The 72,089-nt window shown below is 39.2% G+C and overlaps 2 protein-coding genes across 2 annotated transcripts in view; one reads left to right on the top strand and one right to left on the bottom strand.

The window, feature by feature from the left end:
* Window positions 1-17,590: 17,590 nt before the first annotated feature.
* Window positions 17,591-40,590, bottom strand: si:zfos-911d5.4. Its single transcript, XM_041815043.1, has 7 exons — window positions 40,427-40,590; window positions 38,896-39,017; window positions 37,754-37,854; window positions 36,710-36,858; window positions 35,677-35,905; window positions 33,935-34,155; window positions 17,591-18,497 (listed from the first exon to the last, which is right to left on the bottom strand). The coding sequence occupies exons 2-7, from the start codon at window positions 39,003-39,005 to the stop codon at window positions 18,330-18,332; spliced, it is 978 nt and encodes a 325-aa protein (XP_041670977.1). The 5' UTR covers window positions 39,006-39,017; window positions 40,427-40,590; the 3' UTR covers window positions 17,591-18,329.
* Window positions 40,591-64,845: 24,255 nt separating this feature from the next.
* LOC121528853 (G-protein coupled receptor 26-like) overlaps window positions 64,846-72,089 on the top strand; it is a 10,243-nt gene continuing 2,999 nt past the window's right edge. Inside the window, exons 1-2 of the mRNA XM_041816484.1 lie at window positions 64,846-65,513; window positions 67,750-67,863. Coding sequence (XP_041672418.1) covers window positions 64,846-65,513; window positions 67,750-67,863 — 782 coding nt within the window. The remainder of the gene's footprint in view (window positions 65,514-67,749; window positions 67,864-72,089) is intronic.

The raw sequence follows: 72,089 nt of genomic DNA, 5'->3' as shown, positions 1-72,089 counted from the left end.
GTGATATGAAGAGTCTGATATCAGACATGCTTTACTTAGCAAATACTTGAATTTTTCTGCCCTGTTTTGCAAGTTGTGACACTGCTGACAGTCACGGATGCAACACAGACTTTTCAAATTCAGTATTCAGCTTTCTATGAATGGGAATAGTGAACACAGAGCAGCGCCCTGCAAAAGTCTCAAGTGATTTCTTTTTTCCCTTATGTTCAGATTTTCTATTAAATCTAATGCAATTTCTGAAGCCCTTCAGCCAAAGCAGAGGGGAAGATCTAGATGTCAATTATTCAATTTAAAAGCTCCGATTTTTTTTCTAATGGCTCTATCTGCCTCAGCAGTATCCTGGAAGTTATTAGTTGGAATCGGTTAAATGATGTAACTAATTCCCATTACTGTTGATAATGAGTCCTTGTTTGACGTTGGATTATGACTGCGGCTTTATATGAAATGGCGTTCCTTTTTGAACATAATTGCTGTTATGCAGCAGACAGAGTGGCCAGGGGTTTGCTGTTGGGGCTACAGTGCATTACCTTGTTTCCTGTTATGTTTGGCTTCCGCTAAATTGAAAAATTGAGTTCTTTGAATGTCCATTAAAACTGTTAAGGGGTTTCTTGTCTGTATTAGATAGATGCTTTACAAGAAAAAAAGCAATTTAGCTGCCTTTGTGTCCCTTGCATTAAAGAAATTACAGTATTTTGTAGCCTCAACACAATTACCAACAGATACAAATGTAAAGCCTTCAAATATTTATTGAGTTCTGTACTTTTTTGAGATTAAATGATAATTCTGTTATATTAACAGGATCTTTTTGCAAACCCTGTCTCCACATCCACACAGCTCTCTCCAGGGATTTTTATGCCTTCAGCCCAGTTAACCACATCTGTGGTCGAATGGCTCAGCTCTGGTTTCCAACCGCTCAAGTACTGCAGACACTTTGGCTCTACATGAAAGCGTTACATGACAATTAAAATGGGTGATTGTGCTCCAACAGCCTGTCATGTGCATTTAACCCAACCACAAAAAGGCTCTTATGTTCACTCAAGAGGGCACAGATGACCTTCAAGCAGACACCTTATCTCTCAGGACCCGTTTCTAATATTATATCAAGATGATGATACCGTCTTCCATGAGCCGAGCAGAAACAGGGAAATCACATGATGCATCAGGAAAATATTACAGTTTTCTCTTTTAAAGTTTGTCTTCTATTTCATTGACACCCATACGGTAGAGACAGCAACACTGCAATAATGTATTTAATCCCTCCTTTAAAGAGGGTATTGTTCATGCCATGTAGCAGAGATGTGGCATGAAAATATAAAGAAACTCATATAAGCACCTATCTCCCATTAATAAAAATCTCAGATTCCATTGCTGAAGAGAACTTCCACTGCATTAGTATGAGCATAAATACTACAACAGGAGCTTCATGGAATGGGTGTCCATGGCCAAGCTGCTACATGCAAGCCTCACATCAAAAGTCCAATGCTAAGCATCAGATGGAGTGGTGTAGAGCACTGACACTGGACTGTGGAGCAGTGAAAACATGTTTTGTTGCATGATGAATCGCACTTTTCTGCTTGGCAGTTACCTGCCTGACTGCATTGTCCTAACTGTGAAGTTTGGTGGAGGGGGGATAATGGTATGGGGCTGTTCTTTAGGGTTTGGGCTAAGCCCCTCATAGATCAGCATACCGAGACATTTTGGAGAACGCTATGCTTCCAACTTTTTGGCAACACTTTGAGGTCAGCCTTTTTCTATTCCAACATGACTGTGCCCTTACCTTGCAAAGCAGATGGATACGCCCGTTGCCATGTTTCTCACTGGCGAATCCATCTGGCAAAGCTCCCATCTGAACTGTTTGGACCCAGTTAGAAAGTGACAGGACCAATCAGCGTTGAGGGGCAGTGCTTTCTGGCACAGCGGAGTCATGAGGTATGCAAGCAGAAACTAGACTGGTGCAATTATGACGGAAGATATAAGCGTGGGTGCTGTTAAGCGCCAGTTTTATCAGAACTTGAGGAAATGTCTTGGTTAAAAGAAGAACAAAGAACAGCACTGAGTTATTTTCTTTTTAAAAATGACAAAAGACGTGTGCTGACATGTCTGTAGTTGCCATGGTTTGCGTTATGCAGTCCCCTATGGAGTTTAGTCCTCAGTAGGGGCGCAGTGTGTGTGAAACACATCCATCTGGCGTGCCAGGTTAACTATGCCCCAGTGCACCGAACAAGGACTATAAAGATGCTTGATGAGTTTGGTGTAGAAGAACATGACTGGCCCACACAGAGCACTGACCTCAACCCCACAGAGCACCTTTGGGAGGAACTAGAGCTGAGATTGTGAGCCAGGCCTTCACGTCCAACATCAGTCCCTGACCTCATAAACACCCTACGGAATGATTGGGCACAAAATCACACAAAAACACTCCCAAATCTTGTTGAAAGCCTTCCAAGAAGAGTCTGTTTAACCTGCAAAAGGGGGACCAACTCTGTATGAAAGTCCATTTTTGTAAATACAATGTCAATACAGACCTTGGCGTGATGGTCAGGCAGCTGAATACTTTAGTCCATATAGTATATGTCAGGCATTTAAATGTTGCTAATAACTAAACTGCTCTGTGGCTGATAAATTATATACATTATAATACTTTGGTGTTGATTAAACTACAAAGATGAAATTCTGCTTGTCTCACTTTTAAAAAACAATCAAGCAGGTTAACAAGATTATCATAAAAATGCAAATTAAAATGTAAACAATCAGAAGGGGGAGCAAAGAAGATCCTGGTCTGGTGGTGCACAGAATAAATGTCCTGTTGCTGATACATCCCAGCTGAGGATGAAACCTGATCTTTTCACTCGGACATGGCAGCAGCCTGCCACAGCACCTCTCAGAGCTGCCCCTGCCTCAGGGAAGCTTTTAAAGAGCTTTGGTGGGCAAGACAACATCTCCTCCAGAGCATTGTAGTTACATTAGAGCCTAATTAGACGTTAAAGCTCAAGGCCATGTAACCCACTGCTAGGTTTCACACTCACAGCCATCCATCTCTGTACAGGCCAGGCAGGCAGGCAGCATGAGGCTGACTGTGCTGACAGGACGCTCACCTGGGAGCCAGGCTGTAGTAAATCAAACATCTCAGGGCGTGACAGAAGGGTCACTGATTTTGGGCTCCAGGTTTCACTGTTGCTTAAAGGCTTTGTGCTACAAATAAATCATGTGGTAATGTGTGGCCTTGCTGATTTAGAATAAGACCAGCAGAACTATTAACCAGATTGAATTTATCAATGTTGTATGAGGACGTCAGTGCAAGATTATGCTGAAGATTGTATGGTTTTTGATTGCAGTGTTACACCAAATGTTGTATCTATGTAGTTTTTCTTGAATTTGGGCATTAATGCTGATCATACAGTTCAGTATCCTCCTGAGTTACAATGAGGAAGTTTGTTCACTCATTTTTGCATTTAGCTGCCAGTAGACCCAGACTGTATCTCAGCATACAAGTGGAAGGCATTTTTAGGCCATGTAAGTATTAATCCATATTTGCCTTTTTTAAAGGGCTGGTGGTCAAATATCCCTACTAACACATCAAGAGATAAATTATAGAAAGTACAGCTTGAGTGAAAAAAGATGGCAGCTGTCATGCCTTGTGTCAGACTGATAAATGTGTGTGGAAGGAGGCGAGGGCAGTCGGTTCATCAGGGTCATGTTTGAAAATGTATGGCCAGGGGGAACCAAGGCTACAAACAATGAAGACAAAAACACTGGAAATTGGAGTCTTGTTTATGACCAGGGACAGACTCAGGATGTCTGAGGGTCAGGGGTGAGAATGATAAAAAGGGCACCTGCTGTATACAGCTGTACACCAGGACAAAAAAATAGTTGTCATACATTTTCTAGTGAAATAAGTTGAGACCTGGGTTAGTATTAATCTTTTTTTGATTGTGTGATTATATCTGCCACATGCCTGTAGTAAAAGAGATGAGGGTTTTATCTACTATTTGACAATTTATTTCACAAAATTACACATGTGAGGATGTCAGTGAAAATGAATTCTGTACTGAGAAGCTGTGTCACCTTAGAGTATCTGTTTCATTACTGGACCAGTGCACAGCAGGGGGAACTTTGGCAAGTTTTAGCAACTTCAATGTCACTGAAGGGGATCCAAATGGGGTCCCTTTTCCAATGGAAAGCCATCCTATAGTGGGCACTGTATCCCTGTGTGTCCACTGGAGGGGCAACCATAGAGGGCACTGTATCCATTTTTTCCACTATATGGCCACCCTATAGTGAGTACCTCATCCCATTTTGTCCACTGGAACTTTTTCACTGAAGGGGACCTGGTGAACACTTAATCCCAATTTAGTGACTGAAGGGCACCCTATTTTGGGCATGTTTAACCTTACATGCCATATAGACTCTTTCATATATCCATTGCATGGGATGCATTTCACATTCATCGGGCAAACCTTCCAAAGGGTTCTGAAAGGGCCAGCCTTTTCAAAAAAGTTCTCGGAAGGTGATTGGATGAACGTTCTGTCACATTCATTACAGGCCAATCAGAGTGATGAGACAAAATGATAATGGGCTTTTGCAGCTAAACAACGTAAGCTTAACAGGCAGGTCCTGTCATAGTTTATGATTGGTGGAGCTTGTTGATGGATGAAACTCATGCCGAGGCTGGGGAGGGAGACTACAAAAACATCTTCTCTACCAAAAAAGGCTTTCAGTGAGGTTCTTTGCTCCTCTTTCAGTTAGGAAATACTTTCCAGATCTGATCAAATCTGCTCCAATGGTACATACAAGCTAATCGCTCCACCAGCAGTCATTAAATACACTATATTACAGTACAACTAAACCCCATCTGCAACCAATGCCGCCTCATGCCAAAGCAGGTCAGGGGAAGAGTAAAAACATCTTTTCCATCATGAAAAACTTTCAGTGCTGTTCTTTGCTCTTTTTAAATAAAGAATTGTGGCCTAGTTCTGATAAAACTGCTGTTACGCTATTGCTGTATCTGACCTAATTGCTATACCAGCAGCTACCATTACTACCAGCTCCAGTACGACTAAACCCCACCTGTAGCTACTACCTCTATCTCATGAAATGAAACTGATTGGTCAGGTCAGTTCTCAGTCTAGACACAGTTGTTTCAGTTTGGAGCCTTGCAAGATGGATATACCTGATGACATGTAATCTGGCCAATCCATTGGTTTTGCAAGGTTAGGGCACTGTATCCAGTTTTGCCCTCTTGAAGTGCACCCCAGTGGGCACTCTGTCAAGTTCTGTCCACTGGGGTGCGCTTCAAGAGGGCATTTCTCCTTATTTTGGTCATCCAAAAAGGCTCTTGCAAGGCATTCTTTGAGTCTATCATTGGTCACCTGGAAAATGATATATCCAAGCTTTATATTTTGGCCATAAAATTACTGATTAAGTCAAGTTTTGCAGACATTAAATAGTTAAAGAAAAAACAGAGAAAATGTTGAGGGTTTGGACACCTTTCTCATGTATCAGGTGTCATATTGTACCATGATCTGTTGGGTTAATGTCCTCCAGGGGTGAAACCACAAGCACTCAAACAGAACTGATCCATGTCCCATACAGAGCCACCTTTCATGCTCTGTGAGATGCAGATCACACAGCTCATCCCACTTGAAAACATAAAACCTGTTGCATTGTATCTATGATTTGCGGTCAGCTTTGGAGTGACAGGCAGTCGGTAAAGAAACAGCTAAAGGAAGATCCCGGGGGAGGAAGGCTTTTGGAAAACAGTGGCTTGTTAAACTGAAATCAGATTGCAGACCTTTTCAGGACAGCCTCTTTGTACACTCATCATGTCTATGAGCTTCTCTGTGCTGGTTTAATGGGTTCATGGCCACAGGGCAAGGGTTACAGTTTGTCCTTCCTGCAATTAGCATTCACGGTTAGCTTAGCAGAACTAATGCACCTCATCTTTGAGGCTCAAGTTCCCTCTGAGCCTCTGAGTCGCTGCAGGCAAAATTTAACTGAGTCCTTGTATCCATTACAACCTGCTTTATAAGTTGTTATTGACAAAACCCCCTTAAGAATACCGTTTAAAGACAACTATTATCAGACAATTAAGTGTTGTGTCACTTTGAAAAATGGAGAAGGGGGTTCAATGTTGTGCTCATATAGTTATATACAGTGCATAGTAATGTCTCACTGCTTTAATTTATTCTAATGTTTCTCATGTTGGCTGGTTTTCTCTTGTCTCTACCTGCAGTACTCTCTCCAGACTGACATCTTTTGTGGCTAATGTAACTACTACAACCAAGTACCTTATACAACCTAAGTTTGAAAATATACTGAAATATCCCTTTAATGTTGATGTTTTTGTAAACAAAAATTGCTCAGATTAGCTTTAAGTAAGTCACGAAGCATTCAGGCCATGGAAATTCCTTGTCTTATATTTTCTCATATTTCTGCATAGTAACAAACATTGCAGTCTCTGCCCTGTTGTTATTTTCTTGCCTTGTGACATTTAGGTCAAGACTGTGATCTTGTGGTTGTTTTCAGCACACAGGAACATTTACACCAAAGCTATTGTGGCCACCACTGGGAATCTCATGGGTCTTAAGTAACATAACCGTTCAGATGGAGAGGCTTCAAGCAGTTTACTTCTATTGTTGTGTTGTGTAATATTACTTAGTTTATGTGTGAATCAATGGATGCTTATGTAGGTTGACTGTTGTATTGTTGGAGAACTAAAGAAAATATGTAGGCTGTATCATGAATGCATCCTTTGAATTACTGGAGTAAAATGACAATAAACAAAAATGTAAATCTAAATATTGCTCTTAATAGCTTAAAAAAAGTTTGATGATTTATTTTTAAAAGAGTTTCTTAAATACAAGCTTAAAGTTAATATCTGATCAAGGGCAGCCTTTCCTGAACATTAATATGCTGCGACCTGTGAAAATCTTCTGGGGCCAGCCAAAAAAAAAATGCTTGGCTTGGCTAGAAGAGTGTAACCAGTCTGCCTGAAAACCACCTTTCTCAGATGCCTGCTCTACAGACCACTGCTGTCCAGTCAGGATGGAAATACACACAAAAACATTCATTATAGTATCAGATTAAACTTCCAGTTCAGGTCAGGTTAAGATTAGGACACCAAAAATTATAAGTTTAAAAACCTGACCTACAAAACCTTATGACAGATTGTTTGTTTCTCTTCCTCAGTAAAAACACTCAAATGCAGCTTTTGTAGCTAATGCTAATGAAGCTACATATGCTGCATTAGCTTATGTATCTAAAACCAACATTGCTACATAATTCAGGGATGCTAAAGCCAACATAGCTACGTTAGCTACATAGTTAACGCTACTATGAAAGCCAATGTAGCTACATTACCAATGAAACTACGTTGGCTTTAGCAATATTGACTTATGTAGGTAAAGCTAATGTAACTGTGTTACCTGCAAAGCCAAGGTAGCTATATTAGCATATGTATCTAAAACTAACATAGCTATGGAAGCCAATGTTGCTAAAGCTTATGTAGCTACATTGTTAATGTTACTATGTAAGCCAGCATTGCTATGTCAGCTTCAAAGGAAATATAGCTACATCACCTTAGTGTACAAAGTAGTGTTAACTGTGATGCTGACATAGCATCGTTGGCTGTAGCAACATCAGCTTATGTAGCTAAAGCTTACATACCCATTTTTCTACAAAGCTAACATAGCTATGTTACCTTAAGTATCTAAAACTAACATAGCTTCATACGCCAATGTTGCTAAAGCTAACACAGGTACATTAGCATATGTATCTAAAACCATCATAGCTATGGAAGCAAATGTTGCTAAAGCTAATGTAGCTACATAGTTAGTGTTACTATGTAAGCCAGCATAGCTATGTCATCTTCAATGGTAATAAAGCTATATCACCTTAACGTACAAAGTAGTGTTAACTATGATGCTGACATAGCTTTGTTGGCTGTAGCAATGTTAGGTTATGTAGCGAGAGCTTTCATAGCTAATTTCCTACCAAGCTAACATAGCTATGTTACCTTCTGATCTAAAACTAGCATAGCTTCATACGCCAATGTTGCTTACGCTAATATAGCTTCATGAGTAATGTTCCTATGGAAACTAGCAAAGTTCCATTTCCTCTGAAGCCCACATAGCTACATTGGCTTAGCCTACATAGAAACGCTAACAACACAACTGACATAGCTACATCTGCTTCAGTACCATTGTTTACATAGGTAAAGCTAATGTAGCTGCATTACCTGGGAAGTTAACATAGGTATGTTGGCTTACGTAATAATGTCAACTATGTAGCTAGCTTTAGCTATGTTAGCTTTAGCTACATACTGTCACTGTCAGCAGTTTTTAGAAATAAGATCTTTGTATATTATTGGTTTTATGTAATTTTCTGCAAGAAAAAGCATGCTTGCCTCTTTGGTCTTCTGTAGAATATTGTAAAGTTAGAGGTACAGGCTTCAAAACATCCTCAGAAATAACTCAAATCCTGGTGTCTCTTTAAACAGATTTTAACAAATATGGAAAGATACCTTTTCTGTTGTTTTTATGCAGATTCTACATTGATGATGTCTACCCCCAGAGGCATACACTTTCAGATGATAGAAGGCATTGATAACCAATGGGCTTCTGTTATAATGCAGATTTTTACAACAGGCATTTGAACATAAGGTCAGCATTGAGCTGCAAGTGACACTATTTGAGGCCAAATATTGTCCCTCAATGACCCAGAACTAAAGGTCAATGAGAAAACTATTAGGGAACGTTCAATGTTGCTATTAGTTAATGTCCTTAATTATTATGGATGCAGAAATATAATGTTTGCATGAGTTTTAAACAGGGAAAAATCCATCTTATTGAATATAAAACACATTTGTCTTTGCCTAAGTGCATTCTGTCTGAGTTTTCAGTCTCTGCAGTGCATTACAGAGGCAAATCAATGACACATGAAAAGAGAAACGTTCATAAACAGCTTTTTGATTATTGGACATGACTAACTTTTCTAAACTCGCTGAAGTGAAACTGTGTTGCTCAATCCACTCAAATGCAGATTAAGCAAACTAATGTGGATGCAGGGATCAATACATTCATGTTTCTGGGCAATGCATGGAGAAGTCTGGCTATAACCCATCATCATCCACACATTATATTATTATTGATGGCTCTTGCCTCAGGCCAGTCCATGTGTTTTTAGATTTGCGACAGGCGGCAGAATGCATGATGGAGGTTTATTCTGCAGCCGTGCCAGCAGCTCTCTTATTCCTCTATTGATCATCATAGCTCCCAATAATCTGCTGCCTGACACATTTGACAACATTATGTGGAACAGGTCAGAGGACGGCGCTAATGAAACCGCATGATGGATGCTGTTATCCACAGCATTAACCTTGCTTGATAGTTGTCACAGGCAGCACACGGAGCTGTGACCCTGCAGAGCATGCTGGGATTGCTATGGAAATAAAGAGCTGAGACTTCAATGAGGTGGTCTAGAGGCATGTACAGGAAAAATACAATAACACATCACACAGAGAGACAGCTTCAGGTGTAAGCAGGTCCACGACCATGTTTCTTTGTGAAGAGGTGTATAGAAATAAAAATTTAGCATCAAGGCAATAGCTTTATCCAAAACCCAAGCTTGTTCCAGACCTCTTTTTACAAAAATACAAGCTTTGTGCAACAGTGCCTTTAAAAATGTACCACTGTGAAAAGTCAGGCAAGGACAAATGAGGGAAAATGAGTTTAAGGTGGATGCAAAGACCCTTAGGTCCCATTAGAGTACAGATGAATATGAAAATAAGTTCTATTGATAGATAACAAATCTTTTAACTGGATAAAGAGTACTTTGTTGAGTTTGATGTTTTTTTCAAAATGGGAGCCCTGTCCTAATTGAAAAAAGGATAACATTACAGTATATGCTTATTTGAAAAAAGTGTATTAGTTTGATAATTACTTATATGGGCTTTGTGCTGTGCTCATTTGTGATCACTCTGTTCTGTTCTATTCATAGTCTTACATGGTTTCCCAACTTTTTTAGAAATTGGATTATGTCTTTTGAATTTTTCTGAAGTTGTGTCCTTGTTCTATGCCAACTGTTCAACTTTAAATACATTACAAAAGATATAAATGAATATTAAGATAGAACATACGATATAAATGCATTTACTATCATCTGGAACCAGGCTAGAGCAGTTTAGATATGGCAGTATGAGTGCAGCCAGCCAATAACGTGCTAAGAGTGAATCAGTTGGACGTCAGCTGATAAGGGTTTGAAAGAGATCGGCTGATCTCAGTAATAAGGCAACCTTTCACTCCGAGGTCTGCCTGAACTAACGCTATATGCTCAAAAATAGAAGAAATAAGGTAGCATATTAAGAAGATGTATTTCCAATGATTTATTCAACCTTTATTTAACCAGGAAAAACCTCATTAAAATGAAAGATCTCAGTCTGTAAGGACTTGGGCTGGAAATCGGAGGGTTGCCGGTTCAAGTCCCGGTTGGACCATATCTGGACTTTGGACATGCCTTGAACTTTAAACTCCTCAGTGGAAAGCCCTATCTTAGAGTTTGAAGGATAGATACTGTCCATCGCTCTACTGTCTTGCACCTTTTCTTGTTATTGTTTTTGTGTTATTGGTATTGGTTAATGTTTTCATGTGAAAATTCAATACATATATTTGTTTTAAAAAATAAAGTATGTCTTCTAGAGTTTTCCTGCAAAGACAGGCAGCCAGAGTTACAGAATTCTTGACAAATAGCATCCATACGCAGCAAACTCAATGACATTGACAACCAGATTGTAATTTTCTTAGGGCGTGAAAATAGCTAGAGCTGGCCCTGATTATAAATAATCAGAAGAAACACCCCTTTCCTGTTTTAACAGGAAAGTCTGGAGTACAAGGAACATGCTTGAAAAATACGCTATTGTGTCTATTCTGTTAGAGCAAAAATGAAATGTACTGAGCTATGATTGATGCATAAAGAGATCCATAAATCAATACACAGATCCACAGATTTGTACAACAATTATGCTTGTAGAAATGACAACTTTTTGCAGATTTGTGCATGCATTTGTAGATCCACTTAAACATTTGTGCATCAATTTGCAAAAAGTTTTTCAACAATGATAACTCCCTACATAAGTCACCACTATCATTTATACACACAATCTAAAAGGGAGCAGATATTTTACATGTCTGGATTTTTGTCTGAGTCTTAAAAATGAGGTAGAAAATGACTGTAAAAATCACATTCTGTGCGAGCACAGTGAGCAAAGTCATAAGAGAGGTGTGTAACACCAGGCGTGAAGTGAGACTGCCAACGCTCCGCTCCTCTCCACTCCATCCCTCCCTCCATCTACCCATCCATCCCGCCCAGCTAATGTATCCCTCTCAATAGTCGGGGACAAGGGGAGAAAAGACTGCTTGTGTGAAGCACAAAAAGCCCCACCGCGGCCACGCTCGCAGTAGTAATTGGCAAGGAAGCTTCATTTCATTCACTCCTGCGTGTCTTTTGTTGTGCCGTGGCTTTTTACAAGTGTGGAGCTTTTCAGAGTTGTTTCAAAACCGGCTAATTTCTGCAGCCTCCAGCCTGTTGTTACTCATGGGCCTATTTATTTATTTTTTTGTTAACACACAATGCAATCTACTTTTCTTGTCTGTCACTGAAGTGTATTAATAACTTCACCTTTAATAGAGTCTTGATGATACTTTGGAGTATCCTACTTAATTCTGAACATCTGCAAGAGGTGGAAAAACATTTAATCTCTCATGAATCCGTCCGCTTTCACACTCTGAAAGCTTTGATGCTGTTCAGTAAAGTAGTGGTCACAGAATAAAGGTTTGGCGGGCATTAGGGACAGGCTGCTTCCTTTCATCATCACATTGTAGTAGTTGTTTAAAAGCCTGTAAAATGTAGCTTGTAGTCATGTTTTCACCACAATTACAACTTGTCCTGTTGAAAAATGCATTAAAAGATATTTCACCACAGTGCATCAGTGCATTTTCTTTCTCATGAGCACTCTTAACCTCCTGATACATCAGCTTTACATGAATACTGTTGCTAGGAAGGGTCGCAGGGGAAATCTGCCTTTTCCATGTGTTATTCACTTTCTGTTGTTTTATTTATGGAGCCTGGATTTGTGTAGGTGAAGTATGCTCACAGCACTTTATATAGCCACTGGTGGTTCCCAACTGTACTGTAACCCCCTTATGAAAAGCTTTATATACTTGGCATGGGTTGCATACCTTTCAAAGTGATGTACATGCACTGATCACTTTATTTTATTAGGTACAGCTGTCCAGATGCAAAGCGCTAATCAGCTGATTATAAGGCAGTAATCAGTGCATGTAGACATGAACCAACATCAACAGGGACTGGAATGACACTGAATTCAAACACATGTACTTTAAAATGGAGTTGCCTCCCCCATTTTGCAGCTCTAACAGCCTCCAATCTTCTAAGAAGTCTTTCCACAAGATTTTGGAGTCTTTCTGTGGGAATTTGTGCCCATTCATTCCGCAGAGCATTTAAGAGGCCAGACACCGATGTTGAACGAGAAGGCCTGGCTCACAGTCGTCATTCAAGTTTGTGGGCCAGTCAAGTTCCTCCACACCGAGTTCATCAAACCGTGTCTTGGTATGCTGAAGTATTAAGATTGCCCTTCACTGGAGATAAGGGGCCTAGCCCAAACCCTGAAAAACAGCCCCATACATTTTCCCTCTTCCACTAAACTTCACAGTTCGCATAATGCAGTCAGGCAGGTAACGTTCTCCTGGCATCTGCCAAACCAAGACTCACCCATCTGACTGCCAAACAGAGGGGTATGATTCGTCACTCCATCCAACACTTGCCATTGGATTTGGTGATATGAGGCTCACATGCAGCTACCCGGCAATGAGATCTCATACCATGAAGCTCTCACTGCACAGTTGTGTTTGGATAATGCCAGTGGAAGTTCAGAACTCTTCAGCTATGGAATCAGCAGAGTGTTGGTGACTTTTTACGCACATTAGCAGTCACTGACCCTGCTTTGTGATGTTACGTGGTCTTCTGCTTTATGGCTGAGTTGCCGTTGTTCCTAAACACTCCTTCTTTCTTATAATATCACTTACAGTTGACTGTGGAAGCAGTTAGCAACAATATCCGGCAGATTAAATTTTACAAACCATCTCTTTGAAAAGGTGGCATCCATCACAGTACCATGCTTAAAGTCACTAAGCTCTTCAGGACAACCCTTTTTGCAAAGATGTTTGCAAATGGAGACTGCATGGCTATTGAATGATTTAGGTCACTTGTGACAACAGTGCTGAATTCAGTAACTGACAGGTACACCAAATATCAAAGGATAGACATATAACCTGAAAACAAGGCCTCTAGCTTTGCCTATCACCTGTGCAGGTGAATGAAAATGATATTCATGATTATTAAGTTAGTCAATAAAATAAGCTCTTTTGAGGAAATGTTTTCTAAAATAAATATTTGAATCTAACGTAGCTGCAGATAACATATGATGAGCAGTTAAGGCTTTGATCTGTTTATGGGATTTAGTCAGTGTCCTCTTCATCTATTTTCCTCTCAGAGTAAACACAGCTTTTCACACAGGGTTAAACTCTCACTGCAACACAATCTCATCTCTAGGGCCCTCACAAATGAAACAGGCCTGCATCTCAGGAAGTACCACAGTTAGGGGGGTATTAACCTCAGTCTGATCAACACCTTTGAGCTAGTTGAGCTGAAAGAGTAGAACAACAGAAGCTGGAGGTTCACTTTATGGTGTCAAACTCAATATTGTGTTTGTTTAGCTCTGAAATCGGGCTGTCTGTCTTTCTAGCTACATTCTGGTGGTTGGGAGGAAGTGTGCGAAATTCTGTCAAGAAAAAAAACCTTGAGTAACGAATGAAAACAGCAATATGCTGCAGATTCCTAACTCCATGGCTGGTTCCTTATTCGCTCCACAAGCAGGATGATCTGTGCAAGAAAGGTCAGAGTAGTTACATGACTTCACAACCTTTGTGAACATGCTTAATGTTTAGCTGTCACAGTGGACACAATTTTACTTCTTGCAATCTCTACAAGTCTCAAACCATTTTAAATTCTGTTACTTCAAGATTGCCTGACTATAGTTATCATGATGCATTTGTTTACTGCTGAAGAAAAACAAATACATATTTACAGCTGATTCTATTGTCCTATAGATCCACACCAGCTCGATATCCGGGAGTTTTTCCATTTTCACAGAACCCTCATTGATTCAGTTTCCAGAGGAATTGCAGCCAGGATCAGTTTACCTTGTTACCTTGTCACACGATGTTCTGGTCTGATCTCCATGTGCATTTCCGCTCTGCTTTCCCTCCCTCTCTCCCTCCCTCCCACCACCACACTGCCCAAACAGAGCTCACATTGTCCCTGTGGCCACTCATCCATTCCTAATATCCAGCCTTTTACCTTGCTGGAGACCTGCTACATGCTTTCAAAGGGCACAGAGAGCTGTCGATGGATGCCCTCCAATTTCCTAAATGAAACTATGACGAAAGTGGAGATGAAGAACTTTAAATATAGTAGAATATTTGCTACACGTAGATTAGGTGGGGCTTATGAGGAACTAACTTATCTTAAAAATATGAGACAGATTCAATTAGAAAATCTTTTTATTATGACAGTACAAATCTATGTAAACATAAAACACTCAACAGCATACCTTAAATAGAAATACAACTACAAATTTTTAAAAAACCCACACTGAAACAGATCAACTGAAGTTTTTGGTAAACAGTTGCTGTGTCCCAATTCAGGAGCAGCATCCTTCATAAGTATTTGATCTGGTTGAAACAATACATCTCATAAAGAACGTATGAGTCTCAGTGACATCACTCACTGATTTGTTGGGTGTTGTCTGAAGCTTTCCCAGATAGATGTGTGAAACAAATCCATCTGGTGTGTCAAGTTAGAGATTTCCCACCTCTAATGTAAAGTATGGATTCTTTTCTTTGACTGGGAAAAGAGGACACATTTGTTGTAAAATGTACTGGTAGAAGGATGCTGACCCTGAGTCATAGACAATCATGTTTTTTAAGTTGGCTTAATGCTGAAAGTGCAAGTTTTCAAAAAAAGGAAAGAAAATTAACAATAAAAAGTACTGTATAACCTATGTGCAACCACTACTTATCAAAATTACAAGTTAATAACCTCATGTCAGATTTTCTGATGTCATGATAGTTGTCAAGTTTTGATGAGCAAGCAGTTCCTGAAGACTAGGATGTCGCTTAAATATTAAAATCTATATTTGTCCATTAAAACACATCAACTCAAGCAATTGTGACTGACATCCAGAAACAAGCATTTTAAAAATGTGCACCTATAATTACAAAAAACACAGCCCTGTTTGATCACCGCCCCCCTCAGGTAAAACATTAAAACAGACATTTGAAAATGTGAGGAGCTTGAGTACAGTGTAATGATGTTTCAGGTAGAGAGATGCCATGTGAAAAGATACTATCAACACAGAGAGCTCCTTCTATTGCATTAGCTAAAGGCACTGATATCTTAATGGAAATAATTTCATTTCGCTCACTACCAGGCACAGCAAATACAATTGCTAGCTGTTAGCGCAGCTGTGTGACCTCAGTAACTGATGGAAAGTGACTCAGTTATGAATGGTGCTGGTGGCTGTGCCCACTCTTGAATATGTTATCATCTCCTCTGTGTGGTGGAGCATATTAATAAAGCACCCTACAGTCTCACATCCAAACAGACTGTAAATCACTGCCCACTGAACACGCAGACTCACCAACATCTCTGGCTCTGATTACACCAGAAGCTGCTGGTTTTTAACCACCACAATTAACACATTAAACACTTGAACTGATGTGGCACAATCAGCTAACATAATGTTTAACTAATAGCTGGTTAAAGTGAGGGCCAGCCCTAGAAATTCAAAACAAGAGAAAGTTAATCAATTTAATTACCTGAAAGCATCTTCATTAACATAATATTGCATCTGAGGATCAGAGGATCAGAGAAAATGGATCTGTCTTTGTTTCCTTTTTGCTAACATGAAATTACCACTTAAAGACAGAAGCATTAGAAGTGTTAGAACATTAAAACAAAAAACAAATAGTGCTTTAAGTTTGTCAAGACATGACATTTAAAATCTGACATGATACTAGTAAAAATCAAGCAGTATCAACACCTGTTTTGTAATCACACACACAAAAAATAAAAGTCCTAAGCATTTAATAATCAGTATTTTTTGCAGGCAGACTCCTTTACAATGTGTAAATTGTTCTAAACATAAGCAACTTTTCAGTGCTAAAACGATGCTGAAGTTTTCATGCAGTTAAGACAGTGCAGGAGTTTGCCTCCAATTTTTAATGATTAATTTATTTCCTATTTGCAGGTGCATCTCCAAGAATTTGAATGTCAAGTAAAAGTCCATTTGTTCCCATGATTAACTTTTGAAAGTAAAATTTCCACTTATTCCAGATTAATCTCATACAAAGTTAAACACTGCAAGACTTTTTTTGTTTTAAACTTGATGATTACAGTTTACAGCTCATGAAAAACAAAAATACACTACCTCAAAATATCAAAATATTGTGTAAAAGTCCAGTTTGCAAAGGTTTGTTGAGCCTTTATCCTCTCATTCTGGTTTAGTATACATAACTGCAATCATGGGGAAGACTGCTGACTTGACAAATGTCCAAGACACAATCACTCCACTAGGAGGGTAAGCCACAGAAGGTCACTACTGAAAGGGCAGGCTGTTCTCAGAGGCTGCATGAAAGCTTACTCATGGAAAGTTGACTGAAAGAGAAAAGTGTGGTCAGAAAAGGTGCACAAGCAAAAGGGTTGAGCTCAGCCTTCAGAGGATTGTCAAACAAAGCAGGTTCAAGAATTTAGGGGAGCTTCGCGAAGAGTTGACTGTGGCTGGAATCAGTGGATCAAGAGCCACCACACTCAGATGTGTCCAGGAAACGGACTACAAGTGTTGTGTTGCCACGCCAATCCTTAACCACAGATGTTATAAGCTTCTCACCTGAGCTACAGAAATAGAAACAGACAGAAAGAGCTGTACCATTGCTCTGTGACCCAAAGTCCCATTTTCAGATGAAACTAAATGTTTAATTTCATTTGGAAAATCTAGGTCCCAGAGTCTGGGGGAAGATTGGAGAGGCACAGAATCCAAAGTGCTTGAAGTCCAGTGTTTCAGTTTCCACAGTCAGTTACGGTTTGTGGTCCTGTGCCATCTGCTGCTGTTGGTCCACTGTGCTTTAGACTATTTTTGGCACCTGCCCACAGTGAAGCCAAAACTACCAGGAACTGGTTTGCTGACCATGGTGTTACTGTATTTGACTGGCCAGTCAACTGGTCTGACCTGAACCCCATAGAGAAACTCCAGGGAACTGTCAAGAGGAAGATGAGAGACACTATACTCGGCAATACATAGCTGAAGGCTGCTATCAGAGCAAGCTGGGCTTCATAACACCCCAGCAGTGCCACAGACTGATTGGCTCCATGCTCCATAACTCCATGAATAATTTTCCAGAAGGCCAGCATTTCTGTATTATAAATCCTTTATTTTTGGTGATATTCTTATATTTTTGAGATAGTGGATTTTTAATTTCTGTGAGCTGTACGCTGTAATCATCAAAATTTAGACAAGAAAGTCTTGAAATATTTAACTTTGTATGAGATGAATTGAGAATATATGGAAGTTTCACTTCTTTAATTAAATCACAGGGGAAATGCTATTCTATTTTCTTTTTACCTGCTTTTTTTAAAAAGATGTGATATTTTTTAAAGTTTTGGTTCTTTACAATCCTGTCACTCATTAACATTATTTCATTTTAATAAAACACAATATCAAAAAAGTACGTATGTATAGACAATCTTACACTGCATAGTCAGAGGCACTTTGTGAATATGGGTTGGTTCTTTATGTTTGTGCATTAGGGCTGTCATGACACCAGCATTTAACCTTCCTAGTAAAAAACAAAAACATAAATGCTAGGCAAAAAAATATTTCAGGGAAACTCCTGTTAACTGTCCAAATTGCACCAATAAGTTGCCAACACTTCAGCACAAAAATACTGCAAACGTCCAATTTAGAAAGTGTCATCTCTGCTGTCAGCTGGTTAAAGAAACTTCTGTTCCGACATTATTAGTTGATCTGTGAATCTGATGCTCTTTTTCTCACTTTTGGCAGTTTCTTTTTTTACTATGACCAGAGATCTGAAGTCCTCTTGCAGCTTTAGCACATTTTGATACTATTTATCATGAATTTAAAGGTCGCATCATTTTAAAAACATGTATCAAAAGTATGAAACTATTTGGCTTTCTTCTTATATGCTAAGTGTGATACTTTGAATGCTGCTTGCTGGGATTTTGGCGTCTGTGTCCTCCCCGCTGACCCTGAAGATCACAGAGGTGTTGGAGGGGATGGTGGTGGTGGCGTTGAGAGTTTTACCCAGCCAGCCCTGAGAGCCACGTTTGTACATTTTAACAGTTACCTGCAGAAAGGGACAGAAAAAGGAACATAAAGTATTTGATTATAAAGGTAAAAGTCAGAGTAACTGAACATATAGTTGCTACTCTTGAATATTTCATACTTTTGTTGGGGTCTGACCCTGACTGAGATCTCCTGAGTGGCTGGAGCACAGCGGTCAATCATGACTTTCACCTTTGACATCTACATGTACAGGTTATAGCTCAGTCAATATCCTAATTGACTAAAAACCTGCCAGAATAATTTAATTATAAGCAGTATAGAGATGAAATGAGTTAACCAAATAAAAGATTTGAGGTACACCTGTGAGCCAGAAAATTCAACCCTGATTATTTTAAGCTAAAAGACAACTTTGGTTGCTTTAACACAAATTTTAACATATTATGGACACATTTTAATATCAAAAGAACATTATTTTAATGGATAACTTTCAGTTTTTGCACATAACTTCACATTTTTATGTTCTTAAATAGAGGAAGACCTGTGTCTCTGCTCACATAATCTGGTTAAAATGGCTGTTTATTGTATTGGCAATTAAAAAAAACTATTTTACATGACTCCAAAGTTCTTTTCTTTGCAATCCACAGACAAAAGCCAGCTTAGTATTTTACAAGAAAAATGAATTAAAATTAACACCAAACAATTCAATTTCTTTTAACCAGCGTATCAACCAATCAACCAATCTATCAGTGATACCAAGCCATTCTATGTTTTTGGTTAGGCCAAATGTTTCACATTGTAAAACAGGAAATAAGGCATCCACAGACATAGGCTCTAAATAACTATCACATTTCCTTTTACCACACAGAAATTGTGCAACTCCTTATCCAACAGTGATCCAAACGTCAGTCTGAATCCGACTAAAAATTAAATTAACCTTGTTTTCAATGTGAGCTGTTTTAATTCCCCTCCACATCCTGAATGGAGTCATCCCTCTCTTGATGTTATGTAGGTTGTAGGGCATAATACACTTTAACACTGCATCAAAACTGCTTGTTATGTTTGAGCCCCACAATGGAAGCCTTAACTAGATTTAGACATGCAGGTAATTGAACCACATCCATTTCAAAAAGAATGCCTGGCTGCATCTCTTGTTTGGCTGCATTTACAGGGGATAACAGAATATTACAGTGCCTTTTCACAGTTCCATTTTCTTTCACTTTAGCATTAGGCAATTTTTCAATTATTATTTTTTTTCCATGTTCTTTCATCCCCGGCTCTCCATAATGTCTGGGCCTTTTAGTTAATGGTAGCGACAGTCAGAGCCCAGTATATCGGCTCTTGTCCATTTTGCGGGTCATTGTGGAAGCCCAATAGGCCTTTTATTACGCCGACATCAAAAGGCAGATAAGCATTAGAGGTGGGGAAAATACCCTGCACTAGATATGTTCCCTCTTTCCTTTGTCTGCTATTGAAAGTGATCATTTTAATAGTGAAGAGGTTGGTGAGCTTTGGGGGCTGATGGGAAGTGCGACACCCCTGACAGCCTGCGAATATGAGCAAGTCGATAACACAACACGAGCACACAGCACACCCTCAGCACCTGCACGCTCTCGCCGCTAACCTAATTATCTGCAACAAAGGCCGCCTCGATTTCAGACACACATCTTTCCACCATTTACTTACTTATTACTGTGCATTAAAACACGTAGAGGAGGAAAAAAAATGCAACAATTGTGTCTTATATTGCAGCCTTGGCCGAATGCCACACGGCTTGTATTACAATAGCATCAGACACTTCAGAATGAGTGTCTATTAATTTGGGATGCATGAAAAAATAGCTTCATGACAGCTGGTGGCAGAGAGACACAAAAACCAACACAAAGACATCATAGAGGATTATTCTAACAAATCAGAATCAAAGGTAAGAGTGAGTAATCAACTACTGACTCATTTAATGGAACTAAAGATGAGTCCGTCCATCTTTGTGGTGAGATTCAAACAAAACAAAGTACCTACATAGTATTTTAACCCATCAAAAGCTTTTAAAAATGGCTAAGTCAATAAAACAAGAGGCATGGAAAGCTGTGAAACAAAAAGCAATCACCTCCACCATGGTTACACAATCCTCTAAATTACATTTTATAGCAGAAAAAGCTCAGAAATCTGAACCTACATCCAGGTCTGCAATTATTTATTCACATTTTTATTTCAAATAATTATCTTTTTTGTATGAAAATTAATCCAAAAAATTGGATCAAAGCAATTCTGTACCAAAAAGCACACAACAAGCTTGTTCATATACATAAACTTTGAGTTAGCATGTGACATAAGTTATAACTGCAGTGTACGTTCAGCTTCTGTCAGCATGGTCGGCCAAATAAGTCACAGCTGTATATGATCATTTAGAACTAATAACCTAAAATAACCTTTCAGCCCTAAAAAACTGGATACTTATGATATTAAAAATAGACTTCACCAGTTAAATTTGCAAGGCAAATGGGAATTTAAAATTCTTGTGTGTAGCATCACATTGGCTCTAACAGATGAGATGCCCGATAGATTTACCAGCAATGTGAAATAGATTTGAAAGTGAGGTTCTCAGAATGTCTGGGTTTAATCAAGATTTATCTTCTTTTTGTTACATTTCTTTTAAATTTAAAAATGATTTTGCTTCATATCAGATTATTGTACTGTCTTAGTTTGGATACAGACCTGCTTTTATTTCAAAAGAAAATAAGGAACTTTGGGTAGACTCAAGATTATGACTTGAACTAAACTACCAAAAAAGTAATTTGTTATGGATTGAAAAGGAAATATTAGAACAGTAAAAAGTGAAATGTTGGATAACACAAGGTGCAGATGAATTTCAACTTGTCCACCAAGCTGTTTACGACTTTTTAAAACTGAAAGGAGACATCAAGAAGCAGTGGTGGATGTATTTTACATCCCTCTGGCTGCAAGGAGATTTTGCAGAGGCTTAAAGAATTGTACTGAAACAGACAATAAAGCATTTGATTAATGTGAGTCATGAAAATTAATGCACAAATCCTGGTGCTTAATCCCTTCACAAGTAACGCTGATAGTCTGAATGGAAACATGTCAGATCTTAAAAAATGTACACCTGTTCATAAGAAAGGCGCGTTGAAGAGAGAAACACAACTTTTTTTACAATTTAAACACCTAACAGCTTTTTAAATTGCACAATGCCAACGCATTGTGCAATTTAGTTTCTGTAGGAATTCACCTGCAATTTTTGCCAATTACAAACAAGATAATGACCATTATTGGGTGCCTAGGACTTCTAATTTTGATAACAGATGATTTCCTAATATCAAAGTTTAATATTTTTGTAACATGAAAATCTTTTTAACTAATTTTAAAGCTACAATAGAATTGTTTGCACTGAAATGTCAACATTAATTACAAATGACTACTCCAGTGCTATATACTTTTTTTAAGTTGAGGATCTCTACTACCTAAAATATTTCTAGCAGCTACAAAGCCAACAAAATTCTTCATTATATTATTGTAATGGGATGTGTCTTGTTACAACGGCTGTCATGGCCTGCTATGTAAAGATTGGAAGATTGTTACATGAAAGATTGCTGCATAATGCAGAAGGAACTGCAACAGGTGGCTGGACTTCTGTTGTTTTTCATTTTATTCACGTTTTGTGCTTCTCACTTGTGATGGACCACATTTATTCTCTGCCATCAGCTGTGAGTTCAATTGCCAAAGTTCACCTCCATAATGCAGAACTCCATACTCCCAACCTTCGTTAACACTGTGGCCCTACCAGGAATTTCCAGGTCAAGAAGAGATCAAATTTAGATCCCAACACACCAACCTCCTTGGCTTACTTCTTGCTTTGAATTAAGGACTCTGCTCATTAAAAATGCCACTCTGGGGGCCTAGTGGATTAAGGTGCACCCCATGTACGTGGATGGCCTGGCCTGGCCTGTAGCACTTTCTCACGTGTCTCATCCCCCTTTGCACCGTCAATAAAGACATAAAAAGCTCAAAAATAAATCTTTTAAAAAACACACCATAAGATGTTTTTACTAAATAGTAAACAGGTGTTTAGGTTTCATCGACGAGCCTCTCATATTGAGGGAGAAGCTGTTTGAAGTGCCCATCCTAGGTTGCACATGCAATCCCAGAATGCTTTGTAATTGCTTGGAGCATGAACCAGGAAAGCCACTATTAACAGCTTTTCTCACTCATTATGCAGATTCATCCATGACACCAACATGCTGGTTCACTGTGATGTGAACACACCGTATGGAGTGCTATTTTTATTAAACTGCAGACATTTTCCAAATATAAAACTGAAGAAAATTACTGTATTTTTGAACCCAAAAAAGCCAGAACAAGTGTACTGGGCTTCCACAGATATGAGTTGTGTTTTAACATACAGTTAGGATTTGTGTTGTTGGCATAAACTCAAAGAAAGGAGTTTTGTGTGGTCTAGACAGCCTGCCTGCCAGGTGTTGTGTCAGCTCCTGGATCTGTCACTGCTTGTTAACCACTTGAGGCAAGTGTCTAATGTATCTAAATTACAGAAGAAGAACAAAGTATACAAGAGCTACTGATGTTAAAAAAAAACAATGTCTCTCTGAGTGCAATCTGCTTCCTTTATTGTAAGATAAACTAAGATGTAGAGACAATCAAAGCTGGTTGAATAACGCCTCATCTTCATCTATGAAAAGTCTACAAGTGTGAGACTAATCCTGAATGTCTGTGTACCACTTCGTAGCTAAGCTAGGACAGGACCCTTGGGGCTAAGGTTGGGTGTCACACAAAGGGCTGTAAGCTCACCTAACCGTGTCTACCACCGATCTACCTCTCACTTTCTATGTCAGGGGAGTTGTGTGAATGACATCACAGCTCACATTTCAACCATACAAACTCTGCTACTCCTTATTTACCGTCTGCTAATAGTCATAAATTCTGCCTCTGGTCCACTGTTGGCCTTTTAACCTCTTAAACTCAAGACGATGGCTCATTTTATAGAGAAACGACTCTTCTTTGAAAAAGCTGATCTTTATCTCACTTGTTTCCTTATCTTCTACCTGTAGGGACTTAAGTGACACAGATTCTCTTCCTGTTTGCTGTCGTGATCATTCTTGCTCTCATATACACTCATTTGTCGGTGTATAAATGTGATTATATGTAGTTTAAGCTCTGACATGTCTGACAAACATGATGTGTAATTGAGTATGGACGTGTCACCACCTGTGTGTATTGCCATTGACAAAGTTCAGATTCTTCCCCCTGATAAAGTCAAAGAATCCCGGTGGGGTATCAGTCAGAAAGGGGCTGTTACCTGGAGCCATGGGTGCAGTGTTTCAGGTGAACTCTGAGTGAGCGTAACGCCACACCAGCTTCAGACGACGGGCTCTTTGTTCCACGCCGTGTCTCTGCAGACACTGAGTAACACACCTCTGGCGCTCCAAACATCTTTGTAAACAAGCCAAATGTGATTCAATCGAACCAAAAGACGTTTGGTGTGACTGCGTCCGGGTCTAATGAGGCAATTAGGTAGACACTGTGTGGTTTGGCTCACTTGGAAAATGAATCAACAACCTGCTGATTCAGGGAGTAAATCGTTGGATTTAAAATATTTATCCAACTTAAACTGTTGAAGTAAGCTTTAAAATTCAAGAAAATTACTATTTCTTTCTTGTTTGGGTTTAATGTGGTTGGATTAAACAACAAAAGATGTTTATATTCATTAAAAATGTAAAGAATAATGTAACACTATTTATATTCTCTGAAAATATAAACAGAGGGCAGATTTACTTTAAAACACTATTAAATACCACTATTTCAGCTGTGTCAAAAAAAAAGAGGCAAAAGCAGAGACTTTCTTCTGCTTATAAAACATTTGGTCAGATTGATTTACTTACTTGATATGGTAATATTTACAAAATTATTTAAGCCAATATTGTATATCAATACCAATATTTAAATGTAGTTCTGTCCAAAAACTTCAGGTCCTTAAAACACAGAATCGAATGTTTGAGAATGGACAAATGAACAAATTTCAATCCTTTAAACACATTTTAAAGTGTAAGGAATGATGGTGACAAAGAAAAGACTTCAGCTGATGTAGGTCTGTTGGTCCAGCTTCAAACTCCACTAACTTACTTGTTCATATGGCCATTATTTACAGCTCATATAGGCAGATTTTTAAGGCCAAATCAACTGTTGTAAATATTGATTATTTACCTAGCAAGCTAATATCTGCTAAAATCAATATCAGACTGTTGATACCATTCATGCCATTTCATTTTCTCACATCTAGGTTTAAAAGCTCAGCTAAGGTGCAAAGTAAGTACATTTTGTTTACTGAAAATAAGGAAATGATCCCTGAAACAAAAAAAAAATTTCACGGTCTGTAAATTGAGTAATAAATAAACATCCTTCCCAGACAGCTATGCCAAACTATGGGCACCAGCAATTTAAATATGGCTGTTACAAAAAAAATTTGAAAAACATTGTACATGTCAAGTGTGTCATCTTTATTGGTGAAGAATGAGTATAATCTATGTATAATAAATGGCAGGGTATATGTTTTGTTTAAACCTTAAAGACATGTCCAGCTTGTATCCTATTGAATCATATCAAATTATTTTGCATCAACTTGAATCGTGTCATATTAAATAGTAAAAGGTTGTATCCTGTCATATCATATATCATATTTTATCCTATCTTTTCTTACTATATTGTATAAATGTATAGTACCATATCGTATCACACTGCATCGCATCCTATTATATTGTATCAAATCATATCAGACTGTATGCTGTGATATCATTGTCATATCTTATCCCATCCTGTCCTTTCCTCGTCTATCGTATCTTACTGTATTTTGTCATATATCATATCATATCATATCATATCATATCAGAGAATATTGCTTGCATGGAGTGACAAAGTGCATGTTATTTTCTATGTAAAGTGTTGTATAGTTTAGCATCAATGTACCATGTATTATCATACATCGTATCATATTGGATTGTATTATACAGTAATGTATCACCCTGCATCACACCACAATGTATACCATCATTTTGTATGGCTTTGTACATAAAGCTTCTATCTTATTAGTCGACTGGGAATAAAATGAGTGATCAATCTTTGAAATTTGACAACTAAAATCATTACAAGGTTCTTCATTGGTAAACTTTTCTTAATAGAGATGAGCCACTCCCTCATTATCACATTGGCCAGTTAATACACTGAATTTCTTCTGTTTATGAAGGATGGATTAATACAAAGAACTATTCTTTGCACTCCTTACTGCTGTCCAAGTAGAGGCAAGGTCTTATGAAATATTAACAGATTTTTTTACTGTGTTATAAGGATAATTTTAAGTTGACATACAAATGAAACAACTCACAAATCTGCTTGTCTGAAGAGCGACTACGATACTTCCTGCTTTAAATCCTCCTGTGCAGCCCAGATGTTAATCCTTTATTAACATACCTCAACTCTGCTTGGGTAGCATTATTGTCTATGTTTGTAACTACATTTGTCTCGAGTCATGAACGTTAAAGATGACTGGTAAATTTCTGAATAGCTGCATCTCTGCCTCTAACCAACCTCCCTCTGCTAACAGGAAGCCATTAGACTCGCCGCAATAACCATTTACATGTATTCACCCATCCCGGACTTTATTTCCATCCACATAAGTGCATTTTCTGCAAGCGGTTTAAAATATGAATCCCCCTCCTTTTTTTTCCTCCTCAATGGGTCTGGTTGTCTGGCTGACTTGAGAGGGCACAATCTATGACTGATTTAATTTGCTCTTTACAAACATCTCTAACAGCATTACCCCCCAGAGCATACACCGACTGCCCCCATCTGACTCCATTAACTCCCAAATCAGGTTTAAAGACCATATTGATGCCGTCCGTTATTAAGGGTGATTATCAAAACAACAGACAATGGGCCAAAGTGTCTGTTAACCAGTTTATCCATAATTTCACATAACTGTAACAGATGGCAGGGCTGTCAATTATGAACTGGATCTGCTGCATACGCACCGTCTGGACATGTAGCGTATTACCCTTCACATTAAAAGAACGATAGTCTGCTCAAAAGTGGTCACAGGAAATGGACTGCATAAATGACGATAATAGATGTCAAATAAAATGAATCACTAGAAAACAGTATGATTCGCTTGTTGCTTCTTACAGTCGTCGTTGTGTGATTTAAAAGGGAAGAGTAAGATATAAAAAACCCTAATGTTGCCGCTGAGTCCACTTCTCCACCTTTATTCTCCTCAATTAACAAGAATGGCTTTTGAAGCTGTAATTAAGTGTCTCTGCTCCACTCGGCCACTTCATTATTCATGAATCCCTATTGATCATATCTCTCTGCCTATACTACGGGGATCACTGTAATATCCTGTATCCAAAAACACAAATAGACGAGCTTCCCGAGATAAAATTAAAATCTTGGCTTGAGACCAAAGAAAAGTTTGTTAGAGATACTAAATCCAGCATTTGATGCCAAACTGGATGACGTCAGAGTATCAAACATTGATTGAAGTCTATATCATCTGATCTTGGAATAAAATATACCATTGTAAAAGCCTGGGCAATAATTCAATGATCTCCTTTATTGAGTTTTAGTGGAGCCATATTGCTTCAATATGATGATATCAGGGCTGTGACTAACAATTTATTTCATTATAGATTAATCTGTCCATTCATTTCTTAATTACCTGTAATAATTGGGACTGTAAAATGTCAGAAAATGGGAAAAACTGATACCAGAGATTCGCATGGCTCAAATTGATGTCATCAAAATACTTTCAGCCAAACATAAAAACCAGGGAAAATTAAACAAATACATCAAATCTAAGCAAGTGTATTTGTCTCTTTTAAAAATATATCCTTAGTTATTTAATCCAAATTATCCTCAATTTGTTAGAAATTTATTATGAAAAGATGTAAAAATATAATCTAGTTACTACATCTTACCTCATGAAAAACAATGGTAAAATTTGCTTGCCCTATGGGCAGACATTGTACACATTACAAGTAATGCATATCTAATTTTGTTTTTTATAATTTGTTATACGATTTTTATACAGACCAGTGGTTCTCAAGTGTTCTGGCCTCAAGATCTACCATCACCTCCTTGTGAAAAATCCGAATGTAGGGACGCGCTACATCATCCTTATGATACCAGGATCAACATTAAAACATTTTCTGCCAATAATTACAAACGATGTCTAAGCTATGAAATTTAGCTGTAAATAAAGGTGGTATAAACACATAAGTACGTTTTAGCCTGGACCAACAGACCCACTTTAACTGAAGTCTTTTTCCTTTTTCATCATCATTCCTTATACTTTAAAGTGTGTTTTCAGGACTCAAATTTGTTGATTTGCTCATCTTCAAACTTTAAATTGTTTCAGGGCTAAAGTTTTGAGAGGCACCCAGCTGCAGACCTCTATGGTGGGATGTTTTGGGCTCACCTGTTGCAGATCTCTACAATGGGGCGACCTCGACTGCTGGGCAGGAAGTGAATGTACAAACCATTGTTGGGTTTTTCTTTAGTTTGTGGTGTGTTAAATTTAATTTAACCCTCCCTCCCAACCATAACCTTTAGTGTTCTGGTGCCTAACCCTCTTTGGGTTTTCCTTAGTTTGTGGTGTGTTAAATTTAATTTTATCCCCCTCAGTAAATCTTCAATTCTTATTCATAAAATTCTGTTATTGTGAAAAATAGTCACAAACTGTAACCTCTGACAGCGAGTGGAAATCATACGTCATTCAGTACGTCACTCTGATTCGGCTGAGGCAATGTACATCACTTCCCATGGTCGAGGCTGCCTCATTGTAGAGGTCTGCAGCAGAATGCCCTACCATAGCGGTCTGCAGCTAGATCCTCTTGGAAGTTTTAGGTCTGCACTACTTTTAAACATCACTATCGGCAAAAATTGGCAAAAATCCATTATTGTGCATTTTTACCCAAACGTCTGTTATTTTTCAAATAATCAGGATTATTTCATGAAAAAAACTGGTACTTGGGCTCAGATGACACATAACACGTGATAGAACAAAGAGACAGAACAAAACAAATATGTTTAAAAAGTGCTTCTTAGACTTTTTGTTAAATTTTTCCCATTGGAAAAATGCCCTGCTACCCATTTTGAGTCCTGGCCCACCAGAAAACCACTGATCTAACCTTGTTGGTCAGATGTGGGTTGAAATAAGTGTAATGACACATCCTAACAAGAACTAACAAAACTACACTTGCTTGCAGCGTGGTATTTTATATGAAAATAGTAACTAATCCAGGTTTTATCAGCCACATCATCTACAGAATCTCCGCTCTAAATAATGTTATAAACTCACAAAAGTCTGTTATTAAAACGGTTTATTCTGATTTTTTTTTAAAAAAGTAAAAATGCAAATTATTAAGGATTTTGTAAACTTTCTTGCACATTAAATCCTTTAAAAAAATCCCAGAAGCTTCACATTTGAAAAGAGTGCATTAAACTGATTGGTGTCTTGCATGTTTAGTTTGATTTTTTTCCATAAATAGCATTTTTAATTGAGCCTATAAGCTTGATCTTTTCTGTGATTTATTCAGCTGTTAATGAAGAACGAAGTGCACAATAAAGCATTTGTATAATCACAGAGTATAACCTACAGTGGGTGTTGTTAGCTCATTCCACATTCAAAGAAATTATTTTCTAATGAATATTAATGGCTTGGGGCTTTATTTTAAACATGTATTCACATGTACTGAAACTCAATCTCCCCCCATGTTAAGTACGAATGTGTAAAACATGAACTCTACGGGTTGATGTTTAACTAAATTAACAAAAGAGCTTGTGAAGAGCCCTTAACAGTGACTGCCGTTGCATGCTGGGTGATGAATTTGGAGGAAACACATTGAGTCATCCTCAAATTGACGGATGCTGAATCTCTCCACGGGACTCTCCACAGCAGCTTAGCGCTCGAGTGAAAAAATAGATTTTTACCAAGTTTAATCACACGCTATTACAAGGCAGCTTTTATCACTGCCTTCCACTGTATAAGTGCTGGTGTCTTCACTAGTTCATTACCGACACTTGTGATTCTGCAGCACTCTTCTCATCTGTAATTGCATTGGTTAGCTTTCCTCTGTAGCTTCCTACACACACTTGGGTGCAAATTATTTCCAATTCCAGTTTCCTTTTCAAGAGCGACACTGCAATTACAGAAATCTGAACATCCTGGTAATTTCCCCACAGTTTTCATTTTCGTTGCAGAATGGTGGGCAACTAATAGAACTTTCTTTCTGGGAAATTTCTCAGAAAACTTTTCTTGAAACTCGTCAACAGGACAGAAATCATCTGTTCAGCAAGTTTAGTTCGGATGAGCCGGAATGACAAGAAACTCTGAAGTAAAAAATGTTTGAAATGTTGAATGTTCCCATGTTTGCTGTAAAACTTAAATCTTATATGTCACTTATTATAAGCCACATTCTCCTTCAAGTCCAAATAAATATCTTTTTTCAAGATATAAAAGGCAAAATAATCTGGTCCTAGGGCCTAGGTCTGGTCTAGGTAAAGTAAAAAGAAATGTGGATTATAGGAAGTCTAATGAGAAATTTTACAAATACACTTGTTAAGTACACTTTTTGCTGACTCTATTTTCTTTCATTTTGGTCATTTGTTGAAATTCCAGTTCATCTGAGATAAAACAGAACTTGAATAATTTTTTTCACCCCAAAATGAATTTAAAAACATTGACATATGATACTTCAGTATTTCAAGGGGTTATTCAAGTTGATTTAGAATACAAAGTAATGGGTCCTCCTGCATGTATTTTCTTTGAATGGCTTAATTCTTTCTTCTCTACATAAAAAGAGGCCAAAAAGCCACAGCGTCTGCCCGTATTATCTATTTAGGCAGCCGAATTTGCAGGCTTTGTAAATGGCCAGCTCCTGCCCTTTTGTGTGCCTCCATTCATTATCACCACAAAGCGCTTGATGTCTCCCCTCACTGCCTTTTTCTGCGCTAAGCACCAGGCGCACCAGCCTTGTCCATTACGGGCCTGTGACGCGTGCAACCTGGGAGATGGCCAAAGAGAGAGGAATGTCTGCACGGAGTTAAATTAACAAGCTGTAGCCAGTCAGAGAGATGAGACGCATCTACAGTGACTGAGGTCTGATTATTTGTTTGTGAATTTGAAGGGTTTTCTTTGCTTCTATTAATCAGCTGGCAGGCTGGTGTAGTCATGTTTCAGTGGAAGGAACGCCATTGTTGTTCTCAGCTATGCAATTAGTCGTCACTCTATATGCTGGGCTCTGCTTCTGCTCCTCCTGAATAAACCTCATTATATAAACTGGCACAGACTTCATGAGACAGCCAAATTTCAGAAAAAGACAAGACAAGAAGATGAACAACATAAGTAACCTGCACTTGAAATTATGGCATGAATAGATCTCCATCCATAACAGACATACACACATGCACACAATCTCACAAATGCACACACGTAATTATCCTCTCAATCCATACAAATTGAATGAAGCCAGAACCGTGGTCTAAGAATATAGACCATAATTAATAAATTACAGCCACTCTACTCAATCATTCCCCACTTTGGGTGCATGCAGACATCCCATTCTCTGCAGGGTAATCGACTGAGCTTGAGCTCACAGGAAACACACCTAGTGCCTCCGCGGTGGCTTTGTGGACGGCTCTGGTGCCACAACCAAACGGATACCTGAGTGAATCGTCGGGTCATATCACAGATCTTCTACCTCCGTGTGTTTACAAGTAACAAATCAAAAGCATGCAGCTTTTCTGGGCTCTGAAAATATGCCCCAGGGAGCTATCATGTTTCTTTGCCACCCCCTCGAGCATCCCCTTGCAGCTGCTGCACAAGAGCAAAGATCTATTCTACTAAAGGCAGAGAATGATACATTAATTGACCAAGTTTTTAGTTGTGCAATATGCTTATTTCATTTTAGAGCTGAATCACATGTCAAATGCATGTGAGCATACTTAACTCAGTATAACTGACACCATAACCTAAAATTTACCCTTTATGTGTACATTTCGTTGTTAACTGAGGGGAGCAGGTTCACCTCTTTCTGTCTCCGTTTTACAGCTATTTCTTTGAAAAATAATATATTTTGTTGTGGCTGTGTGGGTGTCCCCTCAGGCTGGAGAAAGGGCCCGCTGGAGTCTGTCTAATGATTGTTGGGTCATGTATCAAATACACAGCAGCTGGAGGCGAAGGGAGGGGGGTGCAGGAGTACATACAGTCTGGAAGTTAAGGGGAGGACAAGGGGAGGGGGTGGGTGAACGAAGCCTGAGTGGAGTCTGTAAGGAAAGTCCAGAGTGTTTGGGTGCAGAGGGTGGGTGTGAAATCTGTGGTGGGTGCTGACGAGGGGTCGAGCTTCTCGACAAATAGAGCTCTGACCTTTATCTAATAGACATTCATTTGAACATTTCTCACTTGAGCACCAATGAAACAGCTAAAACAAATATGTGTATTCAAAGGCACTGGGTCAAAATGTCACTAAATCTTGTCAGGTTAAATCTTAATCCTTTGGATTTTACTATGGGAACAGTTTTGCCATGATTGAAACTATTACACAAATTCTACCAACACCTGCAAAGTTTGCATTACATTTTTGACTAGATTCTTAATTTCAACAATGGCCCCCAGCCCTGTAATCAACCTTTAATTTTTCAATAACCTGTTAATTTCAAGAGTTACTATTTTGCACAGAGAACAGATCAGTCACTGTTGTTGGAACTGGTTTAATAGTCTAAAAACTGTTGCAGCTAATTTATCAAATTCACTTCCTCCTTTAATAACACTGACAAGTAAAGTAGGGATGCATGACATGAGATTTTTGCTGATTTACCGATATTTACAAATTAATTCTAGCCGATACAGATATCAATACCGATATTTAAATGTAATTCAGACCAAAAACTTCAGATTTTAAAACGCACAATTTATAGTTTTAGGATGAACAGATGATCAAATTTGAATCAATAAAACACACTTTACAGTATAAGGAATGATGATGAATAAAGAAAAAGACTGTAGCTCAGGTAAGTCTGTTGGTCCTGCCTACAACTTACAGCTGATAGCAGGTTTTTATTGCCAAAATATCATCCGCAAAAAAACTTTCACATCTGCCCATACCAATAATTCCCTTTATAAGCTGCAAAAAGTCCTCAAAAATGGTTTTGGTCTCGAGACTCGTCTCAAGACCAGGTTTTCAATGTTTTGGCATTGTCTTGGAATCAAGAGCATTTTTACTTGGTCTTGACTGGGTCTCAGACTGGCCCGACTTCAGATTTTTTATCAAGACTGGTCAAGACCACCACTAATGTGCTATTGTTCAATGCCATTAATGTGATAATAAGGATGAGCCCTTGCTAAAACAACAAATAACACATTTTTGCAATGTTGTGCTTTGAATACAGAGCTGCAGACACCTTGGTTTTTGCCATCAAATTTAACTAAAATCAAACTAAATCAAAGAGGGGGTGCTATTTTACTCTTAAACCTAGTGATGATTTTTTTTTAATTGATTTTCATGGTCTTGGTCTTATCTTGGCTTGGTCTTGGTCTCGACTCGGTCTCGATCCCCAAAAGTCTTGGTCTTGTCTTGGTCTTGGTGAACTCTGGTCTTTGGCATGTCCTGTTCTTGGATAGGGCGGTCTTGACTACAACACTAGCCAATACCAACATCATGCAGATAATAGTAATTCCTCAAAACTTTACAATTTCCATCACAAATTTTTAAAATCAAGCTGCAAAATCTTTTTTTTTTTTTGGCTGCAGCAATGACAAAAGCCATCAATATCCCGGAGACACTCATTAACCAATTACATTCATTACCATGCAATTAAATAGATAATTACAATTAAAAAATATAAACTGAAGTCCGAATGAGCTCATATAAAGCTTTTAAGAACTTGTTAGCCCTTCATTCAACTAAGTGAGATAATGAGAGCTTTCCTGGCAGGCAAAATGACTTAACTCAATAAAAACTGGAGAGTAAAGGCTGTAATTAACACAAAGAGTGTACGCTGAAATGACTGAGTAGACAGAATGATGGTACATGCATGTAAACAATTGTTTTCTTCATTATTTGAACTGTAAAATGTTGGAAAATTGAGTTATCATAGTCTAAAAATTAATTAAAACCAGTACTTAGCTTGAAAAGAATGACTGAGCTCTCCGTGGTGTTGTGAAAAAATACATGTAGTGAACATTTCTAGAATTGATTCTGAGTTTGTATCACAATGACTTCATATAATATTTCATGGCCCTTCATATTTTAAAACAGCTGTAAATTGAATGTAATTTTGAGCCTCACTCATACCTTATAAAGAGAAATGTCTGACAGCTGTCTGATTTAGTCCTAAAGTACTACTGCCACCTGCTGGCCATCTGCTTCACTCAGCCCTCGTTCACAGACATCAGATCTCATTTGAGCGATGCAGTGGACTGACCTGAGGAACATGTCCCAGCAGGGCCCACAGATAATCAGCTGACAGGGTCTTGACTCGTGAAAACTCGAGCATGTCTGTCTCCTGTCGGTCCACAGCGATGAACTGGCAGCCCTGGTAGTCTCCTTTCAGCTGCTCGCCACAGTGCAGCCGCACCAGATCCCACGTCCCCACCCCCCTCAGGACCTCCCGCACTGACTCCATCTGCTTGTACGACAGATGACCTACAGGACAAGGAAACACAGAAAGACACAGTAAGATGACCTTATTACATTACAGTCAAAAGTCTCCTTAGCTTGGGATTTTAATGAAGTTTTACATTTGATAAATAATTTTGACTTGTCAAATAAAACTGATTCAACCCATGAATGATTCTGCAAGATACATACAACTGTTTAATTTTTTCATCTTATTTTTTTCGGCACTTTGGGTGTTTTTAAAGAGTCGTTGTGAGGCTGTGACATTTTAATCATGTAAATTATGAATCATGGTCTGCTAATTCAAAGTTTTTAAATTCAAGGACTGCTCGATTTCTTAAGATTCATTAGTGTAAGTGTGACTACAACAACTCAATTTCTTGAAAAGCAGCATGTCTTTAACTTAAACAGTTGTGAAAAAATAATTTTTATTGCAGATAGGCTTAATACCCAAGAATTAGAAATTAGTTTTTCTCCATCCTTAGTGCCAGCTTTATGTTTCAGGTTGCAATCTAATTCATTCTAGTGAATGCCTCAAGAAGTTTTCTTAAAACTTAGCACAAATCTACACTGACTCAAGAATGAGCTAATTCAATTTTGGAGGACAAAGTTCAAGGTCATGGGACTTCATGAGGATGCCATTTCTCAAGAGCACTACTGAAAGATGCTGAAACTATGAAGGGTTCTGGGTTGGTCATCGATGCAGGTAATAATGACCCTAAAAACCAGGAGGATTGCAGACAGCAGAGCAATGTAAATACCGGTGCAGCAGCCGGGGAAAGATGGGCCTTGGCCGAGCAGAAAGTTGCAGTGGACTTCAAAGACTGGGAAGATCTATCCGTGGCTTATTCCTAGATGAATTAGAACTGTATTCAACACAGAATCACCATGCAGGACGGCATGGACTGTTTGGGCTGGTGGCGAGAGCACCATCTCACCTCCCCAAAGCTAGAAGTACTTGCTCAGGTGCTTTCTGGCAAATCTGCAGCAGGAGTGAATGTAATTTCAGGAACAAGAAGAGCCATCAACAACATGAGGACAGCACTAAACTATCCACAGTGGATACTTTTTGTTCATGCCTACTCAAAACAAACCTCGATGAGTATTTTATCGTTTTGAGTTGGTGGCGGTTACAGTTGAGTTCATCAGTTCATGAGCAAATGCACAGTTGCTAATGGGGTTAGACTCAATTTTCATTTGAAATATAGACTTTTAACATGTAGAACCTCTAGTTATATATTTGTTGTAATGATTTGTTGCTGTTTTTTTCTGTGGATGATGCTATTTGGCTGTTGTTATAATAGAAGCTGAAGTGCTAATGTACTTGCTTAGAGCTAACAGAAAGCTAAGTGCTGTTGTTTGTGTTATAGTTTAGCATGTATGGTGCAACTAACTGCATATGTGGAACAGTTAATTGCACTTTTCATCATGTTTTTTTTTTGTTCAAATAACTTAAAAACCAAACAAATAAAATAATGACCTTTCTCAGTCTTTTTCGAGACCCAGTCATCAGCTGGATCAGGGAGTTAACTTTAAGAAGAGACTCACCAGAGAGCCATGAGGGAGTGAGTGCATCTGAAATCCAGGCCATGTAGCCCTCCCTGAATGACCTGAGGAAGTCGTCTATCTGGCTGTGGGAGACCAGCTCCCTCCTCTTCCTCAGCTCTTCATCAAGCTCACAGTCCGGAGAGAGGAAGATCACTCTGGGGAAGAAGAGGCTTTGACGCACAGAAACTCCACTCCTCTTAAGATGGCCACATAGGTTAGCTGCCTTGGTCTAGGCGGGAGGAAGTAAGGAAAACAATAATTTTCATTACTGTCAATAATTTAACAATTTAATCAAAATGTGTCTCTAGCATCAGAAATCTGACATGCTTTCCTATTTGATATCCAGTACAGCTTCTTGAAAAGTAAAAAAAAAACATATTCATATTAAAGAGAGGTGATCATTTAAGTTTGTTTGATCATCTGAAAGATTACATAAATTAAGAACATTTAAACAATTAAGACAAATTTGTCTACAAACATTAAAAAAGGGCTTGAAGGCTGATATCCTTATGCAACTTTCAATGTCTAAGATATCATATAACTCCAAACTGGATCAGATGCTCAAACAGAATTTTCTTTGTTTGATTAATGAAGTTAATCTTTTCTATTCAAGCAGAACTTTAGAATAATTCAGTCTGTGTTTGCCATCAGACTCTTCAGCGGAGCTTTCTGTTGAAAATGAACATCTATAGAGATGGAAATGAATGACTCCAAACAGAAGCAGGCACATAAGGTGACAGCTGTGTTTAGGCACCTGCCTGCTTTAACCCCCACACACAACACCAGGAAAATAATTACATCCTTTCAAATGAAGAGTGAGCACTTATGAAGTTTAGGAAGCTGGGCTGCAGTGTTTGAAATTTCCATATAAATTGTTATGGTGAATCAGAATCTCTTAACCCGGCTGGAGTTTGGATGAAAACAATGTGTTGGACAATCGATTAGACCTTGGACATGAGTGTGGCAGACAGTTTGACATTTAGGTTTTCATGTTGGTGTTTCATTTGTCAGTTTAATACGGGTTTTTATCTACCATGACAACTCTGAGGGGATCTTCAGTCTGCTCGATGCTGGTATTGGTGAAGTTTTGGTCCTCTTCTTTCACTTTCACATGCCAGTTTTGGTTGTCAGCAGATACTGTGCCTCTCCAGGATTTTACATCTATGCAGAAAACTCCCTGACCTTAGAAAAAATAAAAGAAACAAAGATTTTGGTCCAAATAATAGCATATTAGAAAACTGTGTTTTAAATAACCAGACAGGAAAAGCATAAGGCTCTAAAATAATGATTGAGAATTTAGAAACATGTGGAAATGCATCATACTTCGTTCACTTTTAATACCTCCAAACAAAACAGCATTACAGACAGTGTAAGAAGAAGGGAAGATGGTTCAGGTGTCAAAATAAAAAAACAAAACATGTATAACACCATGATGCTTTTAAAAGCTGTTTTAATAATTGCAAAAAAATTTTAAAAGTCTCCTAACATTACTGAGATGAGCTACAATGTAGAGAATGCAAATTGCAGAACTTTTCCTTGCTACTCCAACCCCAATTTCTCTTGCCAGTCCCGGCGCAAAGTAAAGAAGAGAAAGGAAAAGTACACATAATATAGTGAAACCGTTCAAACTCTTACTGCATGACTGTTCACTACCACTCGTACACTAATGTTGAATATGTCCAATCATTGATAATGGAGCAAAATCTGCTCCCTCATTCCTTTTTGGGTTATTTTTATGTTATATTGTGCTTCCCCAGATCACCCAAGTAAGTAGGGTGGGGTGTATAAGTAAACAGGCTACTCAAAAAAATTTCCATGGCAACCAGAGGCAGACCTAATTTTTTTTTTTTTTTTTTTTTAGAAAATTTTAGGAGTACTGTCAGGACATTAGTTAGATATACATACGCCTTTCCTTGATGGACAGGACACATGAAGATAGCAGAAATAGTTTAATAAATGCATTGTAAATGGTAAAACTCGAAGTGTCTGCTGTGAAAAAAGGCCTATCAGAACCATTCACTGCTAGCTTCAAATGAAATCCAAGTTTATCCAGAATGCCCTATAACTTGATACCAACCTGTGAGAATAACAATATTGATGTCATCTCTGGGGGTTTTTGATTGGTCAGGGATACGCAAGTTGCAGTAAACGTCTTCCTTCCTCAGCCCCGTGGTTTTCCTACAGTGTACATACATAGAAATAAAAAGTAAAGGTAAGACTTGATCTAAAGATCTGACAAGATGGCTGGGCATTGCAAGTTGGGGCAATAAAGCATTAAAACAACATATGCCTCCATAAGTCAAACAAAACAAAAGTACTAGCAAATAGCTGCAAACTTTTATGCATGTTCTACTTGTGCATGCATGGGTCCTCTCCGGGTACTCCAGCCTCCCCTCACAGACCAAAATCATGCTCATTAAACTGATTGGTGACTCTAAATTGACCATATGTGTGAGTGTGGATGCTTTTTAGTATCTGTATGTCAGCCCTATGATTAACTGGAGAGTAGTTCAGGGTGTGCCCCACCTCTCCACCAATGCAGAAGAGCCCGACAACTACAATCAGGACAAGCAGTGTAGATAATAGATAGATGGCACTGAAAAGTAAAACTGCAGATCTTTAATCACATATTTAACCAAAACCTGCTACATTATATCATACATTATTTATAGTGCGTATCCTGTTTGGGGTTGAGGGGGGCTAGAGCTGATTCTAGCTGTCACTGGGCAAATGGCCAGGTACACCCTGTCAATCACAGGGCTGGCATGTGGAGTGAAACAACCAGGCTTACTTACACTTACACCAACAGGCATTTTAGAGACACCAATCAACATAAAAAGCTTGTTTCTGACGATAGGAGGAAGCAGAAATACCATACTCATTTTTTGGAGGTTATTAAAAACAAGCAATGATCCAATATTGGGTGCCTCAGACTTCTATTTTTGTTGCTGAGGTATCAGAACAGGTATTGATATTGCTTGATTTTCAGTAGTATAGTACCAAACTGTAAAGTCTTTAGTGACAGTCTTATTGTGTTCAGTTTTTATGCTGGCTATTTATTTACATTTTAGTGATGGACATATAGCATCATTGTGTTTCATCGCATATTCTAGGGAGAAAAACAGCATAAAGATATTCAAACTCTCTCTAATGGCACAACTAAGTGTTTACTAATAAAACATATTGAATGATTCAGCTTTAAGACATTGCAGTACTTACCTAACATGTTGTAAAAACTCAGGGAGTGTTGGAGTCTGTGGTGTTGGTGTGTGTTCTGAAGGTTTGGAGCTGAGAGGAAACTGGATTAACAGGTTTCCAAGCTGAGGCATCCTAGGCTTTAGCTAGTATAAACACAACAGGGTAGATCATGAAGTAATACAAACACAAAGCACATGAGGGATATGTACGTACATTATGTGGACAGAAGTATTTGGCCTTTTGTGATTTCAGTGAATGGAACAGTGGAAGCGTGTAGGAACAACAGCAACTCAGCTACGAAGTGAAAGACCACATAAATCACATTGTGTGCAGGGTCAACAACTGCTACCATGCATGGTGCATAAATGTCGCCAACACTGCTGATCCCATAGCTGAAGAGTTCTGAACTTCCACTGGCATTAATGTAAGTACAAAAGCTGTGCAGCAGGAGCTTCCTGCATGTGTTTGCATGGCTGAGCAGCTGAATGCAAGCCTCACATCACTGAGTCAATGCCAAGCATTGGATGGAGTGGTGTAAAGCACACCGACACTGGACTGGAGCAGTGGAAACGCATTCTGTGGACTGATGAATCATGCTCCTCTGTTTGGCAGTCAGATGAGCCACTCTGAGTTTGGTGGATGCTGGGAGAATATTACCTTCCTGACTGCACTGTGCCAACTGTGAAGTTGGTGAAAGAGGGATAATGGTATGGGGCTGTTTTTCAGGGTCTAGGCTGGAACTCTTTTCTCTAGTGAAGAGCAATATTAATGCTTCAGCATACCGAGACATTTTTGACAATGCTATGCTTCCAACTTTTTGGCAACAGTCTGAGCAAGGCCCTTTTCTTGGTGTGGTTTGGAAGAACTTGACAGGCCTGCACAGAGTCCTGACTTCAACCCCACAGAGCACCTTTGGGATCAACTGGAAGGAAGACAGCAAGTCAGGCCTTCTTGTCAAACACCAGTGCCTGACTGATGAATGGGCACAAATTCCCACAAAAAAAAAAAACAGTCCAAAATCTTGTGGAAAGCCTTCCAAGAAGAGAGGAGGCTATGACAGCTGCAAAAAAAAAGGGGGGGGGGGGGGGTTCTATATTAAAGTACATGGGTTTGAATACAGTGTCATTACAGTCCCTGGTAGTGTAATGGTCAGGCGGCCAAATACTCTTGTCCATATTGTGTATGTCCAGATACTTCGAAATACTGAAAAACTGTCCAAATTATGCCGTCACTGCCTTTATTAGCTCCAATTAACATGCTTTTCAATCCAAATCCAGCTCGCGTTTCCCAAAACTTAGCTTAATCAAACATCTAAATCCACTTTTATCAACATAATTTCGCTGTAAAAACAGGTTTTTGCTACTTTGGTCTTGTTGCTATGCTCTGAACCCCCCTGAAAGCATGCTGACTGCCACATTCAGCCTTTAAAGCTTTGTTGACAACACTTGAACGCTTGAGCTTGAACTTCAGGACCCAGGGAAGAGAACAAAGAGCAAAAGAAAAACACAGCCTGCTGAACTCCAACGAGCTCTGAAACAAAAACAACACGTACCGTTGAAGTCTCGCGCTGTGTTTGAAGAGGTTTTTCAAGAGGAAAACGAGGGAATTCAGCTCGACATTTTCTCCGCGTTCATGGCTCTTTACAAATGCTGAGTAATGTAACCCTATACAGAACGCTGTTTCACAATTTGACCGCCCCCTCCTTCTCCCCTTCTCCTCCTCGGCAGCGTCTCCAACGTTCCTGGAAGAGGTAAACAACAGACCACGTGCACCACCTGCAGCATCAAATTTCGCCCACAGACACATGACGTCATGGCATGTCACTCAATCTCTCCTGCAGTGTTTACATGATGCATTTCGGGAACTATTATGACTATTTCCATGTGATGCTTTCGTGACGCTTTGGACTGAAACCTGCCAAGCTTTATTTCCTACACAACCAGGTGGAAGAACTACTTTAAACTACTGTGGGAAAATACTCCATTACTACAAGTATATGTGTAAATCATTTAATTAAAATGTTACTAAAGTGGGCCTAAATGTCAGTAATGTACATTAATATCATAAAGCACTTACTGTGATGAAGACTGGAGCTTTCTGGGGATTTTTTTCTCTCCAGCTGAGAAAATATTCTACAAAGAGATCCCTTAAGCAGCTGATCTGGAGCTTTACATCAGATCACGTGATTTTAATCAGCATCTAGAGTTTGCACAGTTGTCAGGGCATTACTAAATCTCTCCAAAGAAAAAAAATATTACAATAGCTGATGAAGATCATGTGATAGAACCAAAAGGCTGGTTAAAAAGAGTGCATCGTGACTGCTTCTTAACCATTGTCCCATGTCTTTATTTGGTGCCATTCCAGAGAGCCATGCATTCAGATATGACTGAGAAAGACAATGTTACATGAAGCTGATGAGATGCATCTGTTTTTAAAAAAGAGCAATACATAAACAAACATGTAGATGATGGAGGAAAAAATACAGCCCCAATTCCAGAAAAGTTGGGGCATGTTGTGAAATGAAAATAAAAACAAAATGCAACTAGAAAAGCACTCTCCGCCATTAGCCCTATCTTCCAACAGTAAGGAATCCTTTAAAAAATTCCTGGAGCCAGACGGCGATCCAGATCACTCCCAAAATCTATTCAGTTCTTCCTTATGCCATTTCTGACATTTCCTGAAAATTTCATCAAAATCGGTACTTAACTTTTTGATTTATGTTGCTAACAAACTAACAAACCCTGCCGATCACATAACCTCCTGGCGGAGGTAATAATTTCTAAATCTCATAGACCCAGATGATGGTCAAAATAGAACAGAAACTACATATCAGATGTTGAAACTGAGACATTTTACCATTTCATTAAAATGTTAGCCTGTTTAGAATATGATGGATTTAACAACTCAAAAAAGAAAGGATAGGGCAACAAAAGGCTGGAAAGTAAGTAGAAAAACACCTGGAGGAGCATTTTGCCACTACTTAGATGAATTGGTAACAGGTCAGAAACATGACTGGGTATAAAAGGAGCATTTAGTGTAGGCCCTATTAGAAGTAAAGATCGGCAGATGTTCTCTAAAAATTGCAGAACAATTTCATTAAAATGTACCTCAATGTAAAATTGCAAAGACTCTGAATATTCCTCAGTCTATAGTACATAAAATCATCAAAAAGATTCAGAGAATCTGGAGAAATCTCTTTGTGCACTGGGCAAGGCCGAAGTTCAACATTGATTGCCTGTGATTTTCAGGCCCAAAGTTAGCACTGCTTGAAAACAGGCCAGATTCTGTACTGGAAATCACTGTATGGCCACAGGAAAACTTCCAGAAATCAGTGTCTGTCACCATATGTTGCCATATGTGAACATGATCCAGATATACCACTGTTTTCTCTGTGACAAAGGTCATTTAAAATTGACTCAGGCAAAATGGAAAACTGTTCTGTGGCCAGATTAATCAAAATTTGTTTTGTTTTTTTTCCAGTGATGGACAACCAAGTCCTGCAGACTAAAGAGAAGCAGGACCACTCTGCTTGTTGTAAGTGTGCAGTTCAGAAGCCTGCATCTCTGATGGTATTGGGTCACATTCGTGCCTATGGTGTGGGCAGCTTACACATGTAAAAAGGTGCTATCAATGCTAAAAAGCATATGGAGGTTTCAGAGCAACCTGCTAAACCAGCAACCATATCCATCACAACAGTATGGCTCTGCAGCAGGAGAGTCCGGGTGCTAAAATGGCCGGCCTGCTGCCCAGAGCTTTCACCAAATCTGGCAAAGAAGGCCCAGGATTGTTTAGCAGCTAGAATCCTATATCAGACAAGAATGGGGCAACATTCCTTTCCCAAACCTGGGGATGCCACACAATGGTAAACATGGCTCTTTCATTAATACCACTTAGTTTTCGAGTCTTCTGTTGCCCCATCCCTACTTTTTTAAATGTGCTGTTGCCATCAATTTCAAAATGGAGTAATATTCTTCTTGAAATGTTAAAATGTCTCAGTTTCAACATCTGACATGTTCTTAATGTTCTACTGTGAACAAAATATGGGTTTATTAGGTCTGCAAATCATTGCATCCTGTTTTTTATTTACATTTTACACAGTGCCCCAACTTCTGTGGAATTGGGGTTGTATTTACATGGAGCCCCATGTAACATATCATGATTTTCCCACTGAACTTGTGGATATTCAGCTGAGAACTTTAAGCTCAAACAGGACTTTCACATCCTGCATGAGCCTATACAGAAAGGATATTACAAAAGTGATGAAGAATATTTAATTCAGTAGTAAATACACTGAATATCTCAATGTGGTGATAAACAATATCCGGATAGCACAAAAAACTGTGAAAGAACTTAATATCAGGAGCGGATAGCCAAATCAGCTCATATGGGCTCAATGGAAGCCAATAAACAGAGGCACTCTGCCTCCCCTGACCTTCACTTCTGGGTGAGATCAGGGCGATAAAGCAGGCGCAACCTCAATAAAACCCACACAATGGAGTAAAATAAATAGATATTAAATTAAAGCAGAGGCAATACTGGCTGAACTGCTGCAGGAATTCAGGAACAAAAGCTTCTTTGTGCAGTGTAATATTGTCTGCAATCACCTCCTCATCACACATTTCCAATCAGTTTCATCTCTGGGCTCCGCGTATCAACACATATAATCATTTTGTATTGGAACTTGCAAATGATTTGTGTATATGGACAGCCAGTTTATATATTAGATGTGCTCTGTGCTCCTAGTTTGGCCTTTTTCAGGAGGAGTTAATATCAAATTCATAATCTGTCTCATATCTGGCTGAGTTTATGGTGTCAAACATTGCCATGAGTGCATGTTTGTCTCACACATACTGTACCCTGAGCACATTTTATGCTCCTTAAGGCTGCATAAGTAGTCTTTGATCCTTATTTCTGCTGCTGTAAGAGCCATGTTATTGTCTTCAGCCTTTTTGTCAGGGATACAGACCCTCTTCAGGTCCACTAAAGGCTCAGAGAGGTTTCTGATTCAGGTGCCTACTATTGTCTGCACTGACGTCATTTTTACCTAATGCACCTGAAGTGCTTATACATCTCTGTAAGGTGTAACTGCAGGGTACCAGGCCCCCTCTGAAGAGTCCTTAGGCTTTCGGGGGGGCTGGGATAATGTATAACATTCTAAGTCTGAATTCCTTTTATTGGTAAGAATAGGACTGGCATGTACAAGAAAATGGAATTCAGTTTCAAGTACTTTTAAAATAAAGGAGGGGTGGGTTAATACCTTTTTATCCTGACGATATTTCCATCTTCAATCTTTCAAATTAAATATCTCATTTGCAGAAGTAATGGCTCCATGACATCGCTGATGCTCTGCTCACTAATTTTTGCTCATTTCCTTTGAATTATTTATGCGAGAGATTCTCCATATGCTCTCCGAAGGATTCTTGTCCATTCATTTCAGGGAGAATTAGCATTTTTACAGTGAAGAGTATGAAGAGCTTAACTGCCTCAATCTAACTGGGTGATTCAAATCCTGTCTGATCAAGATGTTTTAAAGGGTTTGCAGCTGGATGACCTGAAGTTAATGGTCTGAAAATATTCCTGGGTTTGTATAATTATATGACCATTACCTGGGAAGTATGGGGGCTAACAAAGAAATTCTAAAAACAAGACTTTAAAAATAAGAGTAGTATTGTTTTGCCTAGTAATGTTGCCTAAATACAGTTAAAGTTGGCTCAGAAATAAAACACAAAAGTGTGAAAAACAGTTTGGGTATCAAGCCTGGAGAGCCGTCTTTGTGCCTGGCCTGCCTCGGTAATTAGTTCTGCCATATGAAGAGCTAATTTGTATGCTAAAGTTTAATTGTTCAATTATCACTGGATTTGAGAGGAGGCCTTGGTGCCATTTTGCCGTGTTTGAAAATAGCATTGAACCCCTCATGCCACATAGTCTAATAGTTGGCAATTACAGAGAGAGCCCTCTAACTAAGTTGATTGATGCAGGCTGGCCCCTCTGAAAAGCCTCTGCTACCTGCCCCGGTGCAGCTGCTGGCACCAACGAGTGGTTCCATTCAGCCCGCAGAGCTGAACCAGACACGCTCTTATTGTGAAAGAGGAACTCATCTAGCTGCTGATGGACAGCATAAACACTAACTATATAAGTGCTGAGGAGGACAACATGTTAAAACAACATTATTACAAAGTAAACAAGAGAAGATTTAATATGAGATACTTTCCTGATTGCTACCCCATCCCCAGATTTATCTGATGTATATTTCTTGCTGTATAGGATTCTCTCTCTGTTTTTTTGGCTTTATTTGTATTTCTTTTTTGTCGCTCTCTCTATTCCACTTCTTTGACAAAAGCAGCTGAGGCAGATGGCTGTCCATCAGTGAGTCTGGTTCCTCTCATGGTTTTTTGCATATTTCTATGGACAATTTTGGGGCAGGGGAGAGAGGGAACTTGGTGAATGACACCCAGGAAAGGAGCCACAGGCTAGTTTTATCCCAGCTCCGTCTTTGTGGACATCAGCCTTTACGTGAGGCACAAAGCCAAGGCTACCAGTGCCCCAGGTTTTCAAGAGAGTCTGGCTACAGACCGTAGATCTCAGGCCCTCCCCCCCAAACAAAGTCTGGCAGTCATGTTCATGAAACTACCACATTGCAAACATCACAGACTAAGCAGCATTTTCTTAAGAAAAAGTTTAGAGGTCTAAACCAGGGTTAAATTATGTATAGACCTGTTTTAGGATTAGATATGCAAACACTGGGTCACATTAGCTAAAGCTAACATAGCTACGCTAGCTCTGTAGTTAATGTTACTACATAAGCAAATGTAGCTAAGTTAGCCTTGGCAATGTGAGCTTTAGCAAACATAGCTACATTTAATGTCACTTCTTTAACGTGATCTTCTGTTTCACGGCTGAGTTGCTGTTGTTCTTTAACGCTTCCACTTTCTTATAGTATCACTTACACTTAATCTTGCTTCATTGAGGTGGCACACCTTCAAGCTTGATTTTATGCACCTGTAGTGACAGGTATATTTGAAACAAATGAAGTCAAAAATTATCAGGTGTGGCCAGATACTTCTGTCCAATCACAGTGGTTTCAGTTTTAATTTATTTTATTAATCATTACTAGGGGTTGGCTGGGGATTTAGCCCCCCCCCCCCCAGACCAGCTAGCTGAGCAACAAATGTGTGATGTTTACAAATATCTGTGCATTTTAATGTAGTTTTGTAGAATAATTTCCCAATTTATGAGCAATATTTTTACAACGGTTAAATTAAATTGGATTGCATTATTTTGCAGCATTGGACTACACCATTTGGACCTTTTTAAGAGAGGAACAGCCCCCCCCCCCATTTGCATTTTACTCTATTTGATACAAATTTCAGCCTGTTGACCAATTAATGTAGTAGCATTTGATTCAATGATCACACTTAAAAAAGAAAAAAAAAAAAAGAAACAAGAAAAAAAAAAAAACACACTTTTCATTGCAGGCTTCTTCAAGGCAGGCTCCCTTCCTTGGGACCGGGTAATCAGTATCCTTTTTCCCCCCTGTACTACACCCATGATAATTACATAATAGAAATGACAGAACACAACATAAAAGCAAAAAAAAAACAAAAAAAACAAAAAAAAAAACAGAAATGAGAAAGACAGGATAGGAGAGGGAAATAGTGCAAGACATTAGTTTTTAACCATTATTGTTCCATAGTTTTTAGTTATTAGTTTTCATATTACAACCTTTTAGCTACTGTCATTAAATGAATTCAGTTAAAATACATTTACAATGATATTACAATGCCAGCATTGTTATATTTGCCTATGAGTCAGGAATAAAATCTCTACAATCTCTACAAGAAATTAATAAATCTGCTGCTACAGCTAAACAATCTCTTCCTAGCAACTCGCTTTGATGACCAATAATAATAATTCATTTCAAGTTTCCAAAGGGCGCAGATGGTATCATGCAGACAAAATCGGGGCCTCTTCACTCTCACACATCAGCTTTATTTACTCATATTTGCTCTAGCCCTAATTGAACCGTATGTGTCTTATTTGTAATTGGCTCCTAAAGAACAATAGGTGACATGACATTGAATAGAGGACTTTTACTCTCTGTTAAAGGCCCCTTTACAAACAACTTAAAGGCATTAAGTTGGACTTGTTTGTCACATTGCAAAACGTGTTGAGATATTTAAATAGAGATTAAACTTTTTGCACTGTATTATTCAAATGTAACAAAAACACGTTAATTCCCATTAAATGAACATCCAGGTAAAGTAAATACATTTTATAAAGCTAATTTTGCAGATTCAAGATCCTGCAGCCTTGAGTGTTGGCAGTTTAACATTTTGCTCCTTATTTAGGTAATGAAATGCTTCAAACATTTCCATCCAAACATCATGTAACAGCCACTGAGACGGCACTTTTGATGAGTGATTTGTAAAACCAGAGGTATAACAACAGGTGTTTTCAGCTCTTCCCAAACAGAAAATGCCCCTTTCATGTTCCTCCAACTAGGCACTCACGACCTGAAAACAAGGGTGCAATTGTGTTTGTCACCAAACAATGACATTTTTTCTTTCTTTCACTCTCTAAATTCCCCATATCATCTCTACACAGATGAGCAATTTGTCTGTCATGAGGTCCAGGGCATCAGCCCTCTACGGGGCCCGTTTCACTGACAACACCGTTATTAGCGGTAAGCCGAGCCAGAGGCAAATGAATCTGCCTACTGTTCAGGAGGCCGGGGCTCTTTTCAGCGATTAATTTGATAAATATATTAATTATGAATCTGGATGACAGTACAATCAGATCGTCAGGCTTCCAGACTTGGCCTTTGAGATAAGTCGGCTTTGAGATGGGGTCTGCTCAGGTTTCAGGAGCTGTCATCCCCAGGGCTCAGCCTCTTATCAGCGCCTGACCCATTCACTTGGTAATTTCCTGTGTGTTGTAATTAAATGGAGGCTTTCTGATTGCAAGTGACTCTCTTTAAGAGGTGAGGCTTGGGTTTCAGTTGAAAGGGACTCTCGAATAGACTGACTGTCTCCTCTGCCCTCTGCAGGCCTCAGCAGCCACTAACTGTCCTTTATACACAACACAACTAGTCATGTATTAAATCAGCATAAATGTGAGTAGCAAGGCCCCTGAGATTAATTGCATTAATCATGATTAACTAAGATCCGTAATTTGTTCATTTAGTTTTTTCATTGCATGCTCTATTGTCACTTTAGCACACTTACTGTAAGCTACATCAGCTTCTCCCTGCAGCCACAATGATGTCAAAGAAGTCCACCACTCTTTACTGTCTCGTTGCATTTTCTAAAAATTCATAGACAGCTCAATGGACAAGTCAAAAGTCATTTGTACCTTGTGCCACAAAGGTTTATCTTTTTATTATTCCCTTATTTCCTTTAAGATCCAGAAAAAGTTCCTTTACCTGTGCTTAAGCTTTGTCATAATCTTTGATCTACCTATAAAAGCAGATCTGTTAGAAAAATCCAAAATTACACAAAAACTGTTTTAAAGCACAAAAGTAGAATTTTGAAATGTAACAGAAAGGGTATGATTAATTTTGATTAACTACAGAAATCCTGAGATTAATCAAGAGTAGAATTATTAATCATTTTTGCCCTTGAAAAAAGACAATAATACTGAGGAACCATAGAAGAACTTAGTGTTTGTCCACCAGGGTAGATGTGTCTTTGGCTCTTATACACTACATGGACAAAAGTAATTGATCACTGCTGCTAATTACTGAATTCAGGTGTTTCAATCAGACATGTTGTCACCACAGGTGTATGAAATCGACACCTATCCATGCAGTCTCAACTGGCAAAACTTTCGTTTCTTTCTGAAGCACAGATTGGTTAAGTGGTCAGGTTGCGCCCGTGTATGTGGGCATCCCGAGTTCAAGTCCAGCCGGTGGCTCTTTCACCACATGACATTCCCCCACCCTCTTATCCCTTTTTTTGACTTTATCCATTGTCCTATCACTCTAATAAAGGCAAAAAAGCCCCAAAAGAAATCTAAATCAGACAAAAGGGCATTGGTGTATCTCAGTGGGTAGAGCAGGCACCCATCAGCATGTTTCCCCCAGCCTATCTTCCCATATTTCCTGTGTCCCTCTGACTGTATTGAAATAAAGGTAAAAAGACCAAGTATAGTGTAAAAATGAGTTGTTCTGAACCACTCAGCGGCCTTAAGTGTGAAAATGTGATGCCACCTTTGCAATAAGACGGTTCATGAAATTTCCTTGCATCCCTGCTGGATATTCAACGGTCAACTGTAAGTGATATTATTAGAAAGGGGAAGCGTTCAGGAACAACAGCAACTTGGCCACAAAGTGGAAGATGACCTAAAATCACAGCTGGGTCAACGACTGCTAAGGCACATGGTGCGTAAAAGTCATTTCCATAGCTGAGGAGTTCTGAACTTCCACTGGCATTAACGCAAGCAAACTGTGCAATAAGAGCATCATAGAATGAGAGTCCATGGCCAAGCAGCTGCATGCACGCCTCACATCAATAAGTCCAGTGCCAATGATGAGTGATGGATTAGTGTAAAGCACACTGACACTGGATTGTGGAGCAGTGGTAATGTGTGCTATGTAGTGACAAATCACGTTTCTCTGTTTGGCAGTTAGATGAGCGAGTCTGGGTTGCCAGGAGAACGTTACCTGCCAGACTGCATTGTGCCTACTGTGAAGTCTGTCTAGAGGGGGAGGGATAATAGTATAGGGCTGGTTTTCAGTGTTTGGGCTAGGCCCCTTATCTCCAGTGAAGGGCAATCTTAATGCTTCAGAATACCAAGACATTCTGGACAATGCCATGCTTTCAACTTTGTGGCAACAGTTTGGGGAAGGCCCTTCTCTATTCCAACATGACAGTGCTCCAAAGCAAGGACTATAAAGACATGGTTTGACGGGTTTTGTGTTAAGAACTTGACTGGCCTGTACAGAGCCCTGACCTTAACACCTCTGACTTCACAAATGCTTTACAGAATGAATGGGCCCAAATTCGCTCCAAAATCTTGTGGAAAGACTTCTAAGAAAAGTGGAGGCTGTTACAATGACTACAACGTCATTGGTCCTGTAGGTGTCATGGTCAGGCGTCCAAATACATCTGTCCACATAGTATATCTCAGCTTTGTAATAGTTTAGGGAACAGAAATGCCAGGGCTGAATTTTCCCCCCTGTCCAATGCTGATAGAGAGGGTAAAGAGGTTTTTCATACGGCCAGTTAGCGCCATTAATTCAGAGAGTGGTGCCATTATGGAGGTTGTGGCTCCCCGGGTAGCTCTGGTGAAGAGGTGGGGCTGTGGCTTTTCAACATTAATGGGCCTCATGTGTCCCAGCTATTAATCTCAACAAGGAGTGGAGTGGCTTCATCGCAGCTGCAGAAGCAGGACAAAAGCTCCCAAAACACTGACGAGGTTAAATGGAGTTTTGTCCCGGGCCCTTTAGCCTGACCTATAAATCTCTGTGGGAGGCACACTTTTAATTTCCTACATGTTGTCCATAAAATCAAGAGTTTTGTATTTTCCAGTCATTTTAGAGCAGTGTTTGAGCATATCTGTTAGTGTAAAATGCAGTTTGGACAAATCGAGGGAATGATATGACACCTTGTTTAGTTTTAACAAAGTACAAAAAAATCTTGTCACCCAGTGTTTTCGCTGAAAACCCAATCTAAAGGTCACCTCTGACTTATTTTTAATTACATAATACAAATCATATCCATGATAGGGCAGCCAAGCAATTTACACATGCCACTCTATAAGACATGAGCTATAAATTGAAGAAGAATGAAAATTTAGATAAGAACAGCACTGACCTTGCTTTGCCACAAGGAGGAACCACTGACTAAATTTTGCTGCAGTTTATAGTGCATTGCTTTTTTTGAGTTTGTGCTTGCAATACAGCTATTTGACACCAGGTGGCAGCAGAGTCAGGTAGTAGTAGCACAATTTGTCTAACCAGGACAAGATTATCTCTTTCTAGCTGCACAAAAAGCAGGATTGCTGCTTTTCAATGTTGAGTTCACTCAATTTTAAAGCGTGGTTCTGTTCATAACAACAAGCAAAGTGATTCAAAGTCATGCTTTTGTGCAGTTAAACCACAAAAAATCAGGAGCTTAGAGCATTATCTTATCTTTAAAGATCTGGTCAGGTTTCCTTTCTACAGAGTCTTGTGTGCATCCTTGTAATGATGCATTCATGCTTCCATCAGTTTGTCAGACCTTCATGCAGCAGAGAAGACCTCAGAGGTTAATTGTAGTCTCCTTCATGTTAGATAAGCCAGCCCCCTGCAAACAGGGAAAAAATATCCCCTCATATACATGCAATCACGCTGATATGTAATTAATTTTCTGAAAGCCAAATCTGCTGTCATCCCCTTGTTGCAGTCTCTTCATGCTGGCCACGTTAAACCGGAAATAAAAGAATAATTACGCATTAGCGTTACTAATTAAGGTTTCTCTCAAAGGTGAGTGGAACAACGGCAACATTTTTTAGGGATTTATTAAATTACTGTGAAATCAAATTAGGGGGGAATTAATTAATCCATGCAGTGAATTGGATTAGCAAATGTGGAAACTGACTTTTCAGCACAAAGCAGGGAGAGGAAAAGGGGCAGGATAGCTGTGAAACTCAAATAGCGCAAGTTACTGAGGAGTGTAGTCCAACAGATGATGTTGGACTGAAAATATCTGCCTCTTTTTATTCAATTTTTATGCCACTTTTTAAAATTCCCTTTTCACCCATTTTCCAAATTTTCTTTGCTATTTTTAACCAAGTTTTCTCAAATTTTGCCACTTTCATCCCATTTTCCACCACTATATGCCATTTTGAGGCCATTTTTTGCCACTGTTGGCCCGTTTTGTTACATCACTTGACGCTTTTGACCTCTGTTTGCCACTTTTTTTTTGCAACTTTAACACATTTCTGCAACATTTTTCCACATAACCAATTTTCACAACTTTTTGCCACTCTAAACCAAGTGCTGCCTCTTTTTAAACACTTATGACCTATTTTCACCATGTTTCTGCAACTTTTTACCCAATTTTGCCCCCATTAAACTCAGGTTTGCCACTTTAATCATATTTTTGCCACTTTTTAAATTACATTTTAACCAATTTTCCCCATTTTTCTGTGCCATTTTCAATACATTCTCTGAATATCTCCCACTTTCATTCCACTTTTCACCACTTTATGCCACGTTCAATCAATTTGTGCCCTTTTTAATCCATTTTGACTGTTTTTATCCTCTGTAAGCCTGTTTTATTACATTTCTTTCCACTTTAAACCCCTGTTTGCAACTTATTTAGCAATTTTCACAAATTTTTCAACAATTTTCCACACTCAACCCATTTTCACAATTGTTTGCCACTTTAAACGAAGTGTTGCTACTTTTTTTGCCAATTTGAACCAAACTTCACCACTTTCTTTGCCCTTTTTAAATCCATAAGTCTATTTTTTGCCGTTTTCATTCAATTTTTCACCACTCTATACCACTTTGAACCAACGTTTGCCACTTTTGGCCTGTTTTCTTACTTTTCTTGCCACTTTTAACCTCTGTTTGCCACTTTTTTTTAGCAATTTCAACACATTTCTGAAACATTTTTCAACACTAAACAAATTTTCACAACTGTTTTGCCTCTCTAAATCAAGTGTTGCCACTTTTAACCAATTTCTCTATTTTCTTGCCACTTCTAATTAATTTTTTACCACTTTATGCCACTTTTAACCAATTTTCACCACCTTCAATCCATTTTGACAACTTTTCCTTCTGCTCTTAGCACGTTTTTTTTTAATTTTCCTTGCCACTTTTAACCTCTCTGTGCCTCTTTATGCAACACATTTTCCACACATAACCCATTTTCACAACTGTTTTGCCATTCTTAATCAAGTGTTGCCACGTTTTTGCCACTTTTAACCCATTTTCACAACTAGTCATCCATTTTTGCATCAATTATTTCGTTTTCACTGAAGTCGTCACATTTTTTTCTACTTTATTTTCTGGCATCCTGATGTCTGACATTACTTTTGAATTTTTTTAGTTCAATGTGCCCATCAACATTATCATGATTGCCGAAAAATACACTTTTTTTAAGAAAAGAGGTTTACTAACCTTGCAAAGCAGATGGATACACCCGTTTCCTTGTTTCTCACTGGCGAATCTATCTTGTAAAGCTCCCATCTGAATCGTTTGGGCCCGATTAGAAAATGATCGGACTAATCAGTGACGAAGGGCAGTGCTTTCGGGCACAGCAGAGTCGTGACTTAGGCAAACAGCAACAAGAGGCTGGTGCAGATAAGTTGGAGGACATCAGCGTGGATGTTGCTACAGCGTAAATTTTATCAGAACTTGCGACATTTCTTCTTTAAAAGAAAAACAAAGAATAGCATTGAGTTGTTTTCTTTTCAAAACAACAAAAGTCGTGAAATGATATGTCTACAGCTATGGTTTGCTTTATGCAGTTCTGTATGGATTTACTTCTCGGTAGTGGCTGCGTCACGTGTTTTGTTGCTTTGTTTGGCATGTAAAGATGTGACGGACAGAACGTTCATCCGATCACCCTCCGAGGATTTTTTCAAAGCTTTCTCTGTCAATGCCTGATTGGCAACTGATTGTCAGCAAATTTTTCATGGACTCAACCCACATACTCAGCTCTGCTACTCATCCCACAAAGACATGTTCCTTACAAATGTGGCACCATTTAAAAGAGAAATAAACAGGCTTTCCAACAGTATAAGATTTATTACCAAGCAGCATTGTTACAATAGAGAAATAATCATCAAACACAAATTTTCAAATCCTTATTCTTTTTTCAACTGCTCACTGTCTCTTTCTTTGCTTCCTCCTGGGTCTTGCAGTGTTGGAGCTGAAATTCACAGCTGTGGTGGATATGAGTAATAACAACAAAAGTCTAATCTCTGAGGACTTTTGGCCTTTCAAGTTAGCGGCTCCTGAGCTAGGGCAAGGCTAAAGGATGCTGTTGTTTGCTGTGTTGTTGCTCTTGGGAAAATCAATTTTGGGATGCAGCTTTGAATGCAGTGAAACTGTCCCTGCTGTGGGACAGTCTTTCCTTACATTTAAATAGCTGTTTTATGGTGTTATTATGCCTAAATGACAATGCTTTAATTCAGGATCCATTGAGGGAATTTCTTAAAATCAGGCACAAACACCCACCTGAACCAGAGGATTAAAGGATTCAGTTTATTATTAAAGGTCGAGGGACACTCTGACCTTGCAAAAAACAACAATTTTATCATAGCATTTAAAGCCAGAAGTTTGTTCTCTTAAAACACAAGACTAAATGTAGCGCTCTGTTGTATGCTTTTCTGGATGTAATTAAATCTAAAGCTTGCAGCTGCACTGCAGGTCTGACACTTTGTACTGTGCTGGATAATTGCTAATAAGATCAATACATTGCAGATTATTTGTTTTTCTCTGCTTGATGTAGCGTAGACTTCAAAGAGCAGCTGATAATGACACAGTGAACCCATCTGTGAAATAAAGAGATGAAAGACAAACGGCCTCATTGTTCAGTTGATATACGAGCAAGAGTGACACCTTCAAGGGTGAATGTGCAAAAACATTGGCTGGCTGTTTTGTAATTGGTCAAAAAATTCCTTTTTGGTGTCACATAGCGTGTTCATCAAAGCCCTTTCTGTGCATGCAACACAAACTTGACTCCATCCTACGAGATCTTGACTGATTTTTTTGTTAAATCTGTCAAGTTAATAGTGATAATTGTTTTAACAAGGAGGATAAAATTTTTTATTTGTTGCCAAACTAACAACACCCTCCCTGATTGTTCACGAACATAAGTTTTTACTTAAATTCTCGTCTCTTTTTCCCCAGGATATGAATGACTTAATTGCAATATGGATTTACGGTTTTACTTGGCAGAGAAGGCTCTGCTCAAATGAAGCTCCCCGGGTTATTCAAGCAGCATGTTTGACTTTCCAGGGAGCGCACAGCTAGAACCCCCAGTATGAATGGATACATTAATAAAATAAAAATAGTTTAATAGCAATTGATACATAGTAGCATCAATCTCAATATGAGGGTGCAACAAACTCTGAGCTATAAAGGAGGAGGCTGGGGTGGAGGAGGTTAGGCCTTGCTAGCAGCAGCATGCATCAGTATTAATGCAAGCAGGGATTAATAATTGTTTAAATACACTGCTGTGTTGAGAGAAAGAGCTGTGATTGGCCGTGGGAGCGGGTAGGTGATAATCGTGATCAGCTGGCCGTCAGCTGATCCCAGCTGGGTGTATAAATACCGTATCCTGCATGAACCAATGCTGAGCTTCATGAATAAACAGCCGTCTGGTTTGTCACAACAGTAAAGCCTCAGATCACAGAGGCTTTTGGATAGTCTCATTAAGCCCTCAAATTACTTGATCATCGTACCATAAGTTAACGATTTTAAAAGTTAAATATGGATGTGTTGTGTTGAATTGTTCCCTGTTGTGCATTCTTTAGTTATCATATTCAAGCAAGATATGAATAAGAGGCCAAATGACCCTGCTGTTTGACTTACAGTCTCAAAAGTCAAACGAGTTCATCTTCGTGTCAGATAGGACAAATGTACAAAGTCTGGAGGAAATCACTCTAATCCTGAGATATCTAGTTAACAGTCAAGAGTTGAACATGAGGCTCAGTTACCTTGAACTTTGGCATACGACCTCCAAGATATAAAAAATTCATCATGGTGAGCATTTGTGCAAAGTTTAGAGAAAATTCCATGAAGTGTTCCTGAGATTAAACATTTACAAGCAAGGGATGAGCATGAGGCCGAATGACCTTTGACCTGCAACCCCCACAATCCTATAAGTTCATCTTGAGTCAGAGTGGACACGTGCAAAGTTTTAAGAAAATACCACTTGAGCTATTGCATTTAGAAAAAAGACCATGATGAATGTTCAGAAGGATGAACAGACTGACAGTGCAGAGTTTTGTAAAACTCATTGTGGCTCTACGAACAGCATCAGTGAGTGGGCAGGGCCTTCTCCTTCCTCACATAGGGGCAGGGCTACATTTTTAAAAATATGTATGTAACATATTTGAGCTCCTGACTGTTGTAAACACAGAGCTGAGAACAACAAACTCAGAGGAAATTTACTTTGCTGATCTTTGAAAAGTGACTACTCAATAATATATTTAGTGGGATATCTGATGTCTGCTATGTCAATGTATGAAAAGAAAGAGACATAAGCAGGTGGACATGGTGGAGGTCCCTTTTAAAGGCTGTCACATGAACAAATTAGTTATGTTCCTTATTCATATTTTAACCTAAAGATAGTGAATACTAGCCAAAACCTTGTGTCTAGGTTTTTGCAGTGTCACTAATTTATTTTTCTTTATTTTTCTCTTTCCAATTACGTACCATCTGATTTAATTTCATAAAGTTCTGAGTGGATGAGGGAACACGGGTTGAGACTAATATGAATGAGCTACAGCATTGTAATTGTGATGGATTTTGTTTTTCCAGACAGCAGATATCTTAAATAATGGACAAATTTTGGCTTATGATGTATCAGTCAGAACAAAGCCACACAATTATCTCCATTAGGCGCCATACCACATCAGACAGGGCTGCATAAAAACAGCTTTTGATAAATATGAATGCTGTTTTTCACAACAAACAAAAAAATGTCCTCTTTCATTCCACCTGAATTACTTGAGAAGAGCATTATGTTAATGCAGATTCATGTAAATGAGGTCTGATCTGAGGCGGACACATGGGCTCTGGCGCTTTGTGCCTCAGGTAATATCACCTTGAATTATGACAGCAAAGTAGCTCCTTTGTATGATGTTGGAAGAATATGTCTGAGAGATTTAACATGGCATATAGTCACAAAAAAATGCTAGATAGATAAAAGACTCATAATTTGAATGAAGTAAATGTTAACAGAGTCAGAACAGTTAGAACCTTTATCTCTTACTATTATTTATATAAGTCTTTAGAGAGCAGAAGAGAAGACATTATCAAAAACATTATCAATAGAGTGAAAAACTACCAATAGTTACCCATAGTCTCACACAGGCCTGCCTACAGAGTTGACAGAGCCCTTAAAAAACAGTGAATGGGCCCTCCCCATTTGTCATGTTTTTCTATGGTGTGTGTTACATCAGTAGCATCAGTGTTAGCATCCTGGCAAACAGTTACCTCATTTTGGAGCTAAAAAGTTTGTCGAGCTACTATTGGGTCTGATTAAATTGTTTAATCGTGCCACTTCTAACACTTTTTCACCCATTTTTTCCACATATAAATTATTTTCACCACTATTTTTTTCCACTTTTAACATGTTTTTTGCCACCTTTATCCAAGTTTTGCCACATATTGCCACTTTTAACTCACTTAATGCCATTTTTTTCAACTTTAACCCATTTCTGCCTATTTTAACTAATTTCTGCAAGTCTTTCCAGACCCTTTAACCACTTTTAGTGTATTTGCCACTTTCTTGCTTCTTTGACTTATTTTTGCCTCTTTTTTCACAGCCAAGGTCAAGCTTGACAGCAGCGCTGTCCGGGGAAAGAGGGAAGTTAGAGAAGCTCTTGGGAACTGCTGATTGGCCCAAGGGTGTGATGTCACTATCTGTGACGTAGTTTAAGTCCTGCTGAATGGCTGAGAGAAGTCACATGATTCATAGACCTCACTGGGCCGCACAGCTGCCTCCGAAGTTACCATATATAGTCACTTGCCTGATAAAGGTCAAGCTCGACAGCATCTCTTTTGTCCAGCTCAGTAATGCACCTTGAGACCACTGGCAGTTTTCAGGCTCTTGGGACATCCCCAGCATGACTGGGGGCTCATTGCAACCCACTTTGACAGTACCTTAAGGCCTAGGCCATGCTTACTCTCCACATCCTCCTCTTACTCCACCCTGAAGGTGTGACCTTTACTATGTTTTCAACAGATTATTCTCCCAAGCCAGTGGTGATATGCAAGGACATCCAGAGCATGACACCAATCAGCCCATTGAACAATGACATGTTCGGTTTGCTAATTACTGTCTCTAAATTGCCCGTAGATGTGGGTGTGATCATGGCTGGTTGTTTATCTCTGCATATCAGCCTTACACGATTACAGCTAGGATTGGCTCCAGCCCCTGTGATTCCAAATGGAATAAGCAGTATAGATGATGGATGAAAATGACTATTTGAGTTTAGCTCCCAGCTGGTTACTTTTACCCCGGTTTGATTAAAGCTACTGTGAAAAATTTCTATTTATGGGTGATTTTTCTGAGTGAACAAAAATGTTTAGTAATCACATTTGCAATGCTGTTTTTACTGTATGTGCGAATGTTAACCTCCAGCAGCATTATAATCCAATCAACACTAAACACTAATGATGATCATTATCTGCTTAATATTAACTGTGTGAAAATGGATGTTATGCCACCTAAAGACAGTCCTAGGTTGGATCCATTGCGTGTGGGACAAGTTGAAGCATCTCTCATCTGCAGATCCACACATTGAGAATGAGACCTCTTGTCAGAAGGTTTAACAGGCACAGGACTTGACTGTGAGAGACGGTAGAGAGCCTGCAGCACTCCTCCCTTTTCTGCTGTGAAAGTGTGGATTTAAATTTGCTGCCAGGTCCAATTCCACAGCTGACTTCCCTTTGATTGGCAGTCTGGTTTGAATTTAAAACCCAGATGTATGCCATAGCTTCTATATTTTTTCCTGACTCATCTCTTTAATACAGACCTGTCACTTATTTTTTGATCCTGGCTCAACTAGTGACACAGGATTACTAAAGCAGGAAAAACGGATGGAGAATTTTGGTGTAAATGTGACAATTTAAAAGCTGTGAAAACTTAAATTCTTTATATGTATTCATACTGTAAAAGCTGAGTGCTTGCTCAGCAGTTTTAAGGCTTCAAAAGGGTTGCATGGATGAAAACAGAGTCAAGAATCTTTATACCAACTTTAACCATGCATTCAAGTACGTCTGTCATGAGTCATGTTAAGTCATGTCGTGCTAAAACAGTCAACAAATGATAGTCTCTGCCTTCTTGATAGTCTACATAAAACTGCAATTAGATCAAATTCTTATTCTGATGCGGACGTACACAAGATCTCTTTTTTCTTCTCGATAATGTAAACGGTGGCAGCACAGTTGTAAAAAGCGTACTGAAACAGCAGTAGGTAACATTCCCTCCACCATATATGCTGCCACAAGCCCATTTATCTCAGCCCATCTACTGGCTGCTTGGTAGGTGTCGGCATCATGCCTCACTTGAGCTCTAGGGAACTGTAGCTCCTAGCTTTGTGTTAGTATTCTCTTTGCAGGTGTTTGGCAAAAGTCCCTGTAAAGTGGTACAGTAAGAATCTGTTTATTTTTAGGTTTGTTGTATGACAGACCTCTGTGTTATGAACCACCAGGCCAAATTTCAGTCTTGAAAAACATCTCTAGGCTAATAAAATTAAACTTCCAAATCATGACAATAAAGTAGTAAAATCTGCTTGAGGATGCTGTGGGTGTGTCAGTTGAATGCATCCAAGCCACGCCAACTCACAAGAAATAATCCTCTCAAATTTAAGAAAGAAATGCTACAACCTGACTGGAGGAACAACAACCAATCGGTTTTATGTCGTGGCAGGCAGAGAGTTTAGCGCTAAAAAGTCTCAGTTTCATTTTATCATTCTTTATTTAACATTACAGGTATTCCTAAAATCTCATTACCTGAGTTATGTGAATTTATGTCTCTCTCACGGTAATAGATGTCCTTGTTGTTAAATTGCTGCTGAAAACACTCAGCATTCCTTCATTATAAAAGTCTTTGATGATGATTAGTATTGGAGGCTTTTATTGTGTAAGACTTAACAGGAATAGATGGCGTCTATCATCAAATACTTTACTAGACTTTAGTGATGCTAACAGACATGATAGATCAAAATGTGGCCGCTTTGAGAGAGACAAAGCCACAGTCCAATTCTTTTAATCAGCCAGGACTAAAGAAAAGTGAAGCATGGATTAAAACACACCTTTAGCAGGTAAGAAATTCATTCTGGCTGCTCCAGCAATTAGCCTGCCCCCTGACCTTATGGTGAACTATGGCCAAAGCTTGAAGTGATTTCTAAGTAAGCAGCAGTAACGCATTACACTACTGCCTTACAGACAAATGTAATATGATAACAGTAATTCGGTACAAAGTAACGTGTTGCTCCCAACACTGTTAAATATGGATCTTTGGTGATATAAACCTCTGACAAAATATCTTGACGGAGACTAAAATGTTAGTACTAGACTGCTGGACATTCAAAATTAATATTCTTCCATTGTGCATAAAAGGTATGTTGGCATTTTCCTAACTATAGCTTGAATTAGTCAAAGCACTGATAGTGCATTAATATGGGAGCTGTACATTTAAATTATTGTTACATATTGTTTTATTAAATTGACAGTAAAGTCTAAAATCTAAGGACTTTTATCAACTTAAGATTGCATTTTCAGCCACTAAATCTAGACTAAGACTGTAAAGGTTAAAAAAGACTAGAATTGGACTAAAACTAAATGTCATTGTAATGTGAAGACTTAGGGTAAGACTAAATTAAAAATATCTGCCAAAATAAAGACTGGTGGAGCGGTGCCAACGAGCTGAACAGATTTAATGTGGAGCACAACTTGAACTTGCCCACACTGAGGAGAAAGGTTGCATCAGTTTGACTGGAATGACAACAGACGACAGCAATTGTGAGGGACTGTTTCATAATTCATGTGAGGAGTGAGGTGATTCGCTGAAGGAGGTTGTGGAAAAATATGACTAGTTTAACTGAAAAACTGAGACGACCACATTAGCTGATGAGTAGAAGCTGAAGAGAGAATATAAATAATGAGCAAGCATCAAGTCCCCCTGATTGAACTTCCGCTAAGCTTCATAATGACTTTTTTCTCTCAGACCTTATTGTCTGAGGAGCTGGCATTTAATTATGAAAAGAATAATTAAAGCGAGGCCTACGGAAAGCTGCTCTTGTGCCTGAGATCAACCGGTGTCTCAGTGCTGATAAAGCCTCCAAACTGACAGCTGAGAGCGGCACAAGCAGTCGCATGACATGTACTCGAGTGTGCATTTCTCTGAGGGCTGATTGGCCCATCACATGTGAAAGTATAATGCAGGGAATGATCCATCATAGCCAAGGCTTTACTCAGGGGCCAAGATGGAGCTGCATTCAGCTTAATAACACACAGCAGCTGCAGCTTTTTTGTCCTTTACCCCTTTTTCTGCATCAAGAGCACACATCAGCCCATACTTCATACTCCATATCCAAGATGGCATTTTAATGAGCCTCACTTTCAATGCAAATCTCCCCTTTCCCCTTCTGTTCCTGCTCGTCTCTGCCACCTCAGAGGAAATGAAGAGAACACGGTGGCCTGCATAGTATCACATCTCCGCCATGCATGTGTGTTGCAGTAACAATAACTCTTTCCACCCACTCATTCTCACTCCAGCTTCCCATCCCCTTCCCCTCATGGCAACCACCAGCACCACCTCGCCCCACTCCAGCGCCTTCAGTGACTCACGTGCCTCAGCACACTCTGATAACTCCCATGTTACACAGAGGGAGAGAAAAAAAAATTTCCACACTCAAGTCCAGAGGTGCATCAGAGTGCGGGGGCGTTATCCGGCTTCCTGAGGAAACAGAGGATGTTTTTTCTTATCAAACTGATGAAGCACGCTTCATTTGTGAAGAGTAAACATCAGAGAGGAATGATGATGCTGGAATGTTAAATATACACAGCTTTAGCATCAGTTCATGTTTGTAAGTCAGTCTGATTCCAATTGGAAAAGACTGATTAAGAACCAGAGTGAGAAAAATGAATAACTTGGCAGTTGCCTTTGTATCATCCCTGTTTTTGATGATTTTTTAAATTATGTGCAGCTTAATAGAATAACAAGTGTGGAATTTTGAGCAGCCTCAACATGCTGTCTTTAAAGCACAGGCGGAGCAAAGGGGTGGCTCACAGAGCTCAGGCCCCAAATGTTTTTTAAAAGCTCAGAATTTCTTGAGTTGGCAAAAAGGATTTTACTGCCGAGTTTTATGAAATATAATCGCAATAAGAAATATATGATAAGAGACCTCCTGATTCCCACATGTAAAGCTGGTTTTAGTAATTTGGAGGCCCCAGGTACTGACTGATATGAAGCCCCTCACCGTTTTTCTAAAAGCAGTCATGGCAATAGCACAATATTTTGAGGCATATTTTTTTCATTAAGCCAGAGAACTATATTCCATCCTCAGATGTTGAAATAGTACCTCACAAGTTCTAAGAAGAGCACATCTCAGCTGATCCATTTATTTTAACACATCTCTAGTCCAGGTGGAGCTTATAAAAATAAATATACACACTGTTGATGCAGCATATATTCTTCTGACACGAGTTAAACATTTTTGTTCACTGCATTTTATTGCTCAGTAATCCACCAGCTCATTTTTTTTAAATATTTCCAAAGGGATACCAAACTATCTGATATGAAGACACTTTGGAAAGGGGGTCTGGCTGAAGACCACAGATCTCAGACACTCCCTCAAACATTGCTGACTAAACATTTCATAAATAAACTAGAAAAGCACTCAGAGACTGCAGACCTCTGGCATTAGCCCTATCTCCCAATAGTGAAGAATCCTTTAAAAAAATTCCTGAATCTGTCCCCATGTGCCCCCCCACCACCACCACCACCACCACAGCATTCACTGATTACTCCCTCCCCAGTGGGGTGGAAACACAGGGAGGCAAAGCATTGGCTTCGCTATGGGTGGATTGTCATGGTGGACGCATTGCCTGCTGGGGCCAACAGATGCACTGACAGTCTCACCCATGGTCTCACTGGACGCCTGGAAGTCATGGCAGAGGGTGAATATTCCTCTATTCCTCCCAGCATTGTGAGTATTCTCACTACAATTCGCTGTCTTAGTCTCTGATATGCTCCGACTCGTCTCCTCGACCAGGCGTGCCTCTTTCAAATTCTATAAACTCCAAAACTTTGAATAGAAACACACTCAAAATGCTGCTGGGATTGAAGTTACTCATGTCTGCCATCTCCTGGTGTAAAGTGGTAACAGCGCAGAGCTCCGCCACTAGTCCTATCTCCCAATAGTATAGAATCCTTAAAAAAATTCCTGAATCCAGACGGTGATCCCCAAAATCACTCCCAAAATCTAATCAGTTCTTCCTTATGCCAATTTTGACATTCCCTGAAAATTTCATAAAAATCTGTCCTCAACTTTTTGAGTTATGTTGCTAACAAACGAACAAACAAACAAACCCACCTGATCACATAACCTCCTTGGCAGAGATAAAAAGAAAAAAAAGTCTGATGTCTAATCCAGGATTAAAATATGTATAGACCCATTTTAGAAGTAGTTTTGCATACAGTGGTTTGCTTTAGCTCTGATAGCTTTAGCTAAAGCTAACAGTGTTTTCATGGAGGAGACACTTTTTCCCAGTAATCAGATTTTATCCAACATTTTGAAATCATGTTTTGCAAGTCAAGTTTTTGACTTTTAACTTCTGGTATCCTAACACTTACCTCAGCCCTTTCCCTAACCCTAACCAGATGTTTAATCTGGATTTAGTTGAAAGTTTTAGTATGTATTCCTTTCTGACAGATGCAACGTCTTACCATGGTCTACAAAGGAGTTGTTTGAGGCCTGCAGCCAGACTAAGATTTAAGGGCTTTTTGAGGGTCTTGGAGGGGTCCTTCAAGACAATTAAAATCAGTTTTTAAAGCTATTTTCCTTAGTATTAGTTTCAAACCTATATGTTTAATATTTAGCACACAAATACTGACAATATTTTGAGGTCCCTTGGAGCATTAGGGCCCAGGCGATTGCCTCATGGTAGATGACCACATGGAAATTTTATTTTTATTGCCAAACTGACAAAATTAGATTATCTAAGACTTTATACACATACTGCAGTGTAAAAGGTACCATTTTGTAGATTTATATCTGAAAGCACACATTCAGCTTTTTCACTGAAATTCTACCAAACCTGTCTCAAAAATAAACAGAAAGTTGCTGTACTTTCTTTTAAGAGAGAAAAGTGAAAATGATTAATTTCTGAAAAGGATTATGGCTTCAGAACAGACATGCTAATTTCAGTAAACGATTTAAAATGATGCTGGCTCTAAAGTGTATTTTGGTATAGTGGAACTATATCATAAATGATGTATAAATTTATGTCTTTTTAAATCTAAATTTGTACTTGGATGGTCTGGTAAATAGTGCATATAAGTCTGATAAGAAACAAATCCAGGGGATTGTGTCCCCGGATCCCAAGTTTGGGCTCAGCCCAGACTATCTAATTATTCTGGCTCCACCCCTGCTTCAGGCCCCTAATGTATAGAAAGAAACTGACTAAAATTGTGGAGAAAATCATGCAACCTCATTTGTTTTCCAGTTCATGTCATGCATTATATCAAAATGCACATGATCAAACTGAAGCATTGCACTCATACTGCACTCTTAGATCTATTTTTCATACCTTCATGCTGTAGTTTGAGGAACAAAACTCCTGGAAACCTATGCAGTTATCATTTTCTTGTGGGAATCCCCTCTTCACTGGTATTGTTCTTGTAGGCTCTCAGAGGAGAGGAAGCAGAGATCAGTGAGCCCACACACTGTGCGGTGTGTGCGGAGGGGTGATGCCTCGAGAGCGCATCACAGGACGACAAAACCCCTCTGCAAGACGCAGAGCCAGAGTAGAGCAGCTCTGGCACAACTGGCTGTCTGTAGTTTAGAGGAAAGGGGGAAATCTTTTTGAAGAATCCCCAAATCTACTTCATATGCTTCTGATCATTCTAGTATCGAGTACAGAGACAATGTAGAGGAGAGAAAGAGGGGGACTCCACCGCTGGAAAGATCTAGGGATGCTTGGACACGGTTATGGGTGATTGATGCCATCTTGCAGCGCAACAACAACAACACTGGATATGCTCAGAAAAAGTGGGGATAAGTGAGTTTCGGGGAAGGATGGACACTGCAGAGGTAATCCTCTCTATGTTGGTGGTTGTCATTATCATAGTGTCGTTGCTGTCCAACGTCCTGGTGCTGATCTGCTTTCTGTACAATCCGGAGATCCGCAAGCAGGTCCCAGGTCTGTTCAACCTCAACCTCACCTTCTGTAACTTGTTGCTCACCGTGTCCAACATGCCACTCACTCTAGTGGGACTTGTTAGTCAGGCTCAGCCCGGAGGAGACGGTTTCTGTCAGATCGTGGGTTTCCTGGAGACCTTTCTGTCCACTAACTCGATGCTGAGCATGGCAGCTCTGAGCATCGACAGGTGGATCGCGGTGGTCTTCCCCCTGAGGTACCACTCCAAAATGCGCCATAAAGACGCGGCGTTTGTGCTGGGATACACGTGGGTGCACTCGGTGTCTTTCTCCACGGTGGCCGCGTGCCTCTCCTGGGTGGGATACCACCGGCTGTACGCGTCCTGCACCCTCGCCAACCCGAGGGCGAGCAGCCGGACCCAGTTTGTTATCTTCACCGTGTTTTTCCACTCCTTCACTTTCCTGCTGTCTTTTATAGTGCTGTGTTTCACTTACCTCAAAGTACTCAAAGTGGCAAGGTTTCACTGTAAGAGGATAGACGTTATTACCATGCAAACTTTGGTGCTGCTGGTGGATATCCACCCCAGGTAAGAAAACCCCTTTACTCATGACTGCTGTTATATTAAAGCATCTAAAACTCAGGCTGCACCATTACTCTGCATTTAAGATTACAGTCTGAATTTTTAAGCAATTAAGACTTGAAAAATTCAGAGTGGAATCACTTTGAATGAACCACCCTGAAAAAAGAGGACAAACTGTACCCTCTAACCCCTCTGATCAGAAAGTGTATTTGTGCCATGGTTTCTTATTATAGGCTACACATATTGAAGCCTTTTTAACGTGTGTGGATAGAGTTGTACACTTTCTGTCTTTGCTCTGACATTTACAGCTGATGTCAATAGTCGGAGATGTGGAATCTTAATCCAGTTAATGTGAAATGCCCTGTAGGATCCCCACCTGTAAATTGTCATTTGGGTGTGTTCAATGCAGCCATGGATCACTATGAATGATTATGAATGTGTGATGTCTTCAGCCAGGAGCCTCTTGACCCACTGATCTTCCTTTTCTCAACTTCTCCATGCTGTTTTTAAAAAAAGTCTCTGGATGTGAAAGCAAAGGGGTAGACATTACTAATGCTTATACATATGTAGAAGTAGAGAGCACCAGCTAAAAGTGTTTATTTAAGTGCTCTGCTCAGGCTCCTTTACAACGCCCCATCCTGTGCTTACTTAAAGCAGTCTGGGGTCCTTGACTGATGTACTTAAGCTACAGCTATGCAACGCTATCACGGAATACTTGAAACATCATAAATATCCTGCTTTTCTCTGAGGTTCATGTATTTTTGTCAGCAATTTTTAATGTTTTTTTTTTTATTTTCATCATATTAGATCAGGAGATTTTAGGCTATTCTTTTCTATATTGGTTTTAATTTGCATCTTTTTTTCCCCTCTTTTATTTTTTGTCTCATGTTGAATGCATTGCTAACCAGACACACCAGATAGACTGTTCAATATATCCATTGCATTGGATATATGGAATGTACATCTGGGAAAGCTCCCATACAAAGCAATTCAGAAGGGCAGGACTTTTCAAAAAATTCTCAGAGGGCAATTGGATGAACATTCTGTCACATTCATTATGGGCCAATCAGAGCAACAACACAAAATGATGTAGTAGGCATGCACTGCTCTGGTAAGTAAGAAGAGCTGTCGTAGTCTATGATGGTGGAACTTGTTGGTGGATAAAATCCATGCTGAGGCTGGTTGGGACAAGCGCAGACACATCTTCTCAGCTAAGAGAAGCTTTCAGTGTGGCTCTTTGCTCTTGTTTTGATAGGGCCCAGCACTGATAAAACTGCTGCTATCCCATAGCTACATCTGAGCGTCTTGCTATTGTCTATACCAGCTCACAGTACAACTCAGCCCCGTGCATAACTATAACAAACGCATGCCAAAGCAGGTTTGGAGAAAAACGAAAACATCTTTTGCATCATGAAAAGCTTTCAGTGCTGTTCTTTGCTCTGTGTTTGATAAAGAAATGTAGTTCTGTTTTGATAAAACTGCCACTATACTCAAGCTACACCTGAGTCACATGCTATACACATGGCAGCCATTGCTATTGACTTCAGTACAAGTAAACCCCACCTGTAGCTTCTTCTTCGTTTTCCTCAAATGATGCTGATTGGTCAGAACGTTCATCCAATCACCTTCTGAGATTTTTTGGAAAAGTCCTGCCCTTCCCAGACACTTTATATGGGAGGTTTACCAGATAAATGTGAAATTCATCCCATGCAATGCATATATGAATCAATCTATCTGAAATCTCAGGTTACTACTTGTGTTTGTGGCCTAAAGCAAGTATGTTCTTGTTTTCCACAGTTAATGAGATTAAAAGGCTTCCATGATATCCCATAGGCGTGTCATTTTTGACCTATTTTTGTAAGTTTAAGGTGGTCATACAAAAAAATAAAACCTCTGAAAATGTGTAATGGATCATTTAAATATTTTAATGACCTAATATCAGAACTTTTTCTTTAAAGAATACCCAAAATATGAAATGATACTGTAAGATCCCACTTGAGCCACTGTGACATCACAGTCACAGTCCCTTCAGGTTCACATACAGCGTCACAAGTTATGATTGAACTTCTTAAAGCCAGAGAGGCTTTGAGATAAAGTTATTGTGTGACCTCAGCTGCACTGAACTCCCTCACAACAAAAAGAGAGGTACAGCCAGTTCTTGCCGTCTTCTATGAGCTTTGAGATGTTTTTTTTTCCTGAGTGTTTGTGTGTTCGAAACCCTTTGAGCTCTTTCTGTTTTCAGCGTACGCCAGCGTTGCCTGGAGGAGCAGAAGAGGCGACGCCAGAGAGCCACAAGGAAGATCAGCACCTTCATCGGCACCTTCATGCTCTGCTTTGCTCCCTATGTGATCACAAGGTGAGTGTTGGAGATAAACCTACACGCAGAGGAGGGAGGGGTGCCACCGCTGGCACACTGCGGCGTACACCCAGCCCTATTGTTTTGCTGGTAGACCCCCCTCCTCTGCTGCGAGACCTCCCTCTACCACCGCCCCCCCGGCTTCCTCTCCACACCAGCCGGAGTTGGAAGATGAGATTGGCTGACCTTGTGATAAGTAATATGCCTCTGCTGTTGTTGCTGCAGCACCAGCACTTTTCTCCTCAAGTTCGTCGGGTGCATCAGTTTGTCAGGTAGAATGTGCTCGCATTAATCACTGGAAAAACAGAGGTTGTCAAGGCACATGGGCTGAGTGTGAGTTGACACATGAGAAGATTTTATTTGTAGTAATAATAATCATACAAAGGGCTCTGGAGTTTTAAAAAATGCAGTGGGATGAAAGAACTAGAAGAATGTATAATAAGCAGTATAATAAGTTTAACAAGACTTCAAAGGTCTTAAAAGACAACATGGAAAACCAAATATTTCATTTTCAAGTGTTTTCATCTTACTTTGAAAAATAAAGTTGTTCAAATTGGCCTATGCCTAAAAAAATATTGATATTTGTCCCTTTTCACAGTTGTTATAAATAACTAAATCTATTGTTGAGTGATGCCTTTCTAAAGTAAAAGTTAAACTCCCTCTGGGTTTGCTGTTTTCAGGTCTGTGGTCACACAGATGGGATGGTACTTCTTTTACCTTACATTATGCTCAGAGGCACATACGTGCTTCAAACATGGATTTTTACACAAGAACCCCTCCAGGTCTAACTGTTAGTCCTACTAACACATGGGGGACTTTTGAAATAAAATTGGATTAAACTTCTAATTAGGGTAAGGGTTTGGGGTTACGGTAATGGTTAGGATACCAAAAGTTAAAAACTTGATCACAAAACATCTAATAAAGCCAAACAGTCGAGAGAAAAGTTTGTCCTCCATAAAAACATTCTAAAGCAGCAAGCGTAGCTTTGTCAGTTATATACTGTAGCTACATACATAATGGGCCTACGCAGATAATGTAGCTAAAGCTAACTTTACAAAGCAGCTACATAAACTACGCATCTCGTTATGTATGTAGCTAAGTTTGCTATAGCTAAGTTTGCTAAAGCTCAGATTCCAGGCTTACTCAGCTAAAGATAACTATGTAGCTAAAGCTAAGCACAAAGCAGCTATGTAAGCATCATAGATATGTTGTCTATGTTGCTACGTTAGCTTTAGCTACATTTGCTAAAGCTCACATTGCTAAAGCTAACTTAGCTACATTGGTTTATGAAGTGACATTAACAAGCAAGCATAGCTATGTTAGCTTTAGCCAAATAAAAACAACTTCAAAGACCATTCTACACATAATTTAATCCCAGACTAGACCTTTGAGGGTTTTTTTCTGATTTATTTATGAAAGGTTGAAGTTTGTAATGTTTGTCATGTGGTTATTTTATGATTGTTACTGTCAGACTATAACTTTGCATTGCAGATGGATACGCCCATTTCTTTGTTTCACACTGGCAAATCCATCTTGCAAAGCTCCCGTCTGAACCGCAGGGGCAGTACCTTCGGGCACGGCAGAGTCGTGACGTAAGCGAGCAGCAACAAGAGACAGGTGCAGTTATGGTGGAAGACATTATTGTGGATGCTGCAGTTTTATCAGAACTTGACGAATTTTCTCCGTTAAAAGAAGAACAAATAACAGCATTGAGTTGTTTTCTTTTCAAAAACAACAAAAGTCGTGTACTGACATGTCTACAGTCGCCATGGTTTGCATTGTGCAGTTCTGTATGGAGTTTAGTCCTCGGTAGGAGCGCAGCTCGATAGCGGCTATGTCACGTGTTTTGTTGCTCTGATTGGCCCGTAAAGATGTGACAGACAGAACGTTCATCCAATCACCTTCTGAGTTTCTTTCAAAGGCTCTGCCCTTTCCCAAACGCTGTGTATGAGTGTTTTTTCAGATGGATGTGTGAAACAAATCCATCTGGCATGCCAGATTAGTCAGACTATGGTTATCTGAGTCATCAGAGATGGATGGTCTGCAGCCAGACCTCTCACATAGACTTTAAAATCTAAAGAAAATAACTTAATCTGCTTTGGCCTGAGTGTTCTTAAAAGCCCTGAATCTGGAAAAAAAAAAAACATTCTTGTAGAGGAACTGAATAAAATCCAGTGTTTTTATTTTGCTTCTAAGAGATTATACTACAGTATAAAATGCTTTTATGCTTTTACATTGTTTTAAAATGAACATTTCCTGCGTTTTTTTGAAAATAGATCTTAATCCTGAACCCCACATTTTGCTTTATATGCATTTTTTGTCAAATAAGTATTGCCATTTGTACTTTTACATTAAATTCATATCATATCTATTTTAATTAAATAATATATATATCAGACCCCAAACTGGCTGGGTCATAAAAGTACAATTCCTTGAACTATAACTACTCAACAACTTATTTTATTTTGTCAGAGTTTTATGGCTAAAGCACAGGAGGCATTGTCAAAGCATTTTCATCATTTGAACAATAAGCACTAACAATTTGTTGTGTTATCAGTACTCTGTCCATAATGAACAACCACAGAGGCACTGTACATGCTCTCATCCTGCAAATGGCAGTTTACTAATGACGGTGTGAATATATTACGCTAAAAGCTCCTGCACTGATTCCCCGAGGCTCATTTGTTGTCGGGGTCATCATGTGTGTAGTGAAAGCCCTGCTGCGTAGTGCAGTGTGGCCGACTTAACCTCGTGCTCACCGTGCTGATGTGGAGTGTGTGGGCAAATGCCAGTGATGGCTTCTACTTCATGTAATGCTGGTGCTAATGTGCTGACAGAGCAGAGCTTTACTGTGGACAGAGCAATCATATGGAGTGCAGGAGCAGAGGATCAGCAATTTGTAAAATTCCTTTTATGACTCTACATATGGTAAAATATTTCTATACTTAAGTGAAATTAGTGTAATTACCCCAATTTGATACCTTTATGAGCATGGTATGGATCTGCTACTTGAAGTTAACAAAAGGCAAAAGAGTAAAGCTCATAAGGAGCCACTTTAAATCAAATATACAGGAGAGAACTTTTTCTCACTGCCCTGTGTCCTTTATGATTTTCTTCATAACTCACTCTAATGCAGGATTAAAAGGCAATCAAAGTTAACTGGCTTGTTTCCAGTCAGTGTTAAAATGGCCTGGTTTTTTTTTTTTTTGTTTTTTTTTAATCTCATGGCTTTTTGACAGCAATACAGACTGCACATAAGACATGTATGGTGGCCTACAAGGGTAAACTGCTTTATGGTGTTCACTGCATCACAATGGTAGAAGGGTTAGAGGCAGGCCTTTGAGGTTTTGATTAGCAGGTTGTTGGGTTGCTCCACACCACTTTTGAGGATGAACTTTAATCCAGGAAAAATCACTTCCTGTTGGCGGCAGAGGAGCTGTGACAAAATAAGAAACATTACATATGAATCTGTTCAGGTTGGAAGTGTTATCACATCTGTGAAGTTTGATGATGATTGACATAAGCACTGCTGGGGTATAAGGGATTAAATTTTGGGGGCAAAGTGCCAAGATTTGTTACACAGCTTTGGCACAGAATTGTGGCCCCACTGTATAGTGAAAACTTTAGCTTTGTAAAACTTAAGATGTTTATCTTGTCTAGAATGAGGACAACATACTCTGGAATCAATCAGATGAAATCCCTTTGAGTAGATTCCTATGATGTGACACCTATGAATTGGCCCCAACCACCCAAAATTTGACCTTTACCCCCCGTTTTTAAAAGAAAGTAAATTAGTTGTTAATCTTGATATGATACAAATGTGAGCTGATGTTTATGTATGTAGCCAACAAGTGAGAGAGATTATCCAAAAAGGCCTCTGGGGGTGCCGTGGAGCCATGTTTTTGACGCAAAATGCCTGAAACCACCAATATACGTATCAAGTCAAAAAGACTGATATGTCTGCAAATTATGTTGACTTTTTAGACATGTTAAGACCAAAATCAGCCTTTTTTTGACAGAAGAGTAATAATTCCTTCAGTTTCAGTAGGTTCTTCATGCTGACGTTGCTGCTCAGGCCTGAATAAATTAAATAGCAATGCAAAGTCAAAAACACGCAAATCTAGAAAAAATGCAGCTAAGATTATATAAAACTCTAGGCTGTTGAGTACATAGGTGTCATATTGGGGCGAACAGGAACCCAGAGCCCCAGTGCAGTAAGGGATGCT

This window comes from Cheilinus undulatus, linkage group 20 (assembly GCF_018320785.1).
Source record: "Cheilinus undulatus linkage group 20, ASM1832078v1, whole genome shotgun sequence".
In the NCBI taxonomy this organism is placed as follows: Eukaryota; Metazoa; Chordata; class Actinopteri; order Labriformes; family Labridae; genus Cheilinus; species Cheilinus undulatus.
Note: the sequence above shows the minus strand (reverse complement) of the source record. Positions and strands in the feature narration are given on the sequence as shown.

Bases quoted from the DNA above. Each gene is read 5' to 3' on its own strand.
- si:zfos-911d5.4 (XM_041815043.1), bottom strand. From the start codon at position 39,005: ATGCCTCAGCTTGGAAACCTGTTAATCCAGTTTCCTCTCAGCTCCAAA. The intron at 37,855-38,895 runs GTAAGTACTGCA...TGTACACTGTAG, and splicing joins GAGTTTTTACAACATGTTAG to GAAAACCACGGGGCTGAGGA. The intron at 34,156-35,676 runs GTGAGTCTCTTC...CTTGTCCTGTAG, and splicing joins CACTCCCTCATGGCTCTCTG to GTCATCTGTCGTACAAGCAG.